The 72,089-nt window shown below is 41.6% G+C and overlaps 2 protein-coding genes and 1 pseudogene across 5 annotated transcripts; 2 read left to right on the top strand and 1 right to left on the bottom strand.

Annotated features, from left to right (window-relative positions):
• Positions 1–2,960: 2,960 nt before the first annotated feature.
• On the bottom strand, positions 2,961–3,439 carry LOC105705646 (large ribosomal subunit protein bL35m-like; annotated as a pseudogene).
• An 8,362-nt stretch (positions 3,440–11,801) lies between these two features.
• Positions 11,802–33,373, top strand: TLR7 (toll like receptor 7). Its single transcript, XM_012435148.2, has 2 exons — positions 11,802–12,043; positions 28,898–33,373. Exons 1-2 carry the CDS (start codon positions 12,041–12,043, stop codon positions 32,042–32,044), a joined length of 3,150 nt encoding a protein of 1,049 aa, XP_012290571.1. The 5' UTR covers positions 11,802–12,040; the 3' UTR covers positions 32,045–33,373.
• A 19,333-nt stretch (positions 33,374–52,706) lies between these two features.
• Positions 52,707–70,967, top strand: TLR8 (toll like receptor 8). Of its 4 annotated transcripts, XM_064364514.1 has the most exons (5): positions 52,708–52,822; positions 53,083–53,184; positions 56,313–56,432; positions 66,873–67,049; positions 69,015–70,967. In XM_064364514.1, exons 3-5 carry the CDS (start codon positions 56,412–56,414, stop codon positions 69,993–69,995), a joined length of 1,179 nt encoding a protein of 392 aa, XP_064220584.1. In that variant the 5' UTR covers positions 52,708–52,822; positions 53,083–53,184; positions 56,313–56,411; the 3' UTR covers positions 69,996–70,967. The 4 variants fall into 4 exon arrangements, with proteins under 4 accessions (XP_012290550.2, XP_064220584.1, XP_012290561.1 ...); XM_012435127.3 differs by having other exon boundaries at positions 52,707–52,822; positions 66,873–70,967; XM_012435138.3 differs by lacking the exon at positions 56,313–56,432 and having other exon boundaries at positions 66,873–70,967.
• Positions 70,968–72,089: the final 1,122 nt, after the last annotated feature.

Here is a 72,089-nt window from a genome sequence, read left to right as displayed (position 1 = left end):
AGCTACTCAGGAGGCTGAGGCAGGAGAATTGCCTGAACCCAGGAGGCGGAGGTTGTGGTGAGCTGAGATCGCGCCATTGCACTCTAGCCTGGGTAACAGGAGTGACACTCCGTCAGAAAAAAAAAAAAAAAAAAAAAAGAACGGCGGAAAGTATATAAAGGAACAAAGCACCACCACTAATTCCACCAATCAGTACAAGTCAGTAGCTACGGTTTAGAGAATTTAAAATGTTTTTCTCTTTAGTTAGAATTCCTACAGAGCAATGCCCATTTCAAATCCTGATCTATTTCAATTGCTTGCCAGAAAGGTTGTATCAATTTGCACTCTCACCCAAAGTCCCTAAATCCTGGCAAACACTGTGAATTGATCATCTTTTTCCTTTTTCCAATCTGATCATTTAACAGTACTGGGGTATTGTTTTATTTGCATTTCTGTAAGAACTTTATTTTACTCACTGCAAATATTTTACTTTCCAGAGTCTATAAAGCAATATAGCAATAAAATAATATTATATAAATATACTTAAACCTTGTTAACCCATCACCTATTACTGCAATACTATTTTTAGAGTTTTTCTTCAATTACAAAAACACTTTATTATTGTGTATAAAATAGAATATATGCACTGACACATTTTTAAATTTTTATTTATTATTATACTTTAAGTTCTGGGGTACATGTGCAGAGCAATGCACTGACAAAATTTTGATAAATACAAAGACAAGTAATGAAAATAATCAAAACAATGGCTAAAAGTGGAGTATACATACAAATATTTGTTTTAAAACCTTTTTTGGTTTACTCTCAGCATATTATCTTTTTCCATGTCATATATAATATTCTAATATGTGACTTTCGGAGGCTGCATGGTATTCTAAAGTAATACGTTTTAAATACAATATTCTTTCAAAAAATCTGAAACAACAGATCTCAGCTTAAATCTGAATTTCTTTACATTTCTGCTGTATATACTATAAGTGGTGGATTGTTACTTTGGTGGTTCTCGATGAAACATGACTCCTGGTATTCACACTCCTGTGGAGTGTCCTTCCACGTTAACTTCGGGCTCAGCCAATAAATATGATATTAGCAAGAATGATTTAAGCAAAGGCTTGAATAGTGCTGGCACACTGGAGCTTATCTCTCTTGAAATGCTTACTCTCAGGATCAAACTACCATGAAAAGAAACCCAAGCTAGCCACATGGGGAACAAAAGAGATAAAGATCACAGCCTCTCAATCTTCCCCACTGGGGCACTGGACATGTGAACAAAGCCATCCAATTGCAACCTCATAGGAGACCCCAACTGAGACCAACCAAAGAACTGCCCAGCAGAGCCCCGGCCAAGCCACAGAATCATGAGCAAATAAAATAGTTGCTGTTTTAAGCAGATACATTTTGGGATGGTTTGTTACACAGCAAGAGATAAGCAAAACGTGACAGCATCTCATATGAACCTGCTTTAAGTATGAAAAACAAACTCTTAGGATCATAAACTCAAGAAGGATTCTTTGTTTTTATCTAGTCAGATTGCTGAGGTCCTGGCTGTTTCGCTGACTCACAGAAAGAACTTGGGCAGTAGAGTCAAGATATGAATAGTAACCCAGTTTTATTACTAGATACTTGAATTCATTGAGCATCAGCTTTCCTGTGGGCAAATTAGGTTTCAACAACAGCTGCCCTGCAGGTGTTTTATTTTTAAGCATTATGAATGATGGCGCCTCGAGTTCCGTAACAGATGAAGGCATGTGCAGGTGTGAGTTAACATTTTCATTGGCTAGCCATGTTTCTTGAATCCCAAACAAATGTTCTTCACTATACCTCACCACTCATGAATCTACTTACTTATGGGTCTCTGGAGACAAGATGGTGAGCTAGATTGTCAGTAATAACCGCCTCAGGAAAACTGCTTCTGAGTTTCCAAGACGACGGGCAGAACCACTCAAAGACCAATGCATGCATAAATAGCCTTTCCTCTTTTTCAACAGGTCGACTACTCGATTATTTGCATCAATGGCCTTTTTGCAAGGCATGTGACCCTTTGGACTCATCTGCTGATATCTAGTATGTACTTAGGACCAGTCTTCAACATAAAGGAAGGTTTTTGTTACGTTTGCATATGCTGTCAAGAATATCTTGAGAACACTTTCATTTCACAGTAAAATGAAACTTACAGAAGAACTAAGCAGTGAAGTGCCTCATACTTTAGTTTAAAAGGGGAATGAGAAACAAAAGACAAGGTTAATTATGACACTGGGGCTTTACGATGCTAAAAATATCCTATATACAAAGGGATATGGAGGCTGTGTTCTTTTTCCATGTCATTACAAAGAACAGGCTCAGGTATCTGCAAATTTCTAATAAAAATATTATTACTTGAAAAATGTCCACAGTCGTATCTAACTGAAGGGATTAAAACTTTTAGACTTGTTATACAAATACCATGACGCTTGCCATAGAAGCCCTCCCTTCTTTTCATCAAGCAGACCCTGAGTTACAGCATGAGAGTGGAAAAAACTAGCATGAACTATAAAGCAGTGGGATTCATGTTTACCTCTCACATGCTTTTCCAAACCAAGCAGCTTGCACAAAGAAACCCAGACTTTATACTTCTACGTGCTGGCAACACAGCGCTAAGTCGACTCGGGCAACTTGTTTAAGGGGTTTGATTGGGTTCCTATCGGTAAAGAGGTGTTTTTCCAGCTTTGAGAGAATACATATAATGCCAAGTTTATTTTTTTAAGTTTCAAAACTTTTATAAGTTTAATGTCGGCATCGGATGTCTACATACAATTGGATGTACAATTTACATCAAGTGTTATACTTACCCATTTTTGAAAAGATGTCATGTACACAAAGATACATATTCAAATAACTGAGAAACAAGTGAAACTTCTGATCTGTACTTTCCGGTTTGTATCACAATGATACTTCTGATAAAGATCATCAGCATGCCAGTTTCACCTCTTCCAGAAGGACATCACATTTTATCTAAGAGTTTACTCTGGGTTTTATGGCAGAACACAAATTCCCTCGATTGCTTTTTTCTTGCAGGTGTCTTTTTCCATAATTTTTTCTTATAGTCAGCCTTTCTCCTCACGCAAGGGACAGAATGAAGTCGAAGAAACCTATAGATGACAACTTTCACAGTCTTTCTCTTGCCTTTTTGGGTGCTGACGTATATTACAATTCTGACTGGCAGCTTCAGGAAACTTGGAAGCAAGGGAGCCACTCTGTTGGGGATCGCTGCAGTATGCCCACGTCAGGTTTCTGACAGATGTGATAAGCCTGCGAGTGAATATGACTAAAACGTCCAGTGAACAATGCAGAAATAAGGCGTTCTTGGCACCGTTTCGGTGGGCTGGAGATGCCAAAATATTCAGGGGCCATAGATTCCTGAAGCTGCTCTCACCACACCCGCAAAGGCAGAGGCAGCCATCTTGCCATCCTGCTATGATGCCAAGTTTCTATCCAACCACTCTGATGTCTATGTCTGAGTCAAATGACAGAGCTAGGACTCGAACCTAGGGCTTCTGTCCCTGACCATACCTTTGTTCAATCACCACTCTGGGTGCTGATCAAGTCTGACCTTCCTTTTCATTTCAGAGCATTCACCCCAGGAATTCTTCAATGTTTAAATCTCTAGATTAAAATATGGTACTGCTGGGCATGGTGGCTCATGCCTATAATCTCAAAAATTTGGGAGGCTGAGATGGGAGAAATGCTTGAGACCAGGAGATAAAGGCCAGTGTGGAAAACATAGACCCTGTTTCTAAAAATAAATAAATATGGCACTAAACTAGGGTGGTCAGATAAAATACAGGACACCCAATTAAAACTGAATTTCAGATAATAAATAATTTTTTAGTAGAAGCATGTCTCGATTTGCTAAATTTGGCAATTCTACACTAAACTCTACCGACCCACCAGGGGTTGTTCCCACTCCACCTCATTTCCACCTAAAAGGAAAGAAGAAATACAAGACCTAGAAAACAAAGTATGAGGTGCCCCAGCCAGTGAGAAGCCAGTTCTCACAAGAGAAAGGGAAGAATTCTATCCTTTCCATCCAGTGATCTCTCTTGAGCTAACTTACAGATGGGGGACTACACCAATAATGCAGCATCTTCTGTATCATCACTCAGGCTGGGGTAGTTCACTGGAGCCACAGCAAACTCTTCAGAAGAAGGTCTTTCGGAGGCCCAAGGCTATTTATTGCACCAGTGCTTGCAATACCAAAGATCAGAAACAACCCAAATGTCCGTAATAGAGAAATGGCTAAGTAAATTGTGGCACATCCAGAAAATGGGATGTATTCTATCTACGAGAAGAAAAAATGCAGATGCTCCTGAGATAAAGGTATGGAAGGAACTGCAAATGAAAAAAAACAAGAGGGGAAGAGAGTGTATGCTAACAAAGTATGACGAAGGCAGGACCTGAGGAATGTTTTTATTTGCTGGTATGTCTAACGAAACTGGAAAGATAAGCAAGGAACTAATAACAATGGTTTCTTGGAGGATGGGGGTGGGACTGGGTGGATGGTCTATAAGAAGAGCAAATAAGCTTTTACTCTGTATCTACCTATGTATATATGTATGTATGTATGTACATGCATGGATGTATGTACAGCTACATTTATCTACACAGAAAAGAGTTAACATGGTGGCCGGGCGCTATGGCTCATGCCTCGACACTTTGAGAGGCCGAGTCAGGTGGATCACCTGAGGTCAGGAGTTCGAGACCAGCCTGGACAACATGAGGAAATCCTGTCTCTACTAAAAATACAAAAAAATTAGCCGGGCATGGTGGCAGGCGCCTGTAATCACAGCTACTCAGGAAGCTGAGGTAGGAGAATCACTTGAACCCAGGAGGCAGAGGTTGCAATGAGCCAAGATCACACAATTGCACTCCAGACTGGGCAACAAGAGCAAAACTCACTCAAAAACAAAAAACAAACAAACATGGCAGGCCTGAGACTGCTCTCCTTAGAAAGGCCTGCTTGTAAGGTTGGCCCTTGGCTCATGTCTGGGAACTTGGATTTCAGGACGGTTCCCACCATTCCTAGAACTGAGAAGAGTGGCTCACTGCTCTTATACTGTTTGTACAAACAATATGGCTTCTGCTGCACACCTGCTTTTCTATTGGGAGGCTGAAATTTTGGTACGTGCTAGGCAGTTTGCCTATGTGATGAGCCCCCAGTAAACACCGCACCCTGGGCACTGAGTCTCTAACGAGCCTCCCTGGTAGACAGCAACTGGCATGTGTTTTCTCAATTTGTTGCTGAAGGAATCACGTGGGACTGAAGTGGGAGGGAATGCTTGGAAGGCTGGGCCTGGTTTCTTCCGGATATCACCTCATGCACCATTGCCCTTTGCTGCTTTTGGTTTGTATCTTTTCACTGCAATAAATCATCGCTGTGACCATACTCTATTGAGTCCTGAGACTCTCTCTCTCCTCCCCCCACCATATCTTTCTACTCAGCTCTATATATGAATTCTATACCACACTAATATGTATGAAAATAAAAAAGGCCTTTGCTTTATATTTCCCTAACCAAAAGCTCCATTCAATCTGCTTTTCTTTCCTTCCTTCTTTTCTTCTTTATTAGTCTAGTTAGTGGTCTATCTATTTTGTTAATCTTTTCAAAAACCACCTCCTAGATTCATTGATTCATTTTTTTCCCAGGGTTTTTCGTGTCTCTGTCTCCTTCAGTTCTGCTCTGATCTTAGCTATTTTGTGTCTTCTGCTAGCATTTGCACTTGTTTGCTCTTGCTTCTCTAGTTCTTTTAATTGTGATATTCGGGTCTTGATTTCAGATCTTTGTGGCATTTTGATACGGCCATTTAGTGCTATAAATTTCCTTCTTAACACTGCTCTAGTTGTGTCCTCAGAAATTCTGGTATGTTGTCTCTTTGTTCTCATTGGTTTCAAATACTTACAAATATCCTGAAGTGTGTTTTCCAATTTGTTTTCATTCTCCCGGTCACTTTCAGGCACACCAATCAATCGTAGGTTTGGTCTTTCACATAGTCCCATATTTCTTGGAGGTTTTGTTCATTCCTTTTATTTTTTTCTTTCATCTTGTCTTCATGCCTTATTTTAGTAAGTTGATCTTCAATCTCTAATATTCTTTCTTCTGCTTAATTGATTCAGCTATTGATATTTGTGTTTACTTCACGAAGTTCTCCTGCTGTGTTTTTCAGCTCCATCAGGTCATTTATGTTCCTCTCTAAACTGATTGATTATTCTAGTTAGCAGTTCCTCTAACCTTTTTTCAAGGTTCTTAGCTTCCTCGTATTGGGTTAGAACATGCTCCTTTAGCTCAGAGGAGTTTGTTATTATCCACCTTCTGAAGCCTGCTTCTGTCAATTCGTCAAACTCACTCTCTGTCCAGTTTTGTGTCCTTGCTAGAGAGGAACTGTGATCATTTGGAGGAGAAAGGGCATTCTGGTTTTTGAAATTTTCAGCATTTTTGCGTTGGTTTTTCCTCATCTTCATGGATTTGTCTACCTTTGATCTTTCAGGCTGACAGCCTTTGGTTGGGGTTTCTGTGTGGGCATCCTTTCTGTTGATGTTGATGTTGTTGCTTTCTGTTTGTTAGTTTTTCTTCTAACAGTCAGGCCCCTCTTCTGCAGGTCTGCTGCAGTTTGCTGGAGGTCCACTCCAGACCCTGCTCACCTGGGTATCACCAGTGGAGGCTGCAGAACATCAAAGATTGCTGCCTGCTCCTTCCTCTGGAAGCTTTGTCCCGGAAGGCACCGGCCTGATGCCAGCTGGAGCTCTCCTGTATGAAGTGTCTGCTGACCCCTGTTGGGAGGTCTCTCCTAGTCAGGAGGCACGGGGGTCAGGGACCCACTTGGGGAGGCAGTCTGTCCCTTAGCAGAGCTCAAGCGCTGTGCTGGGGAAGAATCCTTCTTGTCAGGATCAGTTGCTCTTTTCAGAGCTGGCAGGCAGGAAAGTTTAAGTCCACTGAAGTTGCGGCCACAGCCACCCCTCCCTCCAGGTGCTCTGTCCCAGGGAGATGGGAGTTTTATCTGTAAGGTCCTGATTTGGGCTGCTGCCTTTCTTTCAGAGATGCCCTGCTCAGTGAGGAGGAATCTAGAGAAGCAGTCTAGCCACAGCCGCTTTGCTGTGCTGTGGTGAATTCTGCCCAGTCCAAAAATTTCAGCCTCCTTAGCACTGTCAGGGGAAAACCACCTACTAAAGCCTCAGTAATGGCCGATGCCCTTCCCCCCACCAAGCTTAATTGTCCCAGGTCGACTTCAGACTGCTGTGCCAGCAGCAAGAATTTCAAGCTGTGGTTCCTGGTCTGCTGGGCTCTGTAAGAGTGGGACCCACTGATGGAGACCACTTAGCTTCCTGGCTTCAGCCCCTATTCCAGGGGAGTGAATGCTTCTATCTTACGAGGGTTCTAGGTTCCACTGGGGTACAAAAATAAATCCTGCAACTAGCTTGGTGTCTGCCCAACAGCCACCCAGTTTTGTGCTTGAAACCCAGGGCCCTGGTGGTGTAGGCACACGAGGAATCTCCTGATCTGCGGATTGCAAAAATCATGGGAAAAGCATAGTGCCCAGGCTGGGTAGTGCAGCCCCTCACGGCTTCCCTTGTCTGGGGGAGGCAGGTCCCCTAGCTCCTTGTACTTCCCGCGTGAGGTGATGCCCCACCCTGCTTCTGCTCGCCCTCCATGGGCTGCACCCACTGTCTAACCAGTCTCAATGAGATAAAGTGGGTACTTCAGTTGGAAATGCAGAAATCACCTGCCTTCTGTGTGGGTCTCACTGGGAGCCGCAGACTGGACTGTTCCTATTCGGCCATCTTGCCAGATTGACGAATATTACAACTTATTAATTCTCTTAGGTGTCATCCTTATATCAGGAGATACAGGCTTAAGTGCTTAGGGTTAAAATGTTATGCTGTCTGCAACATTACAATGATTAAGGAAATAAATACATTACATACACGTACAGAAAGGTGAAACCAACGTGGCTCCCTATCAACAATTGTTGAATTCAGGCAGCTTGTATACAGGCTGCACTGTGCAATTCTTTCAACTTTTCAATATATCTGAATTTTTTTAAGTAAAAATGTTGGGAAGAAAAAAGATTTTCTTTTGAAAACTGGTATATTAATATAAATGAATTCAAGTAGAATGATATAATATCAGTTATTAGAAAATCAATTACCACTTGGCTATTGAATCCACCATATTGAGTCAAGAAGAACTTAGTATGTTTTCAATAAGAAAACATAGGCTTTATTGATGCTTGACTAGTAGACAAGTTGCACTTGATTAAACGCCTAGTAAATTCAACCAGCTAGTGACTATAATTAGATGACTGATCACTTCAATCAATTAATCTGCCTAATGATCTACCTCTGAAAATTGACTGAATTAATTGAATTGTTTTTATTTTCATGATCACTTTCATTTTCATCATCATAAAGAGTGATCTCTTAAGCACCTAGAATGGATGCCGAGGACAACACATTCTTAACTCAAGGGGTCTGTAATATCATTGGGGGAACTAGAAGATATGAATCAAACATAAATAACCAGGCCAGGTGTGGTGGCTCGTGTCTGTAATCCCAGCACTTTGAGAGGCAGACGTGGGTGGATCACCTGAGGTCAGGAGTTTGAGAACAGCCTAGCCAACATGGTGAAACCCTGTCTCTACTAAAAATACAAAAATTAGCTAGGTGTGATGGTGTGCACCTGTGGTCCCAGTTACTCAGGAGGCTGAGGCATGAGAATTGCTTGAACCTGGGAGGTGGAGGTTGCAGTGAGCTGAGGTCACATGACTACACTCTAGTCTGGGGACTGAGCAACACTCCGCCTCAAAACAAACAACCAACCATATATAACCATGCAAGAAAGCATAATATATACGCTGAATGCATATTGGGATCTTACCATATAAAACCTAGATGTGTCTTTATTGATCATATAGCCTCATCCCTCACTTTAAGGTAAGTGGTTTATTTTCATGTAGTCAAATTTTTCAGTATTTTCTTGAAGACCCTGGGATTGTTGCTGTTGGTTCCTTGTTTGTTATTGTCATACTTCGCACTACTTTTCTACTTCAACATTAGAAAAAACATTGACCTATAGTTTCAGTACTTTTAATGTTCAATGTCTTACATTTAAATTTTTGAACTTCATGAAATTTATTTTGACGTAAGAAATGAGGTTGGCCAATAGCTTGATTTTTTAAAAACTCCAAGCCGTTTGCCCAATAATCCCTTTTGCCATTGATGTGACTTTAAACACCCATACGTGTTTTTGCTTAATTCTGCTCTCTTCTCTGTTTCACTGATGCACTGGTACTATGCCATTGTAGGCAATGCAGTGTTATAATGCATTTACAAGTATGGAAGAGAAATCCTCCCCTTTAATTTTCATTCAGAAATCACCTGGCTATTCTCACATGTGGTCTTACCCAAGTCAGACCCAATACCTCACTTTTATAACAAATATTTGGTAATGCGCCCTTTATTATGTGAAAGGAGATGATATATCCACAAATGTGGATTTATATGAAAGGAGATATATATCCACAAATGTGGATAATGTAACCCCAGTCTTTGTGATAAACCAAAAGGCCCAGTTGATTTCCAAAATGCACCCCAGTTCAGAATCAATCTGGCAAGTATCGTATGAAATCCTATTGGTATTTGACTGGGATCGTACAGCATTTGCAGATCAATTTAAGCAGCATTTCTATTTTTACAGTGTTCTGGCCTCTGGCTCCATTAACAATTATTTATCTTCATTTATTTATGTCTTTGTGTCTAAGCAGGGTCCTGGCAGGAAACAGACGGCATGTTAGAGTAAGAAACTGATGAGTTCAGCAAAGTGACTATTTATATATTTGGACAGGATTTAAGGAAGTAAGAAAGGATGATGCAGCACTTCAGAGGGGAGTCTTTCCGACCTCAGGCTGAAGGAGAAGGAACGATTACTGGAATTCAGGGAGGAGAGCATCAGGGAACAAGAGCTTCATTAGAGGATTGCAGCCAACTCAGGGCCAGGCGGAGGGAGCAAGAGGGAGGAAGACTCTGCTCTCCCTCCTCCTCCCTTTCAGTTTCCAACCAGGCCTCCCACTGGCCAAACCCAACCAGAAGCCAGCAAGCAAGGGGCTACTGATGAAGTACATATAGCTCAGCCTCCAGGGACACAGAACAGGATGAAAGGCTGGGACAGTGGGTCTGGTGGGGCAAAGAGAAAGCTTGCACCTGCCACGTGAAGCATTATAGTCCCCATTCTACCCCCACCACCTTAGTTCTTGTGCATTTCCTATCAATTTTCTTCCAAAGCATTTCAGATTTCACTGTTTTGAATGAGACCTCTTCTTCTATTACCAATTTGGATCAGTAATTATTTATGTATGAGAAAACTATTGATTTTTACATATTGTTTGCACAGCAGAGTGGTTTAATAAAGAGACGTTTGGTTTTTACTGCCTGTGTGGGTATCACTTGCTATGACGTGACTTGAGGCAAATCCAATATTTCTTCTGTTATTAATTCCAGTATTTGTAAAAAGATGGATAATAAGATATCTGTTTTATATATTTTTAGTATTTAATGAGATCATACATATAAAGTCATTAAAACAGTGTCTGGCTCATAACAAACCCTCAATAAATGCCGCTTATTTACCGTATCTGGCTTTTGAGCTGCTTTATCGCACCATTGACTTTTCAGTCCAGTATATGTTAACCTTGATCATTATGCACAGATGTCCCCATGCCACCTCTACATTTTCCAAATTCTCTCCAGGTGGACTAAGTAGATTAAAGAACTTTAAACATAACTTTTGACTCTACCTAAAACATGTTCAATAATCAGTTAAGAAGGGAACAATTCTCTTGAGGCCCACATTTTGAGAAGCAAATGCAGCTGAACTTTTTTTAGAGAAAAGTGAATGAACCAACTGGTAGCTTTGCCACTGCTTAAAAACCAGCATCCTTTCCAGCTGGGCCTGAGACAGAACAAGGTAAATTTAGACATACCTCTCTGATATCTATAGAACAGTGGTTGTCAACCCGGGGCGTTTTTGCCCCTTAGGGGATAATTTTCAATGTCTGGAAACTTCTGTGATTGTCACAACTGGAAGGGGGCAGTGCTACTGGCATCTAGTGGGTATAGAGCAAGGATGCCACCAAACATCCTATGCTGCAACAAAGAATTATCTGGTCAAAAATGTCAGTAGTGCTGAGGGCAAGAAACCCTGCTATAAAAAAGAAAGGTTTGTCTATAGAGCTGTTTGGATTTAGACAAGACATTGCCCCAACAGTGGTGGTAGAAATAAGAGGAACCTGGTGCTTTTGCAAAGCCCATATCTGGGGTGGCTAAAATAATCATGCTCCTCCCCCCATCCCCCCACCTGATCTTTCTACACTTCCTGCCACCCATCACTTCATCTCAGAAGACTCCAGATATAGGATTAGTCCATGCCATCGAGCAAGGTATTTTAAACATTGGAACACATATTGATAATTTAAGTAGGTAGATGTATGCGCCGTTATAAGGAAGTAGGGTGGAGAGGAGAGGGAACCGAAATTATATGCACGAATTTTTTTTTAGAATATAAATTAAAAATGTGGTAGTCTAAAATGGCAATTCTTCGAAGATAAAGTTAGACTTTCAGTAACGTTAGAAATGGTTTTCTGGAGTATGTCTCCAATCTACCAAAGCATTTCAGATCTCACTGTTTTGAATGTGCCCTCTTTGAAGATGAAGTTAGACTTTCAGTAACGGAGATAAAGTTAGACTTTCAGTAATGTGAGAAATGGTTTTCTGGAGTATGTCTCCAGTCTACCTAACTTTGAGAAAGTAAATACCGTAAATAGATGTTTCAAGTGCATTTTGAAGCAATGATCCCAGCATGTCTTTCAGCTACAGTATTTTGCTCTCTTTGAAATGATGTGTTCTCTTCCTCTTAGTTGATGCTATTAGGCTCATCTCAAGCTGATCTTGGCACCTCTCATGCTCTGCTGTCCTCAACCAGACCTCTACATTCCATTTTGGAAGAAGACTAAAAATGGTAAGAACAACTCAGAGATCCTTAAAAAGTGTTATCTGTAATCTTTGTGGAAACAACGGAAACCAGCTGGCAAGAGCAATTGTTAAAGAATCTGTACTTAGGTTATTTGCTGGGGGAAAGTGCTTCCTGATATTTCACAATTGGCCTTAATGAAGGGGGCATTTCACAATTTCAGATTAATCAATGCTTGCTCTGTCCAACTTCCTACAAGAAGTAAATATGTGCTCTGGAAAGGAGGAGCAGATGTTTGAATTGGGGACACAGCTTCTATGGATCTCATTTCTTCAACCTACATTTTTGGCTTTAAAGCCATAACAAATCGCTGAATTACTGAAGTTACTTTGTGCTTTTTCCAGCATATGGTGTTGTCTGAATGACTATGTGGATGGAACTGTGTGGGCAGCATCATAGAAATAAAATACGGGAAATCCCCAGGCTTGAGTGCTGTCAAAGAAAACTAAATCTGGAAAGTAGATAAAGCGATACTATCGGGACTATTGCAATCGGCAGAAAGAGACCTCAGTATAGAAAGGGGCGCAATTCCAAATACAGCCAAAGATCAGTAAAGATTTCTAGCCAAGGAGTAGAGTTGGGGGAGTCAGTGGATGGAAAATTACTAAAAGGAATCATCAGGGGGAAAAGGGATGCTGGCTAAACCAACCTGACAGGATTCCTGCTGAAGACAGACCAGGGTGATCAGACCTCACTGGGGGATGGTGGGGGATGAGGAATTTGATCAGATATTGAAGGTGATCACATACCAAGAGGAGTGAATTATCAATCAAATGACTTAGTAGGATTCCTGCTTAAACTGGGCAATACAAAGATGGACATGAAGCCCAAAGGCTGAAGCCTAGGGGTGTAGTGGAGCCTGATTAAGTTGAATTAAGGAGAGTCTTTGTCACGCTGGCTCTCCCAGTCACTAGTTGGGGGGTCTTGTGCCTGTCATCAAAGTCCTCTGAAACTCAGTTTCTCTGACTATAAAACAGGCATTAGAATCCCTCCCCAGCTGCCTTCCAGGGCCACTGTGAGGCTCAAATAATAGACTATTTTTCAAGTCCTTTGTGAGTGGTTTGATGCAAGTGTGAGTTATTAGGTATGCCAAAACCTAGTTGAAAAAAGGCGTCAATGGCCTTTTTCTGAAATTATTTTTTCACTTAATTCAGACACATTGTAGATCTGAATGTTGGCTCCTAGGTTCACTTCGTGTCAAAGTTCCAATGAAGCATTAACCATGCGGCTACTATGTTACAAAGGAAACTACTGCTTATGGTTTCATTGCCTAGAAACCCAGATGTCTATTTTTTTTTTTTTTTTTGAGACAGTCTCGCTCTGTCACCCAGGCTGGAGTGCAGTGGCACAATCTTGGCTCACTGCAACCTCCGCCTCCCAGGTTCAAGTGATTCTCCTGCCTCAGCCTTCCGAGTAGCTGGGATTACAGGTGTGTACCACCACGCCCAGCTAATTTTTGTATTTTTAGCAGAGACAGAGTTTCACCATGCTGGCCAGGCTGGTCTCGAATTCCCAACCTCAAGCGATCTGCCCACCTTGGCCTCCCAAAGTGCTGGGATTACAGGCGTGAGCCGCTGCGCCTGGCCCTGGATGTCTATTTTAATGCAAACCTATGCCCACATCTGTCTTTGCCCCTTGAGGGATGGCATAATGTGAATGATAATAACACAGAGAGCTCACATTTCTTAATCACTCAAGTATCATGCTGAGGGCTAGATACACGTGATTCTATGTTGGCCTCAAAGTAGCCCTATGACGTAGAGATAAAGAAACTGGGGCTTTGAGAGGTTAAGGAGCTTGGGTGGCTCTGAAGGCTGTGCTGAAGACTCCTCTGTTCTTCCTAGACCAAGCCCAGCACACACATAATAAAGGTGAGGTTGGATTACGACGGTTTCCTACTCAAGTACAATGGGGAAATCATATATCTCTTCTAAGAAAAGACATGAAAATAATTTTCAAGATGAGAAATTCAAAAGGCAAAAAAGCACAGGGAAAATATTCAACTGTATTGAGTCATATGGCAGATCCTTTGATCTAGAGATTACACTTTTAGAAACTGTTCTTAAAGAAGTGACCATGAGACTGGATAATGAAAATGTGGTACATATATGTCACAGAATACTATGCAGTCATAAAAAGGAATAAGATCATAACATTTACAGAGACAGGGATGAAGCTGGAAGCCATTATCCTCAGCAAACTAACACAGGGACAGAAAACCAAACACCACATGTTCTCACTTATAAGTGGGAGCTGAACAATGAGAACACATGGACACAGGGAGGAGAGCAACATGCACTGTGGCAGGGGAGACCATTAGGGAAAAGAGCTAATGCATGTGGGGCTTAATACCTAGGTGACGGGTGGATTTATGTGGCGAACCACCATGGCACACGTTTACCTATGTAACAAACCTGCACATCCTGCTCATGTACCCCAGAACTTAACAAAATGAACAATAAAATATGTTGTTAAAAAAGGAAGTGATCATGGACGTGGCGAACTATTCATCAAGATAGTCTGTGCAGCCAGGCCAAAAAAAAAAAAAAAAAAAAAAATCTCATGTCCTGTGTTGGGAAGGGTGAATTAATTGTAGTACACTCATTAAATGGAATATTATATAATCATCAAATCATGTTTTTTAAAAGAACATTGAATGACCTAAAAAAGTACTCATGGTATAATGTTAAATGAAGAAAGCAAGCTAGAAACTGATAAGTGCCCTGTATTCGTGATGTTTTTACTACACCTGCTAGACAAATACTAGATGCTTACTAAGTGTTGGACAATCTGTGATGATGGCTTACATAAACACATGTGTTGCATATTCTAATTTCATTTGACATCCCTGCTTTATAACCATTTTACAGTTAGCAAATCAGAGGTTCATGAGGTCAAGTGATTTGTGAAAGTCAGAGAGCTCTTATGTGACAGAACAAGGATTTGAAACCAAATTTTTCTACTGACAAAGCCTTGGGCTATTACTAAAATGCTTCTCACCATGTGAAATAGATGCAGGCATGGGAGATTACTAGTAGAAGGGAACATCTCCCAAAATGTCAATAGTAGTTCAGCGAATTTAAAAGTAAAAACATTGTTCTGCTCTTAACCTATAGCAAATTTCTTTATGGCTAAAAAAAGGGTTATTAAGTAATCCATGTATTAAATTAATACAATCTGATTATTTAAAAATTTGGAAGGCTGTACTAAAACTAAAAATCATCATTACAGATTAACCAGCCAATCCCTTTGCACCCCAAGAATAAATAATGTATATCCCCAAAGCTTACCAAAGTTTAGGGCTGGGGTTGGCAAACTATGGCCCATGGGCTATATCCCACCTGCTGTACAGCTCAGGAATTAAGATTGTTTTTTTGTTTTTAAAAGATCGAAAAATATCAAAGCAAAATTACTATTTTGTGACGTGTAAAAGTTGTATTCAATTCAACTTTCAGTGTTTACAAATGGTTTTATTATTTGTTTATATAGTGTTGATAAGTGCTTTGGCACTATGATGGCAAACTATTCAAGGAGTTGAATAGTGTGACAGAGACCCAGATGGCCTGCAAAGCTTAAACCACTTACGAACTGGCCCTTTACAGAAAAAGTATGTCAGTCCATGGCTTACAGAAAATGAGAGGATATGGTATAAGGTCAAATACGTTTGAGGACCCTATGGTCTTTGGTGACTGCTGTGATGCATAATAGCTGTTGAGTTCCTAATTTATGTAAGGCAACTTTATATCCTTTTATTCTTTTAGTTTGAAAACTAAGTGTGTCGGGCTAAAATGATAGGAAGTAAATGATAACTCTCCTTTTTTTTTTAGAAAAAGCAAATGGTTTACACCCTTGTACTTAAATTTTTCAGTGACATCATAAAACTGATATTCATGGTATTTGTACTTTACAGAGATTAAAATTAGAAATATTTCAAAATTCACAAATAGGGGATATTTGTTAATAAATCTATTTGGGAAATTCCTAGCAGAGGCTCAGTCTATAAAATGAACGTGTTTCAGCAACTTCCCTTATTCACAGTGCTTGGTTATTCTCTAGGAAGACATACACAACACATCTGTAGTTACCAAACAATTCAGTGTGATATCAACACGGCAAAAAGTCAATGAATTTGAGGGCAATGGTTTCCAGCAAATCGCCCCCCACTGCTTACTTCTTCCATGCCCTTTCTCAGTTTTCTTTAGCCAGGCAGCCACCCCTCTGGTTTCTCCCAGCCCCCCAGCTGCAGGCTCCCCACCATCACAGAAAGCCCCTCGCTCACATATCTTGGCTCAAGCAATTCCTTCCCTCAGAAATGCAGATCCCAGCTTTTCCTTTTAAACTCAAGCAACTTGGCTTTTTTCTGCTCTGTGATCTTGAAAGTTGCTTCGATGAGGAGCTGAGTGCGTGGGGCTGTGGTCATCTCAGGGCTGGCATGTTGTGGCCCAGGGGGTGCCCAGGGCCGTTTCTGCCTGGTGGGTTACTTGGGTAGAAGAGTGGAGCCAGGAGAGCAATAAATCCTTTCTTAACTCACTATAAAAATACAAGTGTTCCCCAGGCCTCAAGTAGTCTCATCTCAAGGCAGATTTCCTTTTGCGAAGAATTCTGCTGAAAATAATCCATTCTAGTCAGATAATAGCTATGCAAAGAATATATAATAGACTGGTAGAGGCAGACAGGCTGATTCAATACAGAAAGGTGAGGGTTTCTTTTGCTGGATGTGGTGGGTGGGGAAATTCCTTATTTCAATCATACCCTACTTCTCCATCCAGAAACTCTCCACTTTCTCCTCTTTCTCCCCGTTGTTTACCTACCTAGACTATCTGCTCCTATATGTCCTGCCTGATGTCCTGCTCCAGTTACCTATCACGGCATAAGGGATCACCTCAAAATGCAATGGCTTCAAACAACAACAAGCATATACTGCTGTCATGGGTCCAGGAGTTGACTGGACTCTTCAGGCAGCTCTCCCACAGGGTCTCCCTTGTGCTGGCAGTCAGGCGGTGACTGCGACTGGAATCACCTGAAGACTCACTCTCCAAGTCTGATGCCTGGGCTGGGAGGCTCAACAGCTAGGTGCTGGAGCAGCTGCAGCTTCTGGGGTGTCTCTGTTTCCATGTGGTCTCTCTGATATGGTGGTTGTCGTATAGCCAGACTTCTTACTCCAAAGCAAGTGGGGGACAGAAAGGGAGAGAGGGAGGAAGAGAGAGAGAGAGTCCCAGTATGTGCTAGGTGAAAGCTGTATTGCCTGTGAACTACCCACCATGTCTTTGGTCCACTTGACAGGAAACCTCCTAGAAATGTTTGCTGTCTCCAATCCCTCTCTTTACATTCTTTCAAGAACTCTGAAGTCACATTTTATTTAGCTACTCCTTCAAAACGTATCTGGTGTTAGGCCAGTTCTAACCTGCTCCAGCACTGCCATTGGGGACTTCTGGAGAATAGCCTCTCAACTAATCTCCACGCTTTCACCCTTGCCCCTCACTGTCTATTCTCAACGCAGCAGCCAGCAGCATCCTTCTCAAATGTAAGTCAGATCAACTGTCACCTCAAAAACTTGCACCGCATCCTCGTTCTACCGAGACCAGAGACCACCAACCATGAAATGGTAGACAAAGCCCAACACGCTTGGGGACACTCCCTCTGTGACTTCATCTCCTATTATTCTCCTACTCCCCCTGCTTCAGCAATACTGGCCTCGCTGCCATTTTTTCTGTGAATATTCCAGCATGTTTTCACCTCGTGGCATTTTCTCTGGGCTAATCCCTCTGTCTGGAATGCATTTCCCCTGGATGTCTGTATGGATGACTTTCTCCTTTCTTGAGGTCTTTGCTTAGATGTCAACTTCTTGATGATGCCTGTCCAAGCCGCCCTATTTTTGTCACAATCCTACCCCACATTCCTGATCTTTCTCACTCTATCCTGTTTTCTTTTTCAGTAACACTTATTACTTGACAGGCGATATCATTTCTGACAGTTATATATTTTTGTGCTTATTATTTAGAGAACATAAGCTACAGAAAAACGGAAATCTTTTCAGTTTTATCCACTGATGTCCTGAACACCTAGAAGAGTACCTGGCATGTTGCAGGCATCAATAAATACTTGTTGAATTTTTCCTTTTTCACAATTTCCTTCTATATTATTTTCTCTGTAATTTGATTTTTAAAGTTTTAATAAAAAACAGTACATATTCTTTATGTCAAAAAGTCAAAGAGTAGAGAAGGGTATAACATAAAAATAGAAGTTCCCCCTCTCCCCAGTGAAGCTCCCTTCATATCACTGCCCAGAAGAAATTGCTATTAAAGGTTTCTTGTGCATTCTTTCCCATTTTCTCTACAAATACAAATATATGCACATATATTTATCATAAAGGCATCATATGCTATATGTTATTTCAATGCTGCTTTAAAAATCCCTTTTTTTAACTTAATGGTAGATCATGCATACCTTTTCATGTCAATACCTACAGCTCTACCACTTTTTTTTTTTTTTGAGACAGCGTCTCGCTCCATCACCAGGCGCCAGGCTGGAGTGCACTGGCGGGATCTCGGCTCACCGCAACCTCCGCCTCCTGGGTTCAAGCAATTCTCCTGCCTCAGCCTCCCGAGTAGCTGGGACTACAGGCGCGTGCCACAACGCCCAGCTAATTTTTGTATTTTTAGTAGAGACGGGGTTTCACCTTGTTGACCAGGATGGTCTCGATCTCTTGACCTCGTGATCCACCCACCTCGGCCTCCCAAAGTGCTGGGAATACAGGAGTGAGCCACCGCGCCCGGCCCTACCATATTTTTTTAAGTGATATTTGGTATTTTACTATCGGTAGTTTCCCATTTTTAACCATTATCTTAAACTGATGGATTATCATGTAATTCTTCCCATTCTTACTATTTCAGAGAGCTGAATTACACTAATAAAATAGTTTAATCTAAAGACATATAAGCCCAGGCGTGATGGCTCTTGCCTATAATTCCAGCACTTTGGGAAGCTGAGGCAGGCAAATCACCTGAAGTCAGGAGTTTGAGATCAGCCTGGCCAACATGGTGAAACCCCGTCCCTACTAAAAATACAAACCTTAGTTGGGCATGGTGGTGGTTGTCTGTAATCCCAGATACTCAGGAGGCTGGGGCAGGAGAATCGCTTGAAACTGGGAAGCAGTGTAGTGATCCAAGTTCTGGCCAGTGTACTCCAGCCTGGGTGACAGAGCAAGACTCTGTCTTGAAATAAATAAGTAAATAAATAAATAAGACGTATAATGCTTACTTAAAACAAAACATGTACTAGTTGTTTTTTTTTTATCCTTCCTCTGTGGAATTCTTAGAAGGTTTACGGTGGTTTGAAGCTTTGCATAGACCATTTTGAAACAGCAGCAGCCTGAGGTTCCGGGGGCTATGAAAACTCTCAGCTGAAGATCCTGGCAGATAAGTTTCTGGGGTCTCTACACCAACCCTTATAGTCATAGAATAAGCACAATAGAAAAGGACCATTAAGGTCCATTAGCTAAATCCCAGAGTTTGTAGATGAGAAAGTCAAGGTTGAGGATAATTCAATTGGTAGCCCTGTAGCAGACAGAGAGACTGAAAACAAATCTGACTTTGAGTTCACATGGCGCTGACCCCTAGAATAAATAAACACGAGGAGAAATCAGACTAATCCCAGTCTTCCTCTAACTTGTCGCAAGACGCAAACCACTTACCTTCACTTCCTCATTTTTGCCATCTAATAGTTCCCAGTTATATACATGTCCTTCTCACTCCTCTGACTGCAACCAGGCGTCTCTTACAAGTTTACAAAATTTTGAAGACAAAAACGCTATTTGCAAAGCGTGAAGTTAGAAACAGCTTGGTAAATGTTTGTTTCCTATTAGTAATCACATCTCTACAACTTAAACATTATGGTAGGAATATAATACAGATTTAAAATCAGTAAAATTCAGTCTTGAATACGGGCTCCAGTCCTGCCATCAAAATAATGCATCCAGGTGGATAGGTTTTGCCACCTTGAAGAGTTGTTTATTCAAACTTTTGTTTGAAGAGTGGGAAAGCAGTGTTACCTTTAGGTCTGACTTAGCCCTTGCCTCACAATCTATTGTTTTTTCTCACCATAGATTTCCCTGACAGCAGAGAGAGAGTTCTGTGCTCAACAGATACACACAGCTTCTGATAACAGAGCAGTAGAGGTATTTGGTTTCTAACTCAGCAGGAATGGTCTCTGGCTCATCATCATTTCCCTACTTTGTCTAGCACAGTACCTTACACAGAGTAGATTCTCAATCATGTTTGCTGAATGACTGTGTGAGCATATAATTCATTATGGAGGTAAAGCTCAATGTGCCTTTAAATTTATAAATTCACAAACTGCCCTAATGTAACATTACTGGATGATATGGTTTAACTGTGTCCCTGCCCAAATCTCACCCTGAATTGTAGCTCCCATAATCCCCACATGTGGTAGGAGGGACCCAGTGGGAGGTAATTGAATCACGGGGCAGGTTTTTCTCATGCTGTTCTCATGATACTGGATAAGTCTCATGAGATCTGATGGTTTCATAAAGAGCAGTTCCCCTGCACACGCTCTATTGCCTGCTGCCATGTAAGACGTACCTTTGCTCTTCCTTCACCTTCCACCACGATTGTGCGGCCTCCCCAGTCATGTGGAACTGTGAGTCCATTAAACCTCTTTTACTTTATAAATTACCCAGTTTTGGGTATGTGTTTATTAGCGGCATGAGAACAGACTAATACAATGGACATTGGATGCAATTCATTAAAAAAAATTCTTAAAAGTGTCTTTCTTTTTTCTCCCTCAAGTTGGTCCCACTCAAAACATACACACCATTTTTTTCTTTTTTTTTTTTTTTGAGATGGAGTCTCACTCTTGTCGCCCAGGCCAGAGTGCAATGGCATGATTTCAGCTCACTGCAACCTCTGCCTCCTGAGTTCAAGCAGTTCTCCTGCCTCAGCCTCCCAAGTAGCTGGGATTATAGGCACACTCTACCATGCCTGGCTAATTTTGTAGTTTTAGTAGAGATGGGGTTTCACCATGTTGGCCAGGCTGGTCTCGAACTCCTGACTTCAGGTGATCCTCCTGCCTCGGCCTCCCAAAGTGCTGGGATTACAAGTGTAAGCCACTGTGCCTGGCCACCATTTTTTAATACTTGCAAATTTTTCTTATGAAAAAACCAATTCCTCAATCCCCCAAAATGCCTAAGTAGCACAAAATAGAAACATTAGAGAACCAAGAATCCTTGAACTGAAAAGGAAATGAATTAAAATGCAGACACACATTATACCAAGTGCATTTACTGTAACTATGTGAGGCAAGTTGAATAGAATTGGTCAACACTGAGTCTGAATCTTGGTTTGAAATTGCCTGTCTGATCTCTGCTTCCTCATCAGTAAAATAAGAATATTTATATGGCCTTTCAACTTCAGTGTGAGGGATCAGTGATGTAATATAAACAACAAGTCTGCCTTAGAACCTGGCACACCATAAGTAATAAAAGGCAGCCGGCCGGGTGCGGTGGCTCAAGCCTGTAATCCCAGCACTTTGGGAGGCCGAGGCGGGTGGATCACGAGGTCAAGAGATCGAGACCATCCTGGTCAACATGGTGAAACCCCGTCTCTACTAATACAAAAAAATTAGCTGGGCATGGTGGCGCGTGCCTGTAATCCCAGCTACTCAGGAGGCTGAGGCAGGAGAATTGCCTGAACCCAGAAGGCGGAGGTTGCGGTGAGCCGAGATCGCGCCATTGCACTCCAGCCTGGGTAACGAGCGAAACTCCGTCTCAAAAACATAAATAAATAAATAAATAAATAAATAAATAAATAAATAAATAAAAGGCAGCCATTATTTAAAAAAACACACAGATCATGGTCAGATGGCTGTTCAATATAAATACTGTGTTTTCCATTTTAACTAAAGAGATGATTTATTGAGAAAGCAGAAACACCTGTGTGTATAAAATCACCCATTCACATTTTTACAATAATTAGTTTGCTAATTGAGCATCGAAATTTACCCAGTGCATTTGCATGTGTAATTTGCTATGATTCATTACCAAAGCCAGGCCAATGTCATGGTACACTACCATATTTTACAAATCAAATTACTAAAAGATGCATGTATTTAGGCAATCATTGCAAAAAAAAAAAAAACCCCAAAGCAAAATAAAATAACATAGATTATTTGTGTCAGATGGAAAAACAGACCTGGCTTGATCCTAAACCCTTAAATCTCAAAATAACATTAGTTGAAGCTAAAGTTCCAACTTAAGTCCGAAGCAGGTAGTTTCCAATGGTTTGAAAGGAGAAATTTCTACACTGAAGGAAATTTCCACTGGAATAAAGGAATATTTCACACTTTTAAGTCATCTTCTCTAGATGATCTTTTAGGTATACTTTCTCTTTAAATAACAAATTTAGAAAGGCTTTGTTCATTTGTTTAGAATTAATTCCATGCACAAGTTTAACATAGTCTAAGGTTTGGTCTAGACCAGGGGTCTGCCAACTGTCACCTGTGGGCTAAATCTGTCCATCACATGTTTTATTTATTTATTTTTTCAATCTGTGAGCTAAGTATGGGTTTTACTATTCTAATAAATAGTGAGTTCACTTTTTTCCCTCACCTGCTTGATCAGAGCCCAATTTTCTCATTTCAGTTAATCTTCCTTCTGGCATGCATCTTGGAATGCAAACTTGCTGGTATCTCTGAGTTCCAGGCTTCCCATGGAGAGCCTACAGACGTTTTGTTTGGCATAAAGCATTCCAAGGGTCAGTGGGCTTGGGCTCAACTACTGAGCATAGGACAAGGGCAGCCCCATCCTGACTGCGTCTCTTCCCACAAGAGACAAATGAGCTCTGTGCCTTCACTGGGATTTCAGGTTCAAAGGGACAGAGCTTCTGAGAAAAAAGATTATGAAAGAGTCTGTCTGCATCTCCACTTCCCGTGCCCTTCCAGTGACACCATCCTCTTTTCTTCTGTGGCATGCTCCCCACTTCAATCCTTCCTTCAGAGGCCCCAAACCCTCCTGGTTTCTCCTTGTCACCTTGTCAAATCTGATCTTCAGGGAAAAACCTTACTATTTATACTAGCATAACATGAGTCTTCTATGGGATTTTAAGAAAGTTCAAAACCTTGGGTTACTCAGCAGATATTTAGCTTGCACTCACTATGTGGCGGGCATCCTAATGATGGAGTACATGTCAAGACAAACAAGGTTTCTGAACCTCAAAGTGTTCTCCACTTATAGGGGCAGATGGCTGAGTTGACTTCTCAAGAGGTAGAAGAGCAGAGTGGCTAAGAGTGCCAGCTCTGTGTCTCACCATTCATTTCACTTTCCTCGTTGTAAATGAGCATATCTCTTAGAATCGGGATAAGCATTAAATAACATAGGCTTGAATGAATTTGCTTAGAATCCCATGCACAAGTTTAACACAGTCTAAGGTTTGGTCTAGACCAGAAGTCTGCCAACTATGATTTGAGGGCTAAATCTGTCCCACTCCCTGTTCTTTTCTTTTAAACGACCTGTAAGCTAAGAATGGGTTTTACTATTCCAATAAGTTACATTCTAAGTGGTTATCTAAGTACCTCCAAAACATCCTCAATTTTGCCTAAAATATTTACCATCTGGCTCTTTGCAGAATAAGTTTGCTGACTTATTGGTCTGGACCAATGTTGTCTAATAAAACTTTCTGCAATGATGAAACTGTTCTATATCTGTACCCTTGAATACAGCAACCACTAGCCTAATGTGGCTTTTGAGCCCTTGAAATATAGTTAGTGTGACTAAGAGATTGAATTTGAATTAATTTAAATTTCAGAAGCCACATGTGACTGTGACATTAGAGCAGCTCTAGTCAGTCTGAAGTCTAAATTAGACTCTGCTTTGTTAGTGCTTCTGTCTCTCAATTGAATCAACTACCCTGAGACTGCATGAATCAAGGGGAAGGCCACACTCTCAATCAGATTTTTTGCCCTGGACTGGCTTTCACTGTCTGCTAGAAAATGCTTCGTGGGAAGTATTTAGAAAATGCACACACTTATTTCATTGAAGCTGCTACTTTGTCTGTATCCATTACATCTGCTTTATTTTGAGATAAACTATAGTAGAAGTTGGCTTTTTCAACCCTGCAAAGCCCTAAAGTTAAGGATCTCTTACTCACCTGAGACTGTAGAGTTGCAGCCAGAGCAAAGATGTATTTCCTTCTAGCCCTGCTTGTAGACTGGCTAACTTCAGTCCTATTTCATATCTCTTGTAAGACTGCTAAAAACAGCAAGAAGCCACCAACACACATCATCACTATGAATATTGCCAAATCATTTCAGCTAAGAGTACAGTCACAGTTGGCATGTGTTCTGCCCTCCAAGATAGCATAGGTGACAGTTGTATCAGATATCTTGTGATGGCCGAACATAGGCCATCCATCTTTCCAGCCTCTGATAGCTGAGTCTTGCCAATAGCCTGATGACATCTGCATCACATATTTTAGGTTCTCTCATGGACAGTAACTTATTTCCAAATTCTATACTGGTTAAAATTAGGTTTGCATTTGTACAATAGAAAATCCAGTTGACACTGGCTTAGTATATCAATTTTTTGGTTTCTCATAAACTCTTGGCCGTCAGCAGTACCAAACCATTATTTCTGCTCTGTCTCTGAGGTCATACAAGGAAGGATCTAGATGCCCTGGGTCATCTAGCTGGTTGCTCTACCATCCCTAGCACATTTTTCTCATGTGCATTGCCCAAGATGGTTGGCTACAACATCCAGATTACAGAATCCGGATGGAAGTAGACAGGAGGAAGGGGAACAGCCCCACCATTTAAGAACATGTCCCAGAAATTGCACACCTCAGTTACTCCCAAATTTCATTGGCTATCACTTAGTCATATAGACACACTTAGCTGCAAGTCTGTTTGGGAGATATAATTATTTTTCAGAGTGGTATATGCCCAACTACAAATGGAGGTTCTGTCATTATGAAATGAGAGAAAGGCAGAAAAGATGTTGAGAGATGTGTAGCAATCTCTGGACTCTATGGGGATAAAAAAAAAAAAAAAGAATTGAGAGTATCCAAATTCAGGATCAAAATCAAAATTCAGGACCAAAAAATATCAATAAATATCACCTGGAATAAGAACAACGTACAGTTAAGCTACACATATACAAGTGGTCTATCTACATGGTATTTTAGATATGTATTTTTTTCTCCCTTCTACAGGATTTTGAGCTCCTTAAGGGCAGAGACTTTGTGTCTCCTTCTCCTAGTAGGTATCCAATATGTATCTGTCAAATGAAAGAATGAATGAGTCACTAGAATTCCAATATATATTATAAATTCTTTCTCACAAGATAATTGGGACGATTCCCAGCTAAGGAATTGTTGGGGCATTGTCTGGTCCAGATCCACCATCTGGGTCCTTGGTGCATCCCATATTGTTGTTTCTGTGTCCATCATTTTCACAGGATGTCTTCTACTGGGCATAGAGCCCGCCTCAGAGGAGCATATGGGTAATGAACTACCAAGAGAGGACTAGGACCCAGTTCTTCCAACCCTCCATCCAGAGTGCTTTTCACAACCGCATGTGTAATAAGTGCAGTAAGAGATGGGAGGAGGGAGTGATTACTCCTGTCTGGTTTGATCCCAGAAGGTTTTTTGAAGAAAGTGTTTTTGAATGAGACATTATAATAACAGAGCTTCTTAAACCTTTTCCCCCAAGGAATCCCTGGGCAGAGAGAAGAGACAGAAATCTGGCCCCTACTTAGTCTGGGGATATAGACTGAAGAAACCTACTCCAAGGAAAATTTTTTTTCATTTTTCTTTACTTCACTATTCATTTCTGCATGCATTTATTCTTTCATTCATGTGTCTAGCAAACATAACAGAGTCCTAATTAAATGCCAGGCATTGTTTTTTGTGAGACCACAAAAGACCCTACCCTCTTGGAGCTTACATTCTTGTACAGAATAGACATCAAATAAGCAACATAAATCAGCAAGATAATTTCTGATCATGCTAAAAGCTATGACCGAAATCAAACAGAGTAATCTAATACAGAGTGCATATACCTCTCTGTGCCTCAGTTGACTCATTTGTAAAATGGAGATAATAATAGAGGTCTATGCCGGGCATGGTGGCTCCCACCTGTAATCCCAGCACTTTGGGAGGCCAAGGTGGGTAGTTCACTTGAGGTCGGGAGTTTGAGGTCAGCCTAACCAACATGGTGAAACCTTGTCTCTACTAAAAATACAAAAATTAGCCAGGCATGGTGACGTGTGCCTGTAATCCCAGCTACTTGAGAGGCTGAGGCAGGAGAATCGCTTGAACCTGGGAGGCAGAGGTTGCAGTGAGCCGAGATCACGCCATTGCACTCCAGCCTGGGCAACAAGAGCGAAACTCAGTCTCAAATAACAATAATAATAATAATAATAATAATAATAATGTCTCTAATTCCAAAATGCAAAACTGAAAGCTTTGTCCTAACTCAGTTGATTGCAAACATAATACGATCCGAACACATTTGGAGGTGGATCTTGACCTGAACTGAATGAGTTATTTATTCTTTTTTAAAAAAATAATTCCACTTAGAGTGGAAAATCGTACACATCACTGCAGAAATTTTGTGTTTGATTATGGGATGCTTCCCCAGGCCTCAATAGGTGTTACATAATCTAGGGTATATGTAGCATATTACCTTCTAAAATTTGAAAAATTCTGAATTCCAAAACACATGTAGCACTAAAGGTTTTGGATAAAGGATTGAAGACCTGTAGTATCCATTATTGTGAGGATTAAATGAATTAATATATGGAAAACACTGAAAATGATGCTTGGCATATGGTAAGTGCTACCCAAGTTAACTGCTATTACTATTATTATCACTATTCTTACATGGGAAGGTACTTAGATAAGTTGGTCAGGGAAAGCGTCTCTGAGGATGTGTCACTTGAATAGGCAACTAAGGGGTGGTAATGACCTGGCTGTGGGAAGAGGAGAAAGATGATTTCAGGAAGAGGAAACAGCAAGTGCCAAGACCGTGGTGGTTACGAGGCTGGCTTGAATGCAGAACAGAAAACAGACCAGATGGCTGATGTGTGGTGAAGGAGGGGAAAGATGGTTCAAGGTCAGAGAGGTAGGCTGAAGTCAGAACACGCACGATACGAGCAATGGTAAAGAGTTCGGATTTCATTTAGAGTGTAATACGAAGACGTTACAGTTGATTTGATTCAGGTTTATAAAGAACGCTCTGATGCTGTTTGATGAATGAATTGTAGAGGAGGAGGAGGAGCAGGGAGAAGAATTTGGAATCTAGCATAGTGGTCTAGATGAGACGTAGTGACTAATTGGAGTAGGGAGGTGGTAATAGTCAAAGAGAAAAGCAGACAGTGTGAGAAAAAAGTTCAGAAATAAAGGGGGAAAGGTTTTCTGATTAATTTGCATTCTAATTTATAATATGCCAGTGTATAGAGGCTAAAAATTTCACAGTCATTATCTCAGGTGTGTTAAGGCCAGTGGTGTGCTGAACCCCACTTGAAAATGGCCACGGGGGGAACATTTACACTATAGAAACTGACAAATGCTACAAATCAAGACAACAAATCAGGGAGTTTTATTAGAGGGGAGAGAAAGCTCATTGTTAAACCTTTATCAGCACACCCCTGCTGAAGGTGACTTTGTTTTTCCACAACTAAACTTCCTTCATTTTACAGCCTCCACTTTCCCTGATCACGAAAACACTTAAGCTAGGCACATCCTGGGAAACGAGGTTTGAGGATTGCTGTCTCAATCACTTCGTGTTTTTAATTCAATTCAGGGATCCTCCCACTTCTTCCCAGGGTCTCATCTAGGTACATGGGAATGGGATAGGAGGAGGGACCTGGTTCATGATTGTCATTTATCCGTGTTGGCCCCCTCTGAAGTACAACTCCCCTCTCTGCTTTACAATCGACCTTTATGGGTAGGTTCCCATATGTCCCAGTTTACCTGACAGACTCTTGGTTTATGCCTGTAGTCTTGGCGTAATTATTAACAGCCCCACTTCACTCCTGTAAGTATACTAATGGATCAATTACATGGTTCCTCTGATTATGTATCGCCCAGGCAGTGCTCTGACTCTATTACTCTCTCCTCTCCAAATTTATGTAATGTAAACCCAATGTGTAGGGAAAACGCTCATCCTAAAATCCCCTTGGAGGGGATGATTTGCAATATGATTTCCAAAAGCAATACAAGAGGAGAGCCAGATTATAGAATGGCAGTGCCAGAATGGCAGGAATGTATGTTTTATACTCAAATGCCACTTACTAGTTGTGTAACCTTGGGTCAATCGGTTAATATTGTTGAGTGGTCTTCATTTATAAAATGGGAGTCTTAAAATATTCTGACGCTCAAATATTATAAAAGACACATGTAGTGTGTACCAAGGCAGGTTTATCAAGTCCACATTAATTCCACTAAAGTCTTCATGTGTTCTTTTTCCTGGGTGTATCCATATTTTAACATTTCTTCAACCTCTAAATTTCCGACTTTGGCAGTGAATCGATGGCTCTGCCATTTTAGTGTTCTATGTACCAACGAATAGGAAAATGCTGCTCCTACCATCCTGAAAGCTATTTTGCTAAAGAGCTAGGATGCTAAAAGCTAAATATGTAACTAAATAATTGTAAATCTCAATAATTGACAAATACAGTCATGGGGTGGGGGCTGCTGTTTAGACACTTGAAAACAAGACCTGAATTGTTTATTTTTAAAATATTGCAAAAGAGAGGCAGCAAATGCGAATTTTCAATTCTGATTCTTGGTATATTTTAGAACAATGATTTGTTCTTTCTTATACTTCCAGGTGTTTCCAATGTGGACACTGAAGAGACAATTTCTTATCCTTTTTAACATAATCCTAATTTCCAAACTCCTTGGGGCTAGATGGTTTCCTAAAACTCTGCCCTGTGATGTCACTCTGGATGTTCCAGAGAACCATGTGATCGTGGACTGCACAGACAAGCATTTGACAGAGATTCCTGGAGATATTCCCACCAACACCACGAACCTCACCCTCACCATTAACCACATACCAGACATCTCCCCAGCGTCCTTTCACAGACTGGACCATCTGGTAGAGATCGATTTCAGATGCAACTGTGTACCAATTCGACTTGGGTCAAAAAACAACGTGTGCACCAGGAGGCTCCAGATTAAACCCAGAAGCTTTAGTGGACTCACTTATTTAAAATCCCTTTACCTGGATGGAAACCAGCTTCTAGAGATACCGCAGGGCCTTCCGCCCAGCTTACAGCTTCTCAGCCTTGAAGCCAACAACATCTTTTCCATCAGAAAAGAGAATCTAACGGAACTGGCCAACATAGAAATACTCTACCTGGGCCAAAACTGTTATTATCGAAATCCTTGTAATGTTTCATATTCAATAGAAAAAGATGCCTTCCTAAATTTGACAAAGTTAAAAGTGCTCTCCCTGAGAGATAACAATGTCACGACCATCCCCACTGTTTTGCCATCGACTTTAACAGAACTCTATCTCCTCAACAACATGATTGCAAAAATACAAGAAGGTGATTTTAATAACCTCAACCAATTACAAATTCTTGACCTAGGTGGAAACTGCCCTCGTTGTTATAATGCCCCATATCCTTGTACACCATGTGAAAATAATTCTCCCCTACAGATCCCTGAAAATGCTTTTGATGCACTGACAGAATTAAAAGTTTTACGTCTGCGCAGTACCTCTCTTCAGCATGTGCCTGCAAGATGGTTTAAGAACATCAACAACCTCCAGGAACTAGATCTGTCCCAAAACTTCTTGGCCAAAGAAATCGGGGATGCCAAATTTCTGCATTTTCTCCCCAACCTCATCCAGTTGGATCTGTCTTTCAATTTTGAACTTCAGGTCTATCGTGCATCTATGAATCTATCACAAGCATTTTCTTCACTGACAAGCCTAAAAATTTTACGGATCAGAGGATATGTCTTCAAAGAGCTGAAAAGCTTTAACCTCTTGCCGTTACATAATCTTCAAAATCTTGAAGTTCTTGATCTTGGCACTAACTTTATAAAAATTGCTAACCTCAGCATGTTTAAACAATTTAAAAGACTGAAAGTCATCGATCTTTCAGTGAATAAAATATCACCTTCAGGAGATTCAAGTGAGGTTGGCTTCTGCTCAAACGCCAGAACTTCTGTAGAAAGTTATGAACCGCAGGTCCTCGAACAATTACATTATTTCAAATATGATGAGTATGCAAGGAGTTGCAGGTTCAAAACCAAAGAGGCTTCTTTCATGCCTATTAATGAAAGCTGCCACAGGTATGAGCACACCTTGGATCTAAGTAAAAATAATATATTTTTTGTCAGGTCCTCTGATTTTCAGCATCTTTCTTTCCTCGAATGCCTGAATTTGTCAGGAAATAGCATTGGCCAAACTCTTAATGGCAGTGAATTCCAACCTTTAGTAGAGCTGAAATATTTGGACTTCTCCAACAACCGGCTTGATTTGCTCCACTCAACAGCATTTGAAGAGCTTCGCAAACTGGAAGTTCTGGATATAAGCAGTAACAGCCATTATTTTCAATCAGAAGGAATTACTCACATGCTAAACTTTACCAAGAACCTAAAGGCTCTGCAGAAACTGATGATGAATGACAATGACATCTCTTCCTCCACCAGCAGGACCATGGAGAGTGAGTCTCTTAGAACTCTGGAATTCAGAGGAAATCACTTGGATGTTTTATGGAGAGATGGTGATAACAGATACTTACAATTATTCAAGAATCTGCTAAAACTGGAGGAATTAGACATCTCCAGAAATTCCCTAAGTTTCTTGCCTCCTGGAGTTTTTGACGGTATGCCTCCAAATCTAAAGAATCTCTCTTTGGCCAAAAATGGGCTCAAATCTTTCAACTGGGGAAAACTTCAATGTCTGAAGAACCTGGAAACTTTGGACCTCAGCCACAACCAACTGACGACTGTCCCTGAGAGATTATCCAACTGTTCCAGAAGCCTCAAGAAACTGATTCTTAAGAATAATCAAATCAGGAGACTGACAAAGTATTTTCTACAAGATGCCTTCCAGTTGCGATATCTGGACCTCAGTTCAAATAAAATCCAGATGATCCAAAAGACCAGCTTCCCAGAAAATGTCCTCAACAATCTGGAGATGTTGCTTTTGCATCACAATCGGTTTCTGTGCACTTGTGATGCTGTGTGGTTTGTCTGGTGGGTTAACCATACTGAGGTGACTATTCCTTACCTGGCCACAGATGTGACTTGTGTGGGGCCAGGAGCACACAAGGGCCAGAGTGTGGTGTCCCTGGATCTGTATACCTGTGAGTTAGATCTGACCAACCTGATTCTGTTCTCACTTTCCATATCTGCATCTCTCTTTCTCATGGTGATAATGACAGCAAGTCACCTCTATTTCTGGGATGTGTGGTATATTTACCATTTCTGTAAGGCCAAGATAAAGGGATATCAGCGTCTAATATCACCAGACTCTTGCTATGATGCTTTTATTGTGTATGACACTAAAGACCCAGCTGTGACAGAGTGGGTTTTGGCTGAGCTGGTGGCCAAACTGGAAGACCCAAGAGAGAAACATTTTAATTTATGTCTCGAGGAAAGGGACTGGTTACCAGGGCAGCCAGTTCTGGAAAACCTTTCCCAGAGCATACAGCTTAGCAAAAAGACAGTGTTTGTGATGACAGACAAGTATGCAAAGACTGAAAATTTTAAGATAGCATTTTACTTGTCCCATCAGAGGCTCATGGATGAAAAAGTAGATGTGATTATCTTGATATTTCTTGAGAAGCCCTTTCAGAAGTCCAAGTTCCTCCAGCTCCGGAAACGGCTCTGTGGGAGATCTGTCCTTGAGTGGCCAAGAAACCCGCAGGCTCACCCATACTTCTGGCAGTGTCTGAAGAATGCCCTGGCCGCGGACAATCATGTGGCCTATAGTCAGGTGTTCAAGGAAACGGTCTAGCCCTTCTTTGCAAAACACGACTGCCTAGCTTACCAAGGAGACGCCTGACTGCCTAAATTGTTTTCATATATATCATACCAAAAGCATGTTTTGAAATTCTTTAAGAAATGAGATTGCCCATATTTCAGGGGAGTCACAACGTCTGTCACAGGAGTTGGAAAGGTGGGATTTATATAATGCATTGAGTCTTCTTTCTTATCTCTCTGTGTCTCTATCTGCACTTGAGTCTCTCCCCCAGCTCTTGTATAAAACACTGTTGGGAAGAGTGTCAAGTAAAGGACACGGGGCTGTGATTCTCCTGCAATTGTGATGATTAAACATACACACAATCATGAGATTGAGAAGAATTGCATTTCTACCCTTAAGAAGTGCTGGTACATACAGAAATAGGGTTAAAAAAATAAAAGCTCAAGCTCCATCTATATGAGACCAAAATGTACTAGAGTTAGTTTAGTGGAAAAAAAAACAAAAACCCCAGTCAACTTCTTAACCAATTGCTTCCGTGTCAACGGGGCCCCCCTTCTGTGCAGAGTGAGTGTTGGCACCAGACAGGTTGCTGCTTCAGTGCTTCCTGATCTTTACCTTGGGCCTGCTCCTGGGTTCCCCAGGGAAACAGTGAGAAAGAAACAGCCTTACCATAAATATATATGGTCCACCTACAAATGGAAAAATATTTAAATGATCCACCTTTATACAAAGTGATCTTCTCTACCTTTCAGTTTATCTGCTTAAATGTTTTTATCTGCACTGCAAAGTACTGTATACAAAGTAAAATCTCCTCATCCAGTATCTTTCAAACTGCTTTGTTAACTATTGTATACTTGTAAATATCTGCAACCTTGATACGGCAACGCTGGACGGTTTGTATGGCAAACCCTAAAGGAGGACTCCAAGAGCAGGTATTTATTTATAGTTTTATCACAGATGCCAATTATATGGATTTCTTTCATTTTTTGCCGTGGGATAGGACAAGAAACCAAAGTTTATAGACCTTCGCATTGAGAAAGCTTCAGTTTTGAACTTTGCTATCAGATTCAAAAACGACAGAAAGAACCAAGACATTCTTAAGATGCACGTACTTTCAACTGGGTATAAGTTCATGAGTTCAAGATTGAAACATGACCAATTTGCTTTATTTCATGGAAGAAGTGATCTACAAAGGTGTTTGTGCCATTTGGAACACAGTGTGCATGTGTTCAAGCATTAGCTTGGAGACATCGTATTTTCCTCGTATGTGGCAACACGAAAGGCTTATTGATTCAATGAGGGTCACACATTCCCAAATTAATCTCTGGAATAGAGAGGTAATTAAATTGCTGGAGCCAACTATTTCACAACTTCTGTAAGCTTCATTGTGTTTCACAGTTTCTGTTCTTTCTTCTTCAGTGAGAAGAAGGACAATGGCATTAAAACATCAGCTTTTGGCCATTATAAATTTTTTCTATTAAAACACATAAATACATAAAAATCACTTGAAGACAACTAAAACATCTTCCGAAATGGATCAAGAGGAAGGGAAACTGAAAATAATGCAACTCAGAAACCGCAGAGTATTTTGACATGAGGTTAAGTACAGTGGTTTGCTGCAGGAAAATAACAGCACACCAACAGATGATTTTTATCTGAATTCCTTGTAATCTTGACATGTCATTCTTTTAACTTTGAGGGCCCTCAGTGCAGTTTTGGAGGACTAGAGCTGTTCATAGATGGTCCCCACAAAGCTCTGAATGTAGGGCTTCTCTGCTGACTGGCCTCTGGTTGGTTCTGCCCCAGAAGGGACTCCCAGTTTCTCCATGAATTCTACTTCCACCATCAAGGGTTGGCCCAAGCCCCTTGCAACCCTGACTTGGACAGGGAGTGTCCTTTCTCTTTAGATAGATACTACACCTTAGCAAGACTTGGGCATTTTTAGAATCCAAAGCAAGGGAGGGACTTGGCAGGGAAAATATTATGAATGAGAAAAAGGCAAAAAGTGTCTTCAGTTTACAGAGGAGAGAGAGGATGAGTCTGATTGCAGCGCCGACCCTGAGTCAGGATCTTTCAGCCCCATCTGCAGGTCTACTTCCAGCTCCATCTGTCTGCACACTCTTTTAGGTCCAGATCATCTCTTACATGTGGCCAAGGAATATAGAGTACGCAAGGAGTTGTAGCGACCTGAGAGTGTGAGTATCTTGTGGCCAACTCCGAGGAAGCTGTGATGGGGATAGCAAGGACACACACTCTTCTCATTTATAATGCCTTTCCCCCTCCCATAAGATATGCTTTTTTATTTACTTCCTCCTTCTCATCTTAACTCGGGTGAACAAGAGGACCAAGTTGCACATCCTGCTAGTTATTTATGGCCCAATTTTAACATGGGGGTGGAGCTGAGGTTGGATTTGTTCTTCCGCCTCTGCTGCACATGCTCAGTAAGCAGGAACGCTGTTCATGGGAAAGGCTTAGTCACAGTGGGAGCACATCCTGCCTTGGAGCTTTGGGTCGCTGTGCCCCAGAAGCAGTTAGTTTTAGCACACACTGCTCCTGGCATCTACTAGAAGGTGGAGCCCTTGACCCTAAGAAACACTGGGAATGATCTGTACCCTCCGAAGTCCAGTAGCTATGTGGGAAGGAAACGATCAAAGAACATGATTGAGGGGACTCAAAGAGAGATGTGCTTCAGACAACACCAAGACAGAAAGTTAATGCATTCACCAAGTTAACAATGTAATGAAGGTGAACAAGAGACCAACCCACCTGCCAACCAACGTTGTGAAGGAGGGTTAGAAGGAGAATAAGTCCCAAACTCACAAGATGGTGTGGAAAGGGCCCTAGTGAAATAGAGGCCACCCACGCTGGTGAGAGTAAAATCACGACAGGGCAGTTTCACACTGCTTCAGTTGTTTTTCTTCTTTCCCACCTTTCTTCTTTTGCCTCCCCCTCCCTCTCAGTTTCCTTTTTGGCTCTAAACACCCACGGCAAGTGTCAAGCAATGCACAAGAATGAAAAGAAGACAGCCGTTGCTGCAGGTGGATGCTTCTGTTTGGAAGGCGTGGTTTTGTGTGCACTTTTGGTTGAAAACCTAAGTCTGTCCCACACACATATCCCCCGCCTGCTTCAGTGAGCATGATCTTCTAAAACTGACTCCGTGGAATCTTCCCTAGGTGACACTGGCTGGACTCTCTCCCACATTAAAATTCACTCTTTCTACCTATCTTGCCTTTCAAGCACTAATTCAGTCTTTGAGATTCCCTTAATCTCAGGTTGTAATTCATTTCTAACATGTTTGTCATGACGTCATACGATGAACATATGAAGACATATAACCACTGATATAGATACCAGGGGATTTCATAACAGTGAATTGCATGAGTTGACTTGAAGAAAAGAAGTCTGTAGTAACATCTCCATGAACCCATATCTGAGGCGCATTGTCCAGGGAGACCACATTGCTGAGAAGATTGCTTGGGCTGTTTTGGGACTCAGAACTAGGTTGTTGTCCTGCTGTCACCCTGGGACGGTGGTAACATCCCTGAACCAGGTCCAGATGGAGGCCCAGCAAACAGAACTTAGCAACAGGTGACATGCTTCAAATACCACTTTATAGCTCCCATCTCTCTTCTGGGTCTGCATTTCTCATGACTGATTCTGTTGTCTTTGGATTGAGGCATCATATCTGAAATTCCTAATTTACAACCTTCCAAGGATTGTTTTAACACATCACTCCTCTCCATTAACACATCGTGATAGATTAATCTGTGAGATGATCAACTCTCCAGAACAGGCCACCTAAGAAAACAGAACACAGGAAGCATGTTCTGAATGGAGAAGATGCATTTTAAAGTAACCCCAACTTTGGATCCTACTCATGAGGGCAGGCCCACAAATGGAATGACAGGCAAGGAGGGAGTGAGGAGGATCTCAGGAAGAAGGGCTCAAGATGAAGCCACTGGTATCCCGACAATGTCACTGAGTAAGGGGTGGAGGGGAAGGAGGAAAGGAAGTCATATCTATTAAGCAGCAAATGCAAATTAAATGCTTCATTTATTCCCTTAAATCTTCACATCACCTCTATGAGGCTAGTATTAGCAGTCCTGTCTTAAAGATGATGGGTTAACTCAGAGATAAAGGTGAGATCAGAGAGGTAAAGTCAACTGTTCAATCTCTGGGACCCAGAAGTCCGCATCCCTGGAATACTTTTTGAAGCAACCAGCCTGCAGAGCAGTTTGGGAGGTACCACATCTTCCTTTGGGACACCAGGAACTGTTATTACAGGGATCACTTTAGCAAGGAAAGCCCAGACCCCCAAGCCATGCTCAATTTCCCTCCTTTTGTATATAAACTTTGGTGCTCTCAACTTTTTCCCTGGAGTGGAGCTGCACTTAAACTCAAACGGCTTCCCACTGGGCACTGTTTTGGGGCAGATATAATTTATACAGGACTGGCAGTTCTGTTTAGGGCCCAAAGGTGAAGACAATTTGAACAAGAACACTAGGGCAGAATTAGATAGACAGGGGCAGGTGACTAATGGAATTGAAGTCCTGTAAGTCCTGATAGAGTTGCTGGTTACATTTGTGGGTAAAAGGATGTTTTTACTGTAATTTCCCTAACATCTTACTGAATACGTAGACGCTGTGGTTCTACTTACATGGTGCCAAGTGCCACCTAGTGGGGTGGGAAGTCCCTTCTGGGTGCTGCTGTTCTGCTTCTGAGACCCCTAGATGGGTTTCCAAAGTGGGATTTGGGAAGAAAATGTAAGAACAGACACAGTCATCTTTTTACAAGTATGTCTGTGGCTATTTTTATCATCTGCCCAGTGTATTAGTACAGAAATGTGTAGGGCCGTGTGTTAAATGTTTACTGATGCGAGGGCAGTATAAAAATAAGTTGAAGGTCATCATTTATTTCCATTGCTTTTGCTTTGTCTCAAAATGGGGCTGGTCGTGAATTTCCTTTTGCACGTGCAGATGTAGATGTATAACGTTGAGTTAACTGGGGGACCGACCCTCTTTCTCCTACAGTTCCGTTTTTTATAGACAATGGCCCCCATTTTTAAACTGCATTTGAATATCAGTAAGTGTCTGTCTTGCACATTCTAGCTGAACATTTTCTCTCTCTCTCTCGTATTTCTGAGCAATCCAACCACTAACTATTCCCTTCTGTCACCGACCCTCACCCTATAAATGGCATTTTGAAGCCTGTAGTAACTTGATAGTTTGAGGGTTTAGGTCTTTTTCATTCTACTTGCTTACTTGACTGTCAGTTCATGAAGACAGTTGCTGAATGTGCATGATGCTTGGGTGTTCCATGCCCGTTAATTAAGTCAAAGATGATGGAGTATTACTTGCTGAGATATACATAACATACACGTACACACCTACCTATATATTCTGTATACACACATACATAGCTGTCCATATTGTGTGTATATGCATACATATGCATGAAAACATGTATATATTTGTATGTGTATTAGAATTACTGATAATTACAATTACTGATGGCCATGTTTTGCATAGATTAGTTGTAAATCTAAGTAAGATAAACCATAAAAAATACTCAGCACAGGGTCTGACATCTGTCAAACACTCCATAAATAACTTTTAAAATTATTTTATTACTTTTTTAAAATTTTTTTTTTTTTTTTTTTGAGACGGAGTCTCAATCTGTCACCTAGGCTGGAGTGCAGTGACATGATCTCAACTCACTACAACCTCCACCTCCAAGTTCAAGCAATTCTCCTGCCTCAGCCTCCCCAGTAGCTGGGACTACAGGCATGTACCACCACACCTGACTAATTTCTGTATTTTTAGTAGAGACAGGGTTTCGCCACGTTGGCCAGGCTGGTCTTGAACTCCTGACCTCAGGTGATCTGCCGGCCTTGGCCTCCCAAAGTGTTGGGATTATAGGCATAAGCCATTGCACCTGGCTAATAAATAACATCATCTCAAGAGACTAATTCTATATTCTTCATACAATGAAAAATTTTAACATTTTTCTTTTAGTATACAGTATCTGGGAATTTTTTTCTACTAATCGTTTCTCCTGTACATAAAGTTTATGTTCAACATTTCATGTACTGTATTCATACATTATTTAACATTTTTTTTTAATTTAAAGGGTGATACTCAACTTATTGCTCTTCCACTTGTTACATATTCGCAATCAAAACTCCTGTTTTTTCTAGATTTAAATCCATCAGACTTTCTAGAAATGTCCCAGATACCCAGAGCTCATCTCTGTAAGCTTTTTTAAAATATAGTTTTTCATTTTTCATAATCTTCTCTCTACCATAAGAACGCTGACCACTTCCTTCTTAAAGCTTATCTGAGGAAAGTCCCTTTTAGTTGATCCAAGTTCCCAGATTTCCCCAGTTCTGCTTTTTCCTGCGATCCCACAAGAAGGAGAAACAGCAGCTCCAAAAGAATGAAGTAGCACCAAATACTAACTTGCACAAAACCCTGGGATAATTCCTTACTTGTAAGCATCAGCATTGAGTTCTTCCTGTTCCTACCCACCCCCTACTCCTGATTTCCCCCTGACTCTGGATATAATTGGTGTTCTCCATAGTCACATGGGAGTTTACATTCTTCCAGATCTTTTCATAAAACTTCACTTAAAAGCCATGTTGAAGGAGACTATAGCAGGGTTTGTATGTAAAAATATGAAGTGGTTTCTTCTGAGAATGGGCTCGGTAGGGCTTACCTGACTATAAGAGGCACTGGTCTCCAAAGTTGTGCCAAGTCTAGACTTTGGGAAATTCATCTGGGAATTTAGAATTCCATTTAGAAAGCAATGCTTGATGCTTCGGTGTTTCATGTCTGTTAATTAAGTCAAAGACGATGGAGTGCTTCCTTGCTGAGATATATATATATATACACACACATACACATACACATGTATCTTCTGTATACACACATAAATATACCTGTCCATATGTGTGTATATGATTATATATACATGCAAGAGTGTATATATTTGTGTGTGTGTGTGTGTGTGTGTGTTAGAATTACTGATAAGCCCATACCCATGTTTTGTATAGATTAGTTATAAACCTAAGTGTTGAGAATTGTTGGGGCTTCAGGGAGCCGGTTACGCACACCTCTCTCCAGCTGAGCAATTCACCCTGGAGACAGTGCAGCTGAGAGCAAGCAGGTGCATGAATTCCATAGGCCATAGCTTGGACTTGCAGTCTTACAACTCTCCAAACCCTCCACTTAATCACAGGTAGCAAAGGAGAAACGCAAGCCTTCAATCCAGAATGCAGGCTCCCTGTCACGGAGAGCTCACCTTATGGCAGCAGACACAAAGAGAGGGTGCACTCTGCCTATAGACAGCCCGTCCCTAGAGAACAGGAGCTAGGAGACTTGAGGGAACAGCAGCAGGGACAGTTTCCCCACTGTCACCAATCCCACAAGTCACTCCGTCTCTCGTGAGAAGCATAAGAAGGAAGAAAGGGGAAGAGGGACAAGTCCCCACCCTTCCGTATTTCAGGGGTTGATTTCGAAATGCAGGGAGAAGAGAAAAGTTCCTCTAAAGTACCATCCTGAAGCAGCAACACATGAATAAATTCTCAACTAGATTGTCTATACTGAGGAGCCAGGTCTGTAAAACATGGTGCTGTGCCTGGACTCATGACATGAAAAAGACTCTTCCCTGCAGAGCAGAGACCAAAGCTTATAGATTTCCCCTTATTATGAATCTACTGTACAGAAGACAGACAGAATCCCTACCTTCATGGGGCTAAGATACAATTTCCAGGACTTGGCCGGGCACAGTGGCTCACGCCTGTAATCTCAGCACTTTGGGATGCCGAGGCGGTGGATCACCTAAGGTCGGGAGTTCGAGACCAGCCTGGCCAACACGGTGAAATCCCTAAAAATACAAAAAATTAGCCGGACATGGTGGCTCATGCCTGTAGTCCCAGTTACTTGGGAGGCTGAGGCACGAGAATCGCTTGAACCTGGGAGACAGAGATTACAATGAGCAGAGATTGTGCCACTGCACTCCAGCCTGGGTGACAGAACGAGACTTCATCTCAAAAAAAAAAAAAAAAAAGAATTTCCAAGACTCATTATTATTGATTGCATTCTACAATTCCTTAGGCATTTCTGAAATGATATAGCTTGTAGCTATGAAACTTGTATTCTGCATTACATAGATGTAATATTCAGAAACTGTCGGTTGTATTCATCCATTCATTTGTTCATTTGGTCAGTCAATAAATATTTATGGTGTGCCCACCATGGGCCTGGCATGGTGCTCAGGGTGAGGAGACACTGGTAAACCGAAATAGAAATAGTCCCTGTTGAGCACCCAGATACATAAGGCAAGTTCTTAAAGACTTACAAAGAGACCTAGACTCCCACACAATAATAGTGGGAGACTTCAACACACCATTGTCAATATTAGACAGATCAACGAGACAGAAAATTAACAAGGATATCCAGGACTTGAACTCAGACCTGGACCAAGCAAACCTAATAGACATTTACAGAACTCTCCACCCCAAATCCACAGAATATACATTCTTCTCGGCACCACATCACACCTACTCTAAAATTGACCACATAATTGGAAGTAAATCACTCCTCAGCAAATGCAAAAGAACGGAAACCATAACAAACAGTCTCTCAGACCACAGTGCAATCAAGTTAGAACTCAGGATTCAGAAACCAACCCAGAACCTCACAGCTTCATGGAAACTGAACAACTTTCTCTTGAATGTTGACTGGATAAACAATGAAATGAAGGCAGAAATAAAGATGTTATTCGAAACTAACGAGAACAAAGTCACCACATACCAGAATCTCTGGGACACATTTAAAGCAGTCTCTAGAGGAAAATATATAGCAATAAGTGCCCACATCAGAAACAAGGAGAGATCTAAAATTGACACCCTATTGTCAAAACTGAAAGAGCTAGAGGAGCAAGATCAAAACAACTCAAAACCTAGCAGAAGACAAGAAATAACTAAGATCAGAGCAGAACTGAAGGAGATAGAGACATGAAAAATCCTTCAAAAAATCAATAAATCCAGGAGCTGGTTTTTTGAAAAGATCAACAAAATAGACAGACCACTAGCCAGACTAATAAAAAAGAAAAGAGAGAATAACCAAATAGATGCAATAAAAAATGATCAAGGGGATATCACCACAGGTTCCACAGAAATTCAAACCATCATCAGAGATTATTACAAACAATTCTATGCACATAAACTAGAAAACCTGAAAGAAATGGATAAATTCCTGGACAGTTGCCTCCTCCCAAGCCTAAACCAGGAAGAAGTCGAAACCCTGAATAGACCAATAACAAGGTCTGAAGTCGAGGCAGCAATTAAGAGCCTACCACCCAAAAAAAGCCCAGGTCCAGATGGGTTCACAGCCGAATTCTACCAGACATACAAAGAGGAACTGGTACCATTCCTACTGAAACTATTCCAAATAATCCAAAAAGAGGGAATCCTACCCAAATCATTTTATGAGACCAACATCATCCTAATACCAAAACCTGGCAGAGACTCAACAAGAAAAGAAAACTACAGGCCAATATCCATGATGAACATAGATGCGAAAATCTTCAATAAAATACTGGCAAGCCGATTGCAACAGCACATCAAAAAGCTTATCCACCATGATCAAGTAGGATTCATCCCGGGGATGCAAGGCTGGTTCAATATACGCAAGTCTATAAATGTAATTCACCACATAAAGAGAACCAAAGACAAAAACCACATGATTATCTCAACTGATGCAGAGAAGGCCTTCAACAAAATTCAGCAGCCCTTTATGCTAAAAACTCTCAATAAACTAGGTATAGACGGGACGTATCTCAAAATAATAAAAGCTATTTATGACAAACCGACAGCCAATATTATACTGAATGGGCAAAAACTGGAAGCATTCCCTTTGAAATCAGGCACTAGACAAGGATGCCCTCTCTCAACACTCCTATTCAATATAGTACTGGAAGTTCTAGACAGAGCAATCAGGCAAGAAAAAGAAATAAAGGGTATTCAATTAGGAAAGGAGGAAGTCAAATTGTCTCTATTTGCAGACGACATGATTGTATATCTAGAAGACCCCATCATCTCAGCCCAAAATCTCCTGAAACTGATAAGCAACTTCAGTAAAGTCTCAGGATACAAAATCGATGTGCAAAAATCACAAGCATTCCTATACACCAATAACAGACTTAGAGCCAAATCAAGAACGAACTGCCATTCACAATTGCTACAAAGAGAATAAAATACCTAGGAATACAACTAACAAGGAACGTAAAGGACCTCTTCAAGGAGAACTACAAACCACTGCTCAACGAAATAAGAGAGGACACAAACAGATGGAGAAGCATTCCATGTTCATGGTTAGGAAGAATTAATATCGTGAAAATGGCCATACTGCCCAAAGTAATTTACAGATTCAACACTATCCCCATCAAGCTACCAATGACCTTCTTCACAGAACTGGAAAAAACCACCTTAAGCTTCATATGGAACCAAAAGAGAGCCCGCATAGCCAAGTCAATTCTAAGCAAAAAGAACAAAGCAGGAGGCATCACACTACCGGACTTCAAACTCTACTACAAGGCTACAGTAATCAAAACAGCATGGTACTGGTACCAAAACAGAGATATAGACCAATGGAACAGAACAGAGGCCTCGGAGGCAACACAACATATCTACAACCACCCGATCTTTGACAAACCTGAAAAAAACAAGCAATGGGGAAAGGATTCCCTGTTCAATAAGTGGTGTTGGGAAAACTGGCTAACCATATGCAGAAAGCAGAAACTGGACCCCTTCCTGACACCTTACACTAAAATTAACTCCAGATGGATTAAGGACTTAAACATAAGCCCTAACACCATAAAAACACTAGAAGGAAACCTAGGCAAAACCATTCAGGACATAGGCGTAGGCAAGGACTTTATGACCAAAACACCAAAAGCATTGGCAACAAAAGCCAAAATAGACAAATGGGACCTAATCAAACTCCACAGCTTCTGCACAGCGAAAGAAACAGTCAATAGAGTGAATCGGCAACCAACAGAATGGGAAAAAATTTTTGCAGCCTACCCGTCTGACAAAGGGCTGATATCCAGAATTTACAACGAGCTAAAACAGATTTACAAGAAAAAAACAAACAAGCCCATTCAAAAATGGGCGAAGGATATGAACAGATACTTTACAAAAGAAGACATACATGAGGCCAACAAGCATATGAAAAAAACGTTCATCATCACTGGTCATTAGAGAAATGCAAATCAAAACTACATTGAGATACCATCTCACGCCAGTTAGAATGGCAATCATTAAAAAATCTGGAGACAACAGATGCTGGAGAGGATGTGGAGAAATAGGAACACTTTTACACTGTTGGTGGGAGTGTAAACTAGTTCAACCATTGTGGAAGACAGTGTGGCGATTCCTCAAGGACCTAGAAATAGAAATTCCATTTGACCCAGCAATCCCATTACTGGGCATATATCCAAAGGATTATAAATCATTCTACTATAAGGACACATGCACACGAATGTTCATAGCAGCACAGTTTACAATAGCAAAGACCTGGAACCAACCCAAATGCCCATCGATGATAGACTGGACAGGAAAAATGTGGCACATATACACCATGGAATATTATGCAGCCATCAAAAATGATGAGTTTGCATCCTTTGTAGGGACAGGGATGAACCTGGAAACCATCATTCTCAGCAAACTGACACAAGAACACAAAATCAAACACCGCATGTTCTCACTCATAGGAGGGTGTTGAACAATGAGAACACATGGACACTGGGAGGGGAGCACTATACTCGGGGGTCTGTTGGGGGGAGTGGGGGGGACAGTGGGGGGGGTGGGGAGTTGGGGAGAGATAGCATGGGGAGAAATGCCAGATATAGGTGAAGGGGAGGAAGGCAGCAAATCACACTGCCACATATGCACCTATGCAGCAACCTTGCATGTTTTTCACATGTACCCCAAAACCTAAAATGCAATAAAAAAAAAAAGAAAAAAAAGAAATAGTCCCTGTTCTCATGGATCTTATTCAGAAATCCATTCATCAGATTATTGCACCGAGGGAGATCCAGTGCGATAAAGGAAAGAAAGAGGTTTCTGTAAGAGTGTGTAATTCTCACGTGATGACTTGGAAAAGTGAGCGAAACCAGGGAGCAGGAGGGGCAGGCTGCCCTGAGGAAGGCCACCCAAGTTGAGATGTGAAAAATGAGTTAATTGAACCAGGCAACACTGAAAGATGACTGTATTTAGGGGCAGGAGACAAAGAGTGTGTCTTAGTCATATGGCATTTGGGAGTCTTCGAATCACCAAGTGGATGGAGATGCTGAGTCAGTAGGTGCCCATAGTCTACAGAGCTCAAAGAGAGCTGAGCTGGAGAGACGCAATTGAAGGCTCCTGTGGCAATGGGAGTAATGGACACCTTGGGCGGGGCCTTGCTACTCAAACCATGGTCCCTGTACCAGCAACATGTGCATCCCCTGGAAGTTCATCAGACACGCTGACTCTCAGGCTCCACATCAGACCCCCGAAATCAGACACACAGGCAGAAGATGGCCCTGTCCCATCGATAACAAGGTTTACAACCGCAGAGATTTTCAGGGTGAGGATAACAGCAGGATATCCTGGCAGCGAGTATATATTTATTGTGAGACAGTCCCAGTCATTTATTTGTTTTCAAGACAGGGTCTCAATCGGTCGCCTAGGATGGACTGCAGCGCTCAGGTCTTGGCTCACTGCAGCCTTTGCCTCCTGAGCACACGCAATCCTCCTCCTCAGCCTCCCGAGTAGCTGGGAATACAGGCGTGCACCACCACACTTGGCTAGTTTTTAGTTTTTTGTAGAGATGGGGTCTCACTATATTGCCCAGGCTGGTCTCAAACTCCTGGGCTCAAGCAATCCTGTCGCCTCGGCTTCCCAAAGTGCCAGGATTACAGGTGTGAGCCACTTCACCTGGCCAGTCCTAGTGATTTAGGTATCAACTCCCCCACCTGCTACAGTGGTTCTTAACTTTGCCTGCACCTTGCAATTACCTGGGCAGTTTAAAAAGAGACTATGTCTGAGTCCTACCATAAAGACTGTGATTTAATTGGTTTGGGCTACAGCCTGAGCTTTTGGATTTTAAAGCTGGAGGGCGATTCGAACATGCAGGCAAATTTGAGAACCGCTGCTTCAGAATCATTGCCAGATTGCAACGGATTCTCAAGCGTTAGCAGGCATCAAAATCACCTGAGGGGCTTGTTAAACCGGATTGCTGGGGCCCACTTCAGAGCTTCTGATTCAGTAAGTCTGGTCTGACTCAGTAGGTCTGGAGCTGGAACCCAGGAATTTGCATCTCTTACAAGCTGGGCCACCAGGTGATGCTGATCTTGCTCTGTTGAGTGTTTGTCAAACTTGACTAGCCTAATAGAATCACCTGTGGGCGCCTAGGCCTTGCGCTAGAGCCTCTGGATTAATAGATCTGAAGGCAAAGTCCTGACATCTATGCTTTAAATAAAAATCCACCCAGATGATCCTGATGCAGGTGACCTAAAGAGGAACTTTTGCAAAGCCCTGCTCTAGACACAATTTATATTTATAGCCTTAAGCAATGAGATGACACCGGGAGGTAATCTGTGAGAATGCCATCTCTCCTCTTTTCCTTCAAACCCATTCAAGCTGATCCTAAACTCCGTACGTGTTGCCTCATGGGGCACGTGCAGGGGAAGTAAGCTAGCTGGCTTTTGTCTTCTAAAGAAAGGCCTTAGGGGATCATAGAGGAGCTTGTGGAACAAAGCAACTCCAGGGCATCCACCAGGTGTCCAGGAAGGGAAGGGACAGGGCTGCTTCTCTGCCCCTTCTGGAGAAGGCGTGAAGAGGGAAGGGGAGGAAGGTAACATGAAAACATCAGGCGAGGTCCGTCAGACCTGAGAAAAGTGGGACCCTGCCAACTCTATGTGAGAAATGATGGATCTTCCACACAGAGTTGGGATGAAGGAGTTGAATTACAAAATCAATCGTGTGCCCCCCTCCACACCCCCCACTCTGGTTTGCCACTACATCAGACCCAGAAGCTGTACTCAGTGCCTGGGAGGCAAGGACTCCTGTAAAAGGAAAATATCTGGGGCCCCCAAAATCACTAAGCTAAAAGGAAAATTCGAGCTGGAAACTTCTCAGAGCAAACCTGCCTCTCTTTCTATTCAGTCATCCCTGTGCTCACGGACACAGATGCATATCCTGATTGGCTGTTTTGGAAAGGCTTATCAGAAACTCAAAAGAATGGAATCGTTTTTTTCTCACCTACCTGTGGCCTGGAAGCCCTGTCCCTGCTTCTAGCTGTCCTCGCTTTCTGGAAGAACCAATGTACTTCTTACACATATTGATTGGTGTCTCATGTCTCCCAAATATGTATAAAGCCAGGCTGTGCCCCGACCACCTTGAGCACATGTCATCAGGACTTCTTGAGGCGTGCCTTAACCAACGTTTTCAAATTAAACTTTCTAAATTAACTGAGACGTGTCTCAAATTTTCGGGGTTCACACTCCCTACTCCTCTAAGGGTCTGAGCTGATCTTCTGAAGAGTCAGGTAGGATGAAAGTTCAGAGACAGATACAGAACGGAGTCATAAAAAATAAATGTCTCTGCGCATTTCAATTGGCGGATTAAGTCACAGCAGATACATTAGACATATGTTTAACTATTTGAACATTTTTCGCCTGGGTATATTTCTCATATAATTGTGTTTGCTTTGCTTTGCTTTTGTTTTCAAAATTTAACTCAGTAAGTAGATTTAGAATACACATTGGGAACTCTGAGCTTGATTTTATATTATTCATCAATTATAAAATTGACCCCTCCCTAGCATAGAATGTAGTTAAAATCCTCTGCTTATTCCAAAATGGGATGAGCAAAAGATGATCGTTTTATGGTGTTTCCTTTTCTTACATCTTAAGCACTTTAGTGCCCACAGGGCAAACTATGAATCAAAGTTGTTTTTATTTAGAAACCTGCAGTTCCTTAACTGAAAATGCTCAAAAGCTAGACGCACAACTTTTAGACATGTGCACATTTCTTAAATGTAATCCCAGCACCTTGGGAGGTCGAGGCAGGAGGATCGCTTGAGCCCAGGACTTTGAGACCATCCTGGGCAACATAGGTAGACCCCATATCCACAAAAAATAAAAAATTATCTGGGCATGGTGATGTGTGCCTGTAGTCTCAGCTATTTGGGAAGCTGAGGCAGGAGGGTCACTTGAGCCCAGAAGTTTGAGGCTGCAGTGAGCCGCGACTGCATCACTGCACTCCAGCCTGGGTGAAAGAGCGACACCCTGTTTAAAATATAAAATAAAATACTTTTGTACTATACGTTGTCACACAAAAATTACCTACCGGTCTGATCAGGAAGTCCAAGATATTGGGTGGCGAGCGCCATCTGGTGGCAGCATGGTTATTAACATCTCGGCCATTGGCTGGGATCTTTCAGTCATTGCTGACACGTGAAGGCGTTTCTGAAGTCCCTGAAAAAAAGGTGCAGGTGTGAAAGGAAGAAACAAAACTGCCTTCCTCGAATGCCAAAAGCACCGATTCTGGAGATACGAAGACTTGCAAAAGAGAACTAGAAAAAAGGAGGAAAGAAAACATATCGGGAGGAAGGGCAGAAGAGGTCCTGAGATTGTGAGGAATGAAATGAAGACCCCATGGAGAAGCAGCCGAAACGACAGGAATGGCCCTTCTGAAATCTTCTCCATGCCGAGCCCTGGGCCTCAAACCTAACAGGTTGTTCTTGTGCTTTTCAAACAGCCCTCATATATTTGAATCAAGTGGCTGCCTCCAAAACCTTCCCACATATTTTCAGCATTTGCTACTGACCCCTCTACCAGGTGCCCTGTTCCCAGCACACAACCTCACCTCCTATATCACAAAGAAATCTGAAGGCCACCAACAGACGCGTCCTCCAATTCTGTCCTCTCTACGTCAAAGCATGTTTCATGTCACCGACCTCGTCATCATCTCACAAAACCCAGATTCTTTCCTCACAGAGCCTATCTGCATTCATTCTCATTCCAAGGAGAGGTGGCCCTTCCCTTCCTAAATTGCAAGCGCACCCACTGCTCCCCCTGGTTCATTCACTTTCCCTACTTGAGAAAGTGAATCTAACTTTGAATCCAAGTTTGTTTATATTTTATTTCCCTACTTGGGCAAGTGGCTCTGTCAGGTTGACTGTCTGTTGCACACGTGACAACTCTTCTCCATCCTGCTGGCTTTTCCTCCTCACCTGGACACACTCCTTTTAAAATTATCTTCCCTCTAAAGATGTTTGTTGCAGCATTGTTTGTAATTTCAAAAAAAATGAGGACAAACACAAATGCCAATCAATAGGGGATTCATTAAGCAAAATGCTACATGCAGAACCATGTATAGAACACAGCCATTCAAAAAAAGAACAAGACTGCATATCCAAACCAGAACGCTCGCTGGAAAAAAAAAATGATGCAGAATAACACATATCATGTGAACTCAGTTTTTGAAAAGAATTCTGTACGTAATTATATGCCAGTATATACATAGAAAAAATCTTGAAGAACATATACCAAACCATTAATAATGGTTAACTCTGAGGAGTCGAATTTGGAAGGCTTTCATCTGATATATTCTACATTCCTGTATTTGGATGTTTAGGATCATGTAACAACATTATAATCAGAATAAAAGTTACATACAAAAGAAACTTCCCTTAATTCTATCAATATCATCCTGTTTCCCTTTAATTTTCACCAACATCCATCCATCCATTCATCCATCCATCCACCTATCCATCCATCCATCTGTCTGTCCATCCGTCCGTCCATCCATCCATCCATCTGTCCATCCATCCTCATCCATTTTCAGCAACATCAATGTGTAAGACCGGGCTGGATGGATAGAACAGCCCTTGAGCTCAAAAGGTGTACAGTCTAGTGGAGAATGTAACATGGAGCCAAAAAAATGTCATCCAGAGGAGAAAGTTGTAAGTACGACAAAGCTTTCAGTTCAGATCAGCTGAATTTGAGTAAAATGACTGATCCTTTATGAGCTGTTTCCTCCTCTGAAAATTGGGATTATAGTAACAAGCAGAGAGAATGGGAGCGGTGGGTGGGTAGAGCCTTAAGTAGGTGCCTGGTGCAGAGGACTCCATCCCATCCAGGCCACAGACCATCAGGAGGTACATAGGGACTTGGGGACAAAGAAGACAAGCAGCCCATATCTGCTGGCAGGTCCTGGCAAAGTGGACATGAAACCAACAAGTTGCATCCCAGAGGTGCCCACAAAGCCCCCAGGATTTGCAAAGCTAAGGTCAAGTGGAGGCAGGAGGAGACAGTTTCAGGAAGCACTTGTGGCCTATCTCACCTGTGTCTTCCCTGGCCAGGTACAGGCAGCCGCTTAAAGGGGCCAAGGGAAGCCGCAGTGTGGCTCCCAAACATGGACACACATCAGCTGTCCTCTCAGGAGCTCTGCGTCTCAATTTAAAACCAGGACAGGATCACATCAGATTTGTGTAAAGGACGCCTCTTATGCATTTCTTCATCCAAATCGTTGACTTAAAAGTTTCTTCCATATAAGTCCTTCCACTTTAGCTTTTTATAGATTTAGCATTGATTTCACAACAAACAACTGATTCCAGGCACTTGGTGTTTTCCCAGGCCTTGAGCTTTTTCCAGGGTTGTACATGATTTCCGTATGTGGTACTTCGCAGCAGCCCTAATATGGGGAAGCCATTTGCTGCCTTATGAATTCTCTGGTCATCATTGATTTGAGAGGAAAGGGCTGTGCCCAGGGCTGGGGAAGGCCCCAAGAGTGGCACTCCAGGCGTACTGTTGGCAACAGCGCAGGGATGTGTGAAGTCTGTAACAACGAGGGTAGTAATAATAATTCCAGCCCCACTAGGTGAAGACTCACTTTGTGCCAACTATTTCTCTAAGAGTTTCACAAGTATGACCAATTTAATCCTCAAAGCCAGCAGCTGAGAAAGATACTAGTATTCTTATCCCCATCTGACAGATGAGAAAACTAAGGCTCAGAGAGGCTTGTCTGCTGGCGATTTGTGTGTCTGGGAAGTGCACGTTGTCTGGCAGGCTTACCTGGCAGAAGTGGTTAATGACAGGTCTTCTCCATTTGGGAATCAAGATCTGTGTCAGCATGGATGGCAAGGGGACAAGTAAGGGAAGATTGGTCTAGGAGATGCCCAGGAGCTTTGGGCCTTATGGGGCAGGGTGGGGAGAGCCACCAAGGACCAGTTTCTGGGCTTGGGCAGAAGCCGATCAATCATCTGGCCAGTTCCAAGCAGATGGAGCTTCTGCTTCTCAGTAACCTTCCTGCCCTCGTGTCAATTCTATTTTCATCTTTTATGGTACTGATTGTGTGAAGAAAACTGAAGGTTCATTTGGTGTAAGTCAGTCACTCGTTTTTACGAGTTTGCTTGACATAGATACTAGACTAAGTGTGTATACACATATAAACATGCATATGTACATAACACTATATATAACATATACGCATGATACACACACACACACACACACACACATATACAAGCATGCTTTACAAGACCAATTGACTGGTCTACAATTGGCTAACACTTGGTGGCCTAGAAGCCAGGGTATGTGAGTCTCACTTTTCTAGAAACGCTGACAAACTCTCCAGTTCCGAGGAGCCTTGCTCAGTCAACCACTGGAAGTCATTTTTACTTCGTTGGGTTTTTTGTTTTGTTTTGAGACAAGGTCTTGTTCTGTCACCCAGGCTGGAGTGCAGTGGCACTATCATGGCTCACTGCAATCTCTTCCTCCTGGGCTCAAGCAATCCTCCCACCTCAGCCACCTGGGTAACTGGGAGTACAGGTACACACCACCATGCCTGACTAATTTTTGTACTTTTTTAGAGATGAGGTTTTGCCATGTTGCCCAGGTTGGTCTCAAACCTCTGAGCACAAGTGATCCTTCTGCCTCGGCCCCTGCAACGTGCTGGAATTACAGGCGTAAGCCACCGCACTCTGTCCGTTCTTACTTTGTTGACTTTATTTCCGAGCAAATATTTAGAGGGAAACCAAGAGACTGGCAGGTGGCTAGCCGAGGTTTTTGGTTTGCCCATGCAGGCCTGGGCTGCACTCTCTGAGGTCGTAGGAATCACATATCAAACCGTGCACCAGGTCTTGAATTCCCTTAGGGTCTGATCTTTAGAGGTCCATCTAGGCATACCCACCCAAGCCATTCTTTGACTGCTGACTGGCCTTCCTTTATAACAAGGCGTTCCACAGTCCATTTATATATGGATGTCACCTCTGCCCACTCTGCTGCCAGTCTGGTTTTTCCCACTTCTGGGGTGTAAGGCAAGATGAAACATATCACATCCCATTGTAAACATTATTCTTGTGGCCAGAGGTTAGCAAACTTTTTCTGTAAAGGGCCAGATCATAAATATCTTAGACTTTACAGACCAAGAAGCAAATTTTGAATATTATGTAGGTACTTGTGAAGTAAAATAAAAATTTCCACAATTATTTAATTGATGAAACTAAAAATGTAATAATAATAATTGAAGGCCGTTTTTTGTGGTATAGGTTTAATAATGAGAAGAATAGAATCATTTTTGGGGGTGATAACATTCTGCTTAATTGGAATTTAAAGTTAGTGTTCTTTATCATCAAATCCATTGCCAATGTTCGTCTAAAAACATTTTCACTGGCCAGGCACAGTGGCTCACGCCTGTAATCCCAACACTTTGGGAGGCCGAGGCTGGTGGATCATGAGGTCAGGAGTTCAAGATGGTGAAACCCCATCTCTACTAAAAGTACAAAAATTAGCCAGGCATGGTGGTGTGTGCCTGTAATCCCAGCTACTTAGGAGGCTGAGGCAGAGACTTGCTCGTACCTGGGAGGCAGAGGTTGCAGTGAGCTGAGATCGACCCACTGCACTCCAGCCTGGGCAACAGAGCGAGACTCCATCTCAAAAAAGAAAAAAAAAAAGTTTTCACTTTTGGGCTGGATTTGGTTCAAAGGCTGCAGTTTGCTTACCTCTGCTCTTAGTTAAACATTTTGAGGCCCTTGCTCTTTGAACATAAAATTGAATCCATTTATCAGACTAAATAGGGAAGATTAAATTTCCCAGCATCATGAATGCTCAGCCATTGACTCACTCATTTAGTGAACACTCATTGAACTTATACTATACGCCAGGTGCTAGGGGAGGCGCAGGGGCACCCAGGAGAAAGATGCTCACTTTGTGGCCACAGCCCGGTGGGAGGGAGGCCCACACCTACCTGTGCTGTCTCAGAAACATGTGGAACAAAGACAAAGCCATGCTCACATTATTCACCTACATCTGTGAATTATACAAGGAAGAGGAGTTTCAGAAATCCTAAGTTCAGTACAAATTTGTGGTAACTTTTTTAAAAAAAGAATACACTAAAGTTTTCTTAGTGAATGGAAAAATGTTCCCTTTTTCTCCCCTGCACACACAAATACACAAAAACTAACAAAATTCACCCTGTGTGTCTGACTTAGGTTGTATTTTATAAATGACTTTTCCCCCAACCTCAGTTTCACAGTTTTAAAGCACAGTCAATAAATGATTTGGCAACAGCTAAGAAATCACAAGTTCCCTTCTTTTCATGTAAACTTCTGTAAAACACACGCTAGGTTCTGCTGATGGTAAATAGGCCCATTTCAGGAAGTTAGCCAGTTTCTCTTCTCGGCCACCTCCTGCATAGAGGGTATCCATTCTGCGCTGCTGCAAGTTACAGAATGAAAAATTAGAAAGAACCACAGAAACATGGTAAGTCACTTATATTTCTTTAGCAAAGCTTTCCAATAGAATATGGGATTTCTGACCCAGAAATCTGGCTTGGCGGGAAATGGTGTGAACCAAGAAAGTAATAAACGGGCAAATAAGGATGAAAATTAAAGACTGAAACAACTGTAAATGGAGATAAAGTGGCTTGCTATGAACTTTAATTTGTGTGTATGTTAGTATAAAGAACTTAAAGAGTAAATTTTGAAAATCAAATGCAGTGATGATCTTACTAATTTGAACAGGAAAAGAAGAAAATTCCAAGTTAGAAATTGAACTGGAAATATTACTTACTGGCCCTACCAAAGACAATAATCTCTTCCAGAACAACAGGATTGGAGGAGAAGGTGAGGGAAATATTTTTGCTTTGCTGTTTCTGTAGAAAAGGACAAACTCTCTGCCTTCACATACATAGGTGAATTGCTAGAGCCTAGTGAAGCCGGGGCTTAACCTAATAACATGCTACAATTTCTGTAATTATTATTTTACACCGTCTAGACATAGCAGGTGGTCCGTTTTTGTTGTTGTGAAGAACTGTCAGACTAAAAACAAACTTTACACTTCTTTTTAAATGACATATTTTCTAGAAAATTCAATGAGATTTAAGAGCCATTGAAAAGTCTGATTCCAAGAGAGTCTCATCCAAAATGTTCCACATATTTTTCCCCAAAGTCCTTGGAGTCAATTTTGACAACAATTTAATGTACACTGAAGTTTTCTGAAGTTAATTTTTTTTTTTTTGAGACGGAGTCTTGCTCTGTCACCCAGGCTGGAGTGCAGTAGTGCAATCTCGGCTTACTGCAACCTCTGCCTCCTGGGTTCAAGTGATTCTCCTGCCTCAGCCTCCTGAGTATCTGGGGCTACAGGCACGTGCCACCACACCCAGCTAATTTTTGTATTTTTAGTAGAGACCGGGTTTTGCCATGTTGGCTGGGCTGGCTGACCTCAGGTGAACCACCCGCCTCGGCCTCCCAAAGTGCTAGGATTAGAGGTGTGAGCTACCGTGCCTGGCCTGAAGTTAATTTTTATACCCACCTAATGTTCATTATGGATCTTGAAGGTAAATTAATTCTGCATTAAAATTTTAAGATGCTTTACAAAATGACTCTAGGTGGCCCATATGGAATTGGGTCATCTGGGCCAATGACACATATGGGATTGCAGTTGAAATTATCCAATTTCTACTTGTTATTTGTAAGCTGCTGTGATAGCCAGTATAACTGTACTATAAGACAGTGGTAAACAGGTGGGGCCCGGTGGCTCACGCCTGTAATCTCAGCACTTTGGGAGGCCGAGGTAGACACGTCACTTGAGGTCAGGAGGTCGAGACCAGCCCAGCCAACATGGTGAAACCCCATCTCTATTAAAAATACAAACATTTAGCCAGGTGTGGTGGCATGCACCTGTAGTCCCAGCTACACAGGAGGCTGATGCAGGAGAATCACTTGAACCTGGGAGGCAGAGGTTGCAGTGAGCGGAGATCGCGCCACTGCACTCCAGCCTTGGCAACAGAGCAAGACTCTGTTTCAAAAAATTTTAAAAAACAAACTGGTAAATAGAATAATAATAAAATCAAATCAAACTTGCAAAAATGGCCACTTCGCTCCCATTGGTGGCCAGTGGAGGTCAAGAACCTGGCTGACCTCCTGCCTAAGGGCAGAGGTTCTCAGCCTTGGCAATGGACTCAAATCACAGGGGGAGCTTTAAAAACTCATGCTGCCCAGACTGAACCCCAGACCAATGAAACCAAAATCTCTGGACATGGGCCTTGGCATTGGTAGCTTTCAGAATTCCTAAGTACCTCCACTGTACAGCCAAAGTTAAGAATCAGCAGTTTTTTGGTCCTTTTGTTAAAAAGCACAGTCCCTTTTTTTTTTTTAGGTGGCTAGAAGGGCTTTGGGAAGAGCTGGAATGTATTCACTAGCCACCTTGGTTTGATTTTAGAAAGTAAAATAAAAGTTCTAAGTATGCTTTCTCTGAAAAGCTGAGGCTGCAGATAAGGGTGAGGGCAGTTGATGGAGTTCATTCTCCTCTTTGACTCACTGATTCTCATCCTTTCACTATAATAATCTAAGAATCTCTGAGTTTATGAGAGAGAGAGAGAGAGCAGTCTTATGGAAGACCCCAGACTTATAGAATATTAAGGTGTGTCTCACAGGAAAGGTCAGTCTTTGAAACGCAGTTGGACATTATTTGTAAGTGCATCTTAGTGTCGCCTCCAGGATCCATTAAGGGAACGTCATTCCAATGGAACATCTCTGAGTTCAACTCCGTTATTAATGGAGTTGAAGGATTTGTTATTTTTAAATCAGCAGTCCCAATTTATGACTATTCAAGACTATAGGACAAGCCTGTCCAACCCTCGGCCCACGAGCTGCATACAGCCCAGGGCAGCTTTGAATGTGGCCCAACACAAATTTGCAAACTTCCTTGAAACATTGTGAGAATTTTTTGCAATTTTTTTTTTTTTTAGCCCATCAGCTATTGCTAGTGTTAGCGTATTTTATGTGTGGCCCAAGACAGTTCTTCTTCTTCCAATGTGGCCCAGAGAAACCAAAAGATTGGACACTCCTGCTATAAGACATAGTAACTTAAATACGTAACTTGTGGTTCTGTATTGGCATTAGCAAAGAACAGGCTGTGTTGATTTTGCAGACAGTTACAAAGAGCTGCTAGTTATCGTGTCTATCTAAAATCAGTAGATTTCCTGTGCATCTAAGGAATGACAGAGACTCTGGAAGTTCTCTGTGGTAGCCTGATCAGTGCAGAAAGGGAACGTGGAAAATCCACCGCCAGCATTTGAGTCTTGGAGGTTCCGCATAGGGCTGTGAGGTCTCTGCTGATCACTGAAACCAGATCATGGCCAACTAGCCCCTTGGCTTCAGCCGTCCAAATTCATCTACTCGGGTAGATCTGGGGTCACTTTCAACTCTACCACCTACCATCTGAGTGACCCGGAAAACATTTACCTCTCTGAGCCTCAGGTCCCATGTCTGTAAAGCAGGGGCCTCATGGACTTCACTGATTTTTTTTTGCGGATTAAACAAATGCTCCCTACCCTATTTCCCAGCATTCAATAACAAACTTTTTCATATTTTTGGGTATGTTAAGTCAGGACTCATCTCTTCACTGTTAAGTGCGCTTAATGTGGTCATGTTTTCTTTTGTCTTCCAAAGCTGTTAGTGAATCTACTGAATTTGGGGTGGGTAAAATAAAGTATCTACGATTAATTGTAAATCTCATCTAAAGTGACAAATTTTACCTGCATAACCATTTCTTAATTTCCTTTCATCATGTATCGGTGGCCAACATCGTCAACTGTGAATGAATCAGAATCCATTAAAAATTAGAACTATTTTCAGTCTGGCAAAAATTCAACTCTGGTTGAATCCAAACATTGTGCTGCAACAGCTAAGTAATTGAATTGAGGAGATTTATTACATTTTATAATCAACAAGTTCTCTTGACACTTCAGTGTTAAGGAACGTCAGCAGAACCTATCCCAGGAGACCTTGAAGGAAGCCTTTGAAAAGGGAGAAGGAAGGAGTCATCTTTGCAAAATAGCTCCTGCAGCATGGGAAAGGAGTCTAAAAAGGTAAAAAGCTGTTTATTCCAGGAAGGCAGCTTTAGGCCCCTCCCAGACCACCTGCACTGCATACTATGTGGGATTTATTTTAGCCTCAGCTAGCGGTGTCCCTACCTTTGTGCCCACACGTCTGGTCTCTGCGTAGCCTGCAGCCCTCCCCTTCGGGTGAATTCTAGGCGTGGCCTCTCTGCTCATTGCAACACTCAGGGAGTGAGTTTTCAGCGAAGGCAGACTTTCTGAGCTGTTCTTCAAACTGCTCTGGTCTTTTAAAAATGTGTTTGGTGGCCATGAGTATCCAATTTCAGAAGGAAGATTTGGGTGAGGACAGAGAGGTTGTTTTTGTTGTGCTGTCTGGTTCCTTCAACATCTGCAGAAGAAAATTGGCAGGTCGTGTACTGTGGACCTAACGAAAGAACAGATGATTTATGGAAAATAGAAAAACTGTTGTGAAATCGCTTCCTCAGTACCAATAGCTGTATTTGGCAGGGAGAGAGAAGTTGGGCAGATTTCTTTTTTTTTTTTTCCATGATTCGTAAGTTTTCTTTAAAGAAGTAGATTTTGCTTTTCTCTCGGTGCTCCAAGGCAACCCCAGTGAAAGATCTGGACCACAAAGCCCCAGTCATCCTCATCCAGATGTTCATTTCGGCGAGCTCATGGGCATGCCAGGCAAAGGGCTTTTTTTCTGGCAGCTTGAACTTGTCTCAGCAGAGGGTTTCACAGAACAACTGTCATTTACCTGTTCTCTGCTCTTACTTGATTTGTTTCCCAGGACTACTGAAACAAAGTACCACAAACACGGTGGATAAAAACAGCAGAAATGTATTCTCTCACAGTTCTGGAAACCACAAGTCAGAAACTAACGTGTTGTGGGCACGGCTGGTTCCTCCTTAAGGGGTTAGAGGGAAAAATCTGTTTCATGCCCCTCTCCCAGCTTCTGGCGGTAGCCAGTAATACTTCGTTTTCTCTGGCTTACCGCTGCATCTCTCTAGCCTTCACCTCTCTCCTCAGGCGGATGGCCTTCTTTCCTATGTGTCTATTTCCAAATTCCCCTTTTCTTATAAGGAGCTCAGTTATTGGATCACGGCCCACCTTAATTCAGTATGATCCCCCATTTTAACTTGATGACGTCGGCAAAGTTCAAGGAAGGTTGCATTCACAGGTACCAGGGTTTAGGACTGGACGTTATCTACCAGGGGACACAACTCAACCTAAGCACGCCCCTTTTTTGATTCTCTTTTCCGCCACTTCTGAGTCCAGGTTCTTCACTGCATCAGCTCCCAACCTAATACTCATTTCTAGTAAGCATCTCCGCCTTGTCTTAACTGGTCCCTGGGGCCTGGCCTGAGCCCCATTATACCATCAGCTGTTGACATTAAGGATGGACTTCTCTTCCGGCACAGAAGGCACAGGGCTGTAGGCTTCAGCCTTCTCTGCTTTGCTCTGCCCCATCTACTGTTCTTCCATCTGCTTTCCATCTTCTTAAACTTTGTAGACATTTCTTGTTAGCTGTCATCTGCCCCTATGCTTTCTTTGATCTTACAGGATTCTATTCTTTTACTATTGCTTTAATGGGAGTACCCAACTGTTAGGTTCAACCAACAGAAGTGGGTTGTGTGCTCTCTCACTCTCTCTCTATTTGCATAGTGGTACTTTTTTCCTCTATTTTATTTGCAAAGTTGCCATTTCTCTAAGTTATTATAGAGTTGCTCTTTCTCTGTTTTATTTGCATATTTCTCTTCTGCTACACTGGATGGTTTCTACCAATTGGTTCTGCTGTAATGAGGCTGACTTCTCCTTAGTACCCTTCTCACTTCATCTGGAACCAGATGCCCTTTGATACCCTTTGGAACCACAACATTTGGTAGTCAGAGGCATGGGTGCAGCTGAAAGGAAGAACTTGGCTCAGAAGGTGCAGGTCTTGCTGGGCATTTGGTCTCTGCTCTGTCTTCTGAGATCAGTGGCTTCTGGGAGCTGCGGTTCCCCCCTGCTAGGCATGGTTACACAGCACTACTATGGACTCGAGCAGAGTACCCTGCAAAGCAAGCACTGGCAATCCATTCAAACTCTGTGCGGTCCTGCACAGAATATAGAAGGTGGAGCGATGAGTCTTCCCAACTTCTCTGCAAGCAACCTGTTCACCATTTCTTGCCCTTCCCATTTATATACTTCTCACTCTCTCTTTTTTTTTTTTTTTGAGATGGAGTCTCGCTCTGTCACCCAGGCTGCAGTGCAGTAGTAGGGTCTTGGCTCACTGCAACCTCCACCTCCCAGGTTCAAGCAATTCTCCTGCCTCAACCTCTTGAGTAACTGGGATTACAAGTGCATGCCACCACATACAGCTAATTTTTTGGTATTTTTAGTAGAGATGGGGTTTCACTGTATTAGTCAGGGTGGTCTTGATCTCCTGACCTTGTGATCTGCCCACCTTGGCCTCCCAAAGTGATGGGATTACAGGCATGAGCCACCACACCTGGCCTGTGCTTTTCAAAATCAGTATTTGGAATTTGTCAACTCATATTTCTTACTTCAGTACTTTTTGGTGCAGGCAGCATTAGAAACCTCTTAACTGAAAAATGTCTTTTGGAATCTTCTGGCCATTTCCATGGCCCATAGTTTGTTTTAAGCTGCTTTAGACTCTCCCGGAGGCCAATTTTATCCAGAAAGAAAGAAAGAAGAGGAGAGAGAAGAGAGAGAGAAGAGAGAGAGAGAGGAGAGAGAGAGAGGGAACGAACGAGAACCTAACATTCGGATGCTCCCATTAAAGCAATAGTAAAAGAATGAATCTTGTTAAGATCGACTCTACTTTTGGTCTCTAGCGGCCCCTAGAGGATTTTCCCCTCAATTGCTCTCTGCCTTGTATGAAAAAGTTATATTTGAAATCGTACGTTGAGGCCTTACCTCCAGGCTAGTGAGGCTCCTGCCCTCCGGACCCGCCCAAGTGTCCACCTAAACATGTGTCACCTACCAACAATGTTTTGTTTAGCATGCAAAGGGAATGGTCTGAAATCTGGCCTTGCCCTGACATATTTCCTTGGGCCTTTAAAAAATAATAATTTGTGTTAATCTATAGTTAAAAATTATAATAAAGACCTGACAAACACTACCTCAGCCAGATGATCAAGGTACACATAAACAGTGAAAGTCATGTTGATAGCATGCACCCTTCATATGATATGGCTAGAATGGCCCTGCACTTCTGTGACCTTCCTCCCCTAGACCCATTGTCTCGGTTTAATCATGACAAAAGCATCAGACAAGTCCCTGTTGAGGTACATTCTACATAACCATTTCCCTTCCCAGTTATATTTTTCTTCACAGTACTTTCACCACCTAACATCTATCTTTCAAAACCAGCAAGAATTTTAATCTGTTTCGTTCACTGTTTTATGTGCAAATCAAATACGGTTCCTGAAATAAAATATCTGCCTAGTAAATATTTAATGAATGAATGAATACAGAATTGCCTTATCTGTGTAACCGCCACATGGTATTCCATTGTGTGAACATAACATTATTTATTTAACCAGACTACTACTCATAGGCATTTACATTATTTCTGGTCTTTTGTTATTGTCAACAGCCCTTGCAATGAACATCCTTGTATATAGACATTTGCATACTTGAGGGTGTGTCTTTAGGATCTACTTCTAGAATTGAAATTGCTGACTCCAAGTATATGTTTCCAATTGTGATAGATGTTACACATTACTCTCCGACTTAGAGGTGGAGTTAATTTAGACTCCCACCAGCAAAATATAAGAGTACTTGTTTCCCCACATCCTCACCTGCATAATAAATCAGTGAAAAATGGTATGACAGTATAATTTTTTTTTCTTTCTGAGACAGAGTTTTGCTCTGTTACTCAGGCTGGATGGAGTGCAGTGGCAGAATCTCAGCTCACCGCAACCTCCGCCTCCTGGATTCAAGTGATTCTTCTGCCTCAGCCTCCTGAGTAGCTGGGATTATAGGCGTGCACCACCACACCTGGCTAATTTTGTATTTTTAGTAGAGATGGTGTTTATCCATGTTGATCAGGCTGGTCTTGAACTCCCAACCTCAGGTGATCCGTCCCCGTCAGCCTCCCTAAGTGCTAGGATTATAGGCGGGAGCCACTGCGTCCAGCCGACAGTGTAATTTTTGAGTGACGTTGAGTATCTTTTCCTATGCTTTAAAAGCAACTTATGTTTCCTTTTTATGTGAACTTTTAATATATTTTTGTCCATTTTTCTATTGGGTTTTCTTTCCATTAATGCATTAAAAGTATTTCCATATTAAACATGTAATATTTAATATGCATATACCTATTACATATTTATACCAAGTATGTATTAAATAATAACGTATTGATGAAACAGAGAAGAAAGCCTAGAAATAGATCCAAATAACAGAAGAGTTAGTATGTGATACAGGAAGCTTATCAAATCAGTGAGCAAAAGATTATCCAATTAACAACGTTACGGTAAATGGGTCTCCATTTAGAAAAAAATATTGGCTGGGCACGGTGGCTCATGCCTGTAATCCTAGCACTTTGGGAGGCCGAGGCAAGTGGATCACCTGAGGTCACGAGTTAAAGACCAGCCTGGCCAGCATGGAGAAACCCCATCTCTACTAAAAATACAAAAATTAGCCAGGCATGATGGCAGGTACCTGTAATCCCAGCTACTCGGGAGGTTGAGGCAGGAGAATTGCTTCAACCCAGGAGGTGAAGGTTGCAGTGAGCCAAGACTGTGCCATGGCATTCCAGCCTGAGCAACTAAGTGAAACTGTCTCAAAAAAAAAAAAAAAAAAAAAGCAGTAAGCTTTTATATTTAATTAAATGATACCTTTCACTGTGCAATCTCAAGAGGAAGATTTTCTAAATTAGACATTGTCTTTACCTTACTGAAGAAAACTGTCTATTTCAGTGTCTTTTTGTAGCAAGACTGACCAAAACAGGTGGTAAGTGTGTAATTTTTAACTGTCAAGAAATACTGTAATGTGTACCTTTGCTAATAAGGAAATGGCCTCCCTTTGGATTATGGGAAGCTTCTTGTCTGTGATATGGGGTGTCTGTGTATATATATGTATATTTCCTTTTTTAATACAGGGTAACAACATAGGGTCTTGTCTTTCACCTTTTAAGTTCAGGGAACAGCTTATCCTGACCACGCATGTTATCAGTGTAATGCTTTATGAAGCTTTAGAAATGAGCTCTTGACTCATTAAAAAGTAAACATGATATTATTTTAATATCTTCAAATAAATAATCCGAGGATGTGTGTTTCACACTGTAGCATCAGCGCTAAGTTGTGCCTTGTAGATTTGCATTGGCTATACATGCAAAAGACTTGAGTTAGAATGAAGTAGATTCCTTAATTACTATGAAATTCTATCTTGCAAATGTTATAGAATAACTTGTATTTTAAAATATATTTGCACATTTTACATGTGCTATGTGGTTGCCTTTGGGTTTTCTGTACAGGCTGTTTTTGTTATTAAATGGTAAAGGCCTGAACTACGCTCTTCTTATGTGAAGTAAATTGACAAAACCTGAAAAAAGAAAAAAGAAAAAAATAATGCGGGCCTCCACCTCACATTTTATACCTAAACAATTCCAGCGGGATAAGAAAATGAAATCATAAAAAATTACTAGAAAAAAGAGGAGAAAATTTTTCATAAAACGGAAGTATGGCAGATCCTTTATGCCTTACACCGCCATGAATGATCTCATTCACACCCATGGCTTCAATTGTCATGACTCCCAAATTCGTTCCTCTATCAGACCTCTCCTCTGAGCTTCAGACCCACACACTCAACTGCCTACTGGACATCTCTACTTGAATATCACAAACACAACTCAAAAGCAACCTGTCGAATTTAATTAATGGTAGCCCTCACCCCAAACAATCTTCCTTCTCAGTGAATGACATCCATCCATCCAGGTGCACAGACCAGGAACCCAGAAGTCACTCTGATTGCATCCCTCTCCCTCGCAACCTCTACCTCCCTTTATTCATCCATTGCTATGTCTCTCAAATGTACCTCTTAAATCTCTCTTGAATGCATTTTTTTCTATCTCTATTGCCACCACCCTAGTTCAAACTCCCATCATCTCATGACTGAAGTTCTGTGCCCTCTTGCCAGTGAGCACTGCAGAATCAATCTAAGCGTGGTGCCACCCTGCTTAAAACCTTCAAAGCCTCGCATCGCTTCCCAGATGAAGATCAAAATCCACTCTTGGGGGTGTAGGGGGATTGGGGAGAGGTTGGTCATAGGACACAAAATTTCAGTTAGGCAGGAGGGAAAAGTTCTATTGAATAGCTCTATTGTGCAATATGGTGACTATAGTTAACAACAACATATTATACACTTGAAAATCACTAAAAGAGTCCATTTTAAGTGTTCTCACCATCAAAAAATGGTAAATATATGAGGTGACGCATATGTGAATTAGCTTGACTGAGCCATTCCACAACTATACATATTTCAAAGCACCATGTTGTACATCGTAAATGCATACAATTTTTGGTTGTCAATTTAATTAATATTTTTTAAAACCCACTCTGGTCTTTTTTTCCTTTTTTGAGAAGAGTGGTCTCTGTCCCCCAGGCTAGAGTGCAGTGGTGCGATCATGGCTCACTGCAGCCTCCACCTCTCAGGCTCAGGCAATCCTCCAGCCTCAGCCTCCTGAATAGCTGGGACCATAGGCATGTGCCACCATGCCCCGCTATCTATTTTTGTATTTTTGTAAAGACAGGATCTCACCACACGGCCCAGGCTGGTCTTGAACTCCTGAGCTCCAATGATCCACGTGCCTCAGCTTCCCAAACTGCTGGGATTAAGGCGTGAGCCACTGCACCTGGCCCACTCTGGTCTTAAGTCCCTGGCTTTCTCTCAGTCTCTTAAATTTACATGCTCAGTAAGATGAGGACTGAAAAATGTCCACTCAATGTGGTGACATGACGATAATGAGAACCTCCATGACATCTCCATTAGCCACTTCCTCTGTGCCATTCCAGTCCTCTGGGCCCTACCATGGCAAGCAGTCCTACTGTGGCAAACATGAAAGCTGATGTGCCTTGTCTCAGGCCCACACCACATCTCTCTGAATTCCTTGTCTCAGGGCTTCTCTGGAGGCACAGCCTGGGAAAGTCACTGGAATAGACACAGGGCCTTTGCACATGCCACTCCCTTTTCCTGAAAAATTCCTTTGACATCTTGGTTGTGCCTTCCACATGCCTACTCAACTTTTGAATTGCAGTTCAGGTTTTACTTCTTTTTTTTTTGAGACGGAGTTTCACTCGTTGCTCAGGCTAGAGTGCAGTGGCATGATCTCGGCTCACTGCAACCTCCACTTCCCAGGTTCAAGCGATTCTCCTGTCTCAGCCTCCCAAGACACTGGGATTACAGGCATGTGTCACCACACCCGGCTGATTTTGTATTTTTAGTAGAGATGGGGTTTCTCCATGTTGGTCAGGCTGGTCTTGAACTCCTGACCTCAGGTGATCTACCCGTCTCAGCCTAGGATTCACTTCTTTATGGAAATCTTCTCTAGTTTCCACCACTAGGCCAAATTCACCTCTTGTTAGGCTCTTACAGTGTCATGCACTTCTTTTTTTTTTTTTTTTATCACAGTGGAAACCTTGTAATGTTGTGTTTAAGTCATATCTGTTTTCCCCATGAGACTGGGAGCCAATTCATATATTGTGAGAGTAATCAAACAGACTCCCCTGGCCACCCACTAGCTAATAAAGGCAGGGATGAGTCTGGAAGTGACTTTGAAATCTAGCAACGCTGAGACTTGGAAATCACACACGTTCAGGTCTGCTCAGGTGCCTGAGCAAAGATAGCATAGCCTGTGGCATCTCCTCCAAACTGCCTTGCCTGTCTGTACCCCATTGCCCCTTCTTTCGTTATGCCTACGTATCCCAGTGCAGATGTGAAGCCTGGAGACCCGTGGCTGCCTCTGTAGGAGCTGCATGTTTTCAAGTCATAAATCATCTTAGAATCCATAGTATCTAGATATATTAGATTTCTATTACTGCAGAACAAATCTCTTCCAAATGTAGGGGCTTCCAACAACACCCATTGATTGGCCTAAATTTCCGTAAGTCAGAATCTGGGCAGGTTGACCTAAGTTCTCCACTCCAGGTCTCATAAAGCCAAGCTGGGCTCTATCTGGAGACTCTGAGTAAACATTTGTTTCCAGGTTCATCCAGATTGTCAAGTGATTTCAGGTCCTTGCAGCTGTCGTTCGACTCACCACTCCACCACTACCAGCGCCGTGCAAACCCCATTTCCTTGCTAGCTGCCTGCAGAAAGCCACTCTTAGCTTCCACAGGCTGCCTGCATTCCTTGTTGTGGGGCCCCTACATCTTCAAGCCAGAAACAGTGCACCCATTTTTGTCATACGTCCTACCCCTCTGACTTTTCCTTCTGCCGATAACCAGATAAAAACGTTCTGCTTTCAAAGGCTCGTGTGATTAGATTAAGCCCATCCAGATAAATTCCCATATCCCATATAATAAAATGCCATCGCAGCAGTAATACCCAGGGCAAAATTCATAGGGCCATCTTAAAATTCTGCCTGCCACACCAGGTATATTAGAGCCTTGTTTTAGTGCAAGTTAAACATTAAGCAGCAACATCACCATAGTGCTGCATTTGAAAACAACTACAAGCAACTGAACCAGACTGGGAGTTCTGCTCCACTTCAATTTCCATCTCAAAAGGAGCTGACTTTTCCTTGGCTGTTACAAATGGGCAATAATTATTGAGCCTCAGAATAATCAACGTCCACATAAAAATATTTTATAACATAACGAGGGTGTGACATATAAAGGTGTTAATTCACCAGCCCTAAATTTTAGGAGAATTTAAAAAGAAGGCACCTATCTGGTTTAACCCATAACAAAGGCATGAATTGGGTTTTAGTGAAAAATCTAGGCTGGTTTCCGTATCTATTGAAAGAAGATTTTTGAGAGTTCTGTTAATTACAACCCTTGATCAAACTGATCACATTAATCTGTTTACTGCATTGCATGGTTACCAAAACGGATACATTCAGCCGTCTATTTATTAAGAAACAGATACAGAAAGTGAGGCACTCTCCTGTGTTACTGGGGGTGTATAAAAATATAAAGCACCTGTGTCTTCCCTAGGGAAGTTTCAAAATTAGCAAGTAAATAGCTATTAATGTTAATGTTTGTGTGATAAGGAACATATGAGTAGTAGTCATCCCACAAACAATTTTTTGAGTGCTGTTTACATTTGAGGCACTGTTAAGGCACAAGGATTTCAAAAGGAGATTGTGTAGCATGTTGGCTTAGTTGTTAAAAATATGATTTTGAAATCAGATCGGCTCAAGTCCCAGCACTACAACGTACCTTCCTTCAGAAAGGTACTTAAGTCACTGAGTTTGTTTTTTCATCTACAAAATATAGATAATAATAGGACCTACTACTGCGTCATGCTCCTGTGAGCATTAACGTGGGTGATGAAATGTTTACGAAGCACTTAGCACAATACCTGACAATTTGTTTATTATTATCAACATAAGGTATCCACTTTCCAGTCAATGTTGCCCACTTTCCAGTCACGCAAGAAGAAAACATAACATATGCCACCATAGAGGTATAGAAAAATTGTGGGAAATACCAGTAAGAGAGATGTAGTTGTATAGATAAGGTAAAGATGACTCTGCCTTGAAGATCTTGGATGACACCGTATTAGAAGTTGCATGTGAATTCTCCTTGGGGGCTGGCCAAAGTTTCATCAAGTGTCATGTCAGTAGGTTGAGGCTATAAATATATAGCTTGCTAAGCTATAGACTTATAAACCATAGCTATGGTCCAGCTTAAACTCCTTATAGTGGTGGAGTATCTTGATTAATGGCCTCTGCAGAAGCTTCCCAGGTCTTCTCATCATCATAATCTCAGATAGCTTCATCTTCAACTTCTTTTTATTTTGGTTTTTGAGACAAGGTCTCACTCTGTTGTCCAGGATGGAGTGCAGTGGCAGGATCATGGCTCACTGCATCCTTGACCTCAGGACTCAAGCCATCCTCCCACCTCAGCCTCCCGAGTAGCTGGGACTATAGGCATGCACCACTACACCTGGCTAATTTTTTTAAAAAAATTTTTTGTGCAGACAGGGTCTCCTTATGTTGCCCAGTGTGGTCTCAAACTCCTGGGCTCAAACCATCTTCCCACCTCGGCCTCCAAAAATGTTGGGATTCCAGGCGTGAGCCACCACACCCAGCCCATCTTCGAGTTCTTTTAGCACCATGAAGCTGAACATAGTAAAAAGGAAAATCATTCTGGACCTAATCTGATGCAATTTATGTAATTGTTAAGCAAACGCGCACTTCAAAACTCATACAAGTATGGTGTAGCTCTGCTAATTTATTTACAAAACACCTGGCAAATACTGCTACTCTAATATTGTGCTTCCACTTTTGATTTTCCTTAGGAAAACATGTTCCTTCAGTCATCAATGCTGACCTGCCTTTTCCTGCTAATATCTGGTTCCTATGAGTCATTCACTAAAGAAAATTATTCTAGAAGCTATCCTTGTGATGAGAAGAAGAAAAATGGCTCTGTTATTGCAGAGTGCAGCAATCGTCGACTACGTGAAGTTCCCCAAACGGTGGGCAAATATGTGACAGAACTAGATCTGTCTGATAATTTCATCACACACATAACGAATGAATCATTTCAAGGGCTGCAAAACGTCACTAAAATAAATCTAAACCACAACCTCAATGTACAGCACCAGGACAGAAATCCTGGTATACAGTCAAATGTCTTGAATATTACAGATGGGGCCTTCCTCAACCTAAAAAACCTACGGGAGTTACTGCTTGAAGACAACCAATTACCCCAAATACCCTCTGGTTTGCCAGAGTCTTTGACAGAACTTAGTCTAATTCAAAACAATATATACAACATAACCAAAGAGGGCATTTCGAGACTTACACACTTGGAAAGTCTCTATTTGGCCTGGAACTGCTATTTTAACAAAGTTTGTAATAAAACTAACATAGAAGATGGAGTATTTGAAACGCTGACAAATTTGCAGGTGCTATCTCTATCTTTCAATTGTCTTTCCCATGTGCCACCCAAACTGCCAAGCTCCCTACGCAAACTTTATTTGAGCAACACCCAGATCAAAAACATTAGTGAAGAAGATTTCAAGGGACTGACAAATTTGACATTACTAGATTTAAGCGGGAACTGTCCGAGGTGCTTCAATGCCCCATTTCCATGCGTGCCTTGTCATGGGGGCGCTTCAATTAATATACATAGGTTTGCTTTTCAAAACTTGACCCAACTTCGATACCTAAACCTGTCTAGCACTTCCCTCAGGAAGATTGATGCTGCCTGGTTTAAAAATATGCCTTATCTGAGGGTGCTGGATCTTGAATTCAACTATTTAATGAAAGAAATAGCCTCTGGGGCGTTTTTAACGATGCTGCCCCGCTTAGAAATACTTGACTTGTCTTTTAACTATGAAAAGGGGAGTTATCCACAGCACATTAATATTTCCAAAAACTTCTCTAAACTTTTGTCTCTACGGGCATTGCATTTAAGAGGTTATGTGTTCCAGGAACTCAGAAAAGAAGATTTCCAGCCCCTGATGGAGCTTCAAAACTTATCGACTATCAACTTGGGTATTAATTTTATTAAGCAAATCGATTTCACCCTTTTCAAAAATTTCCCCAAACTGGAAATCATTTACTTGTCAGAAAACAGAATATCACCATTGGTAAAAGATACCAGGCAGAGTTATGCAAATAGTTCCTCTTTTCAACATCATATCCTGAAACGACGCTCAACAGATTTTGAGTTTGACCCACATTCGAATTTTTATCATTTCACCAGACCTTTAATAAAGCCACAATGTACTGCTTATGGCAAAGCCTTAGATTTAAGCCTCAACTCTATTTTCTTCATTGGGCCAAACCAATTTGAAAATCTTCCTGACATTGCCTGTTTAAATCTATCTGCAAATAGCAATGCTCAAGTGTTAAGTGGAACCGAATTTTCAGCCGTGCCTCATGTCAAGTATTTGGATTTGACAAACAATAGACTAGACTTCGATAATGCTAGTGCTCTTACTGAACTGTCTGACTTGGAGGTTCTAGATCTCAGTTATAATCCACACTATTTCCGAATAGCAGGGGTAACACATCATCTAGAATTTATTCAAAATTTTACAAATCTAAAAGTTTTAAACTTGAGCCACAACAACATTTATACTTTAACAGATAAGTACACTCTGGAAAGCAAGTCCCTGGTAGAATTAGTTTTCAGTGACAATCGCCTTGACATCTTGTGGAATGGTGATGATAACAGGTATATCTCCATTTTCAAAGGTCTCACGAATCTGACACGGCTTGATTTATCCTATAATAGGCTCAAGCATATCCCAAATGAAGCATTCCTTAATTTGCCAGCGAGTCTCACCGAATTACATATAAATAATAATATGTTAAAGTTTTTTAACTGGACATTACTCCAGCAGTTTCCTTGTCTCAAGTTGCTTGACTTACGTAGAAACAAATTATTCTTTTTAACTGATAGCCTATCTGATTTTACGTCTTCCCTTCAGACACTGCTGCTGAGTTATAACAAGATTTCCCACCTGCCCTCTGGCTTTCTCTCTGAAGTCAGTAGTCTGGCACACATCGATTTAAGTTACAACCTGCTAAAAATGATCAACCAATCTGCACTTGAAACTAAGACCACCACCAATTTATCTATTTTGGAACTACATGGAAACCCCTTTGAATGCACCTGTGACATAGGAGATTTCCGAAGATGGATGGATGAACATCTGAATGTCACAATTCCCAGACTGGTAGATGTCATTTGTGCCAGTCCTGGGGATCAAAGAGGGAAGAGTATTGTGAATCTGGAGCTAACAACTTGTGTTTCAGATGTCACTGCAGTGATATTATTTTTCTTCACCTTCTTTATAACCACCATGGTTATGTTGGCTGCCCTGGCTCACCATTTATTTTACTGGGATGTTTGGTTTATCTATAATGTGTGTTTAGCTAAGGTAAAAGGCTACAGGTCTCTTTCCACATCCCAAACTTTCTATGATGCTTACATTTCTTATGACACCAAAGATGCCTCTGTTACCGACTGGGTGATAAACGAGCTGCGCTACCACCTGGAAGAGAGTCAAGACAAAAACGTTCTCCTTTGTCTAGAGGAGAGGGATTGGGACCCGGGATTGGCCATCATCGACAACCTCATGCAGAGCATCAATCAAAGCAAGAAAACAGTATTTGTTCTAACAAAAAAATATGCAAAAAGCTGGAACTTTAAAACAGCTTTTTACTTGGCTTTGCAGAGGCTAATGGATGAGAACTTGGATGTGATTATATTTATCCTGCTGGAGCCAGTGTTACAGCATTCTCAGTATTTGAGGCTCCGGCAGCGGATCTGTAAGAGCTCCATCCTCCAGTGGCCTGACAACCCAAAGGCAGAAGGCTTGTTTTGGCAAACTCTGAGAAATGTGGTCTTAACTGAAAATGATTCACGGTATAACAATATGTATGTTGATTCCATTAAGCAATACTAACTGACATTAAGTCCTGGTTTTGCCCCATAATAAAGATACAAAAGAATGACATTTCTGTCTTAGTCATCTATTGCTATGTAACAAATTACCCCAAAACTTAGTGGTTTAAAACAACACATTTGCTAGCCCAGAGTTTTCAAGCGTCCTCCGCTCAGGGTGTCTCAGAGGCTGCAATGTAGGTGTCCACCAGATGCACAGGCATCTCTGGGATCACACCCATGTGGTTGTTTTCTGGATTCAATTCCTCCTGGGCTATTGGCCAAAGGCTATACTCATGTGAGCCATGTAAGCCTCTCCCACAAGGCAGCTTGCTTCTTCAGAACTAGCAAAAAAGAGAGGTTGCTTGTAAGATGAAGTCACAATCTTTTATAATCTAATCAGAAAAGTGAAATCCCATCACTTTGGCTATATTCTATTTGTTAGAAGTAAACCACAGGTCTGATCAGCTCCACGGGAGTGACCACCTCAGTCCAGGGAAAACAACTGAAGACCAAGATGGTGAGCTGTGATTGCCTCAGTCGGTCATCAACTATTTTCCCTTGATTGCCATCCTGGGATGGCCTGCTATCTTGGTCATAGTTTGTGAATATCAGGAGGCAGGGATCACTGTGGACCATCTTAGTAGTTGACCTAATACACCTTCTTTTCAATATCTGAGAACTTTTGCCACTGTGACTAATGGTCCTAATATTAAGCTGCTATTCAGATTTATCATGTATCTATGGCTACATGGTAATATTATGCTGTGGTTGCATTTGGTTTTATTTACAGTTGCTTTTACAAATATTTGCTATAATATTTGACTTCTAAGGTTTAGATGCCATTTAAGAACTGAGATGGATAAAGTGTCTTTTACTTCTTAACCATTTTTTTTTTAAAGTATACAGCTAAATTTGAAGCTTTTGGTGTATTTCGTTAATTGCCATTGCTGTAAATCTTAAAATGAATAAATAAAAATGTTTCATTTCACAAGAGGAGTGTATGATAAATATATGGTAGAGAAATTGGTCTTTAATATAGAAGAAATTGCCATATATGCTAAGTTTTTTGACGACTCTTTAAAAAACTATTTGGTAGAAATCAAAGGGGAAGCAATTTTCATGAAGCTTTTACATTAAGATTCTTTTTTTTTTCTAAAAAGAGGCAATAAATTTTTGATTGTAAATTGACAATTTATAATTGCATAAATTTATGGGTTACAAAGTAATGTCATAAATTGTAGATAACAATGTAGAATAATTAAATCAAGCTAGTTAACATATCTAATACCTCAAGTACATTTCTGTGATAAGAACATTAATTTTAAAGTATATAATACTCCATAAATAGAGAAATTCTATCTTGATTCCCTCCTTATAAGACATAAAGTCAGAATGCTTGGCTGTTGGTAGCCTTCATTCAATTCCTCCAAGTGAAACACCTTTGGCAACCCTTTCCACTTCTACTGTCCCCTTGGTTCCTCTCCATCAGTCCACAGCATCCTCTATCCAGTAGAGGGATGAATCTCGAGATATCTAATGACATTTACTTAAGAATAACTAGAAATTATCCAAGCATAAGAAAATGAAGTCCCTGCAGAAGGAAAAGAAGAAAAGCCTCCAATGTACTATCCTTCCTTTTTAGTTAAATCTTACAGCATGAGTTACCTTTAATATGTGCTTCTAAGAAACTGACCAAAATAATGTGTCATAGTGTTATTTAACATGGACAAAGTGGAAAGCGGTGCAAGTTTGCCAAGGGCAATTTAGTTTTGTCACACTGCATCCTGTTTTGTGACCATGATGAGTTTATATGAAGATGTTTACGCTTGTGCGTAACATCTTTTTTTATAGGCACAAATATCTAAAAGCAAGATCAGATGGGTGTGGTATCTCACACCTATAATCCTTGCATTAAAATCTACCTCAGTTGTAAAACTACCAGTTGAACCACGTGCTTCCCACTGTTCTCAGCAAAAGACACCTTAGTTAGAAGAAAGGTAGAGACTTTCTATGGAGGAGGAATCTGTGAGGATGGAGTTTTATCAGCTACCTGGGAGTCAGACCCCAATAGATTCTCCTCCACACTCCTTGGACCTTTTCCTGCCAAGTAGAG

Source organism: Aotus nancymaae, unplaced genomic scaffold (genome assembly GCF_030222135.1).
Source record: "Aotus nancymaae isolate 86718 unplaced genomic scaffold, 86718_ANA_hifiasm-v0.15.2.pri h1tg000058l, whole genome shotgun sequence".
NCBI lineage: Eukaryota > Metazoa > Chordata > Mammalia > Primates > Aotidae > Aotus > Aotus nancymaae.
Note: the sequence above shows the minus strand (reverse complement) of the source record. Positions and strands in the feature narration are given on the sequence as shown.

What these genes read in the sequence shown, in the direction of transcription:
- TLR8 (XM_012435127.3), top strand. Translation starts at nt 56,412, where the DNA reads ATGGGAAAGGAGTCTAAAAAG. An exon ending in TGGGAAAGGAGTCTAAAAAG is followed by an intron (nt 56,433 to 66,872) that starts GTAAAAAGCTGT and finishes GATTTTCCTTAG; the next exon opens with GAAAACATGTTCCTTCAGTC.